General features: G+C 33.6%; 3 protein-coding genes across 6 annotated transcripts; all 3 read left to right on the top strand.

Annotated features, from left to right (window-relative positions):
- The first annotated feature begins 11,538 nt into the window (after positions 1 to 11,538).
- LOC112797032 (uncharacterized) lies at positions 11,539 to 14,958 on the top strand. 2 transcript variants are annotated; one of them, XM_025839775.3, is made up of 3 exons: positions 11,539 to 11,953; positions 12,516 to 12,919; positions 14,059 to 14,958. In XM_025839775.3, exons 1-3 carry the CDS (start codon positions 11,789 to 11,791, stop codon positions 14,507 to 14,509), a joined length of 1,020 nt encoding a protein of 339 aa, XP_025695560.1. In that variant the 5' UTR covers positions 11,539 to 11,788; the 3' UTR covers positions 14,510 to 14,958. The 2 variants fall into 2 exon arrangements, with proteins under 2 accessions (XP_025695560.1, XP_025695561.1); XM_025839776.3 differs by having other exon boundaries at positions 11,546 to 11,963.
- A 10,506-nt stretch (positions 14,959 to 25,464) lies between these two features.
- Positions 25,465 to 30,022, top strand: LOC112797033 (PHD finger protein ALFIN-LIKE 2). Its single transcript, XM_025839777.3, has 5 exons — positions 25,465 to 25,815; positions 25,920 to 25,952; positions 26,345 to 26,567; positions 28,633 to 28,753; positions 29,393 to 30,022. The coding sequence occupies exons 1-5, from the start codon at positions 25,725 to 25,727 to the stop codon at positions 29,642 to 29,644; spliced, it is 720 nt and encodes a 239-aa protein (XP_025695562.1). The 5' UTR covers positions 25,465 to 25,724; the 3' UTR covers positions 29,645 to 30,022.
- A 13,540-nt stretch (positions 30,023 to 43,562) lies between these two features.
- Positions 43,563 to 47,691, top strand: LOC112797034 (myb family transcription factor PHL7). Of its 3 annotated transcripts, none has more exons than XM_025839779.3 (7): positions 43,563 to 43,631; positions 43,719 to 43,872; positions 44,539 to 44,624; positions 45,368 to 45,407; positions 45,502 to 45,559; positions 45,664 to 45,733; positions 47,097 to 47,691. In XM_025839779.3, exons 1-7 carry the CDS (start codon positions 43,599 to 43,601, stop codon positions 47,496 to 47,498), a joined length of 843 nt encoding a protein of 280 aa, XP_025695564.1. In that variant the 5' UTR covers positions 43,563 to 43,598; the 3' UTR covers positions 47,499 to 47,691. The 3 variants fall into 3 exon arrangements, with proteins under 3 accessions (XP_025695564.1, XP_029153939.1, XP_072091843.1); XM_029298106.2 differs by having other exon boundaries at positions 47,103 to 47,691; XM_072235742.1 differs by having other exon boundaries at positions 43,580 to 43,631; positions 43,715 to 43,872.
- The last annotated feature ends 24,398 nt before the right edge of the window (positions 47,692 to 72,089 follow it).

Here is a 72,089-nt window from a genome sequence, read left to right on the forward strand (position 1 = left end):
ATAGAGATCAAAGAGAGGAGAGAAAACTGCAATTTCGAAGCAGAAAATGAGAAAACGAAGTGCAAAATCGGAAAGAGCTCACCAAAAACCTTAGAGAGGGTCCCACTGTCTACCACGTCAACAGCCACGTCAGCAGATGGATGCCACGTGGCGATGTCTGAATGGAGGAAGGAACCACGTCAGCGCTGATGCAGACGCCCGGATCAACCAACGGGCCGGGTCGGGTTCAGGCGCCGGTCTGTCGGGGTGGAGCGGATGCGGTTGCGGATTGGATGTGGACGAGCGTGGGCACGACACGTAAAAGCATCTGGGCCGTTGATCGAGGCCCGATCCGATGGCATGGAATAAATCTGGAATGAAGAAGAAACTGGTGATGGCAGGGACTTCCGGCGGCACATGAGGAGGTTTCCGGCGATGTTTCGGGACTTGTTGAACTTGTGACGACGAGACAAAGACGATGGTAAGGGGCGTGACGAACCAAAGCATCGGGAAATAAACAAAAATCAAGGAGAAAAATACTGCCGGAAGAGAAAAAACAAAGAGGCTATAGACGAATTTCTAAAAACCTATGCTCTTGATACCATGTTAGGAACAAGAGGGTCATCCTGATATTTTCACACCAGAACAAAAATGTATACGAATTCAAATATCAATTTTCAAAAATAAAAATTACTGTTCAAAATTTAAAGGATAAATTGTCTTCATTATACACATCAAATTTAATTGAAAATAAAAAAGGATCAATTTATTATCTTAATGGTTCTATTATTCCACTAACATCTTTGAGAATCTGAATTTCTCTCTTGGGGTGCAAGGTGAAATAATCTCAAAATGCTTTGTAGTTTAAATGAATGAAAGGTGAAACATTCAGTCTTTTGCAATAATTGAAAAAATACTAAAGCATTAAGAATTCACATAGACAACAAAATACCTTTTTAAATTCAGTTTCAAGATCTTTCTTTTAATGTTGGAGTCCCGATATCTCAGCTGTTAATTTCCCAAAAAAAGCAGTGCAAAAATAAAATCAGCAGTCCCTCAATAACCAATGAATGCTCAATATTGTCGAAGCAACGTTGAATGGGTTCCAACTTCTAAGCAATATGTTCAACAATTAATGGCATCTAATATAATAATTAAGTTACCATGAAATAATTGACAAATGCTTCCCCTTTCTACTTGCAACTGTAAGTGCCAAAATTTCAGCACGTGGATAAGGAACTAACTCCAAACTTATCGAACCTAAGAATAAAAAGGAAAGAGTGATATATAAGTACAATAATCCTATAAAAATTAGACAAAAAAATTTATATCATCTGAAGTTTCAACTTAATTAATGCCACACATTAGTATAGTTTGAATGAATGTTGTAGACAGCAAGAGTTTTACCATCAGTTTCTATCAAGTTATTTTTCGGCCCTTCTTTTTCCTCAATTTTAGCCTTGACATTATTAATTGTTTCGAAACTTTAATTTCAACCTCCAGGGTGAAAGTCTTTTCCGTGAAGGCTTTCACGAAGATTTGTATCTGTTTAAAACAAAAGCCACAATTTTTATCAACCCAGAGTACATAGGCATCAAATTGAAAATTAAATTACAACTCTATTTGTAAGAAAACCATAATCGCAACCAGTTCAGAAACCATCACTATGATAAAAACACCCGAAAATCACAAACTAATCGCGAGACTCACTGATCTGATTTTTCCGTTGAGTACTCTTGCTACAGTATTAAAGAGCGAGAGAAAGCGTGATGAGAAGAAAAAATTGCAAAACATGATATGTGAGGATAATGAAAATGAATATATACAAATGAATTCTTTTAAACCAATTTTCAGTTTAAAATTTAAATTTTGAAACACTAAAATTTGTAGATTAAACAAATAATAATCATTTAGATAATTTATCTATTTGATTAATTAAAACATAAAAAATCACAACCATGCAAATCTGCTTTGGCCACCGGTTAGATCTCACCGCTCTGTTCTGGTCGTTGTTGTTGTGTTCTCTGCTTTCATAGTCTTACTGCATGTACTCTTTGTGGCCACCACTCAATACTTTCCAGCTATCTACTCTCTTCTGTCGCTTCTCTGCATCCATCACTGTAACCTCGATAACCACCACGAACTCCACCGCAACCATTGCGACCACCATAGGAGTCACTACCTCATCCACCGCTGTAACCCTACCACCACCATTGGCGTTGTCTCCAATGCGACGATTTCCTTGAAGGTTGGAGCCATCAGGTATAGTGACTTCGTACAATGACATCGTCTACCTTGATGTGTACATAAACTTTATAATCTCCACATTCCACTTAAATTAAGAACAATAAGAATAAAAAGAAGAGCAGAATCGATGAATAGAAAAACAAACTGAAGAAGAGAAAAACAAAAATGGAAGAACTGAAGATAAAACCGAAAAAGAAGAGGAGGAAGAGAAAAATAGAAACAAAAAAATTATGATATCTTTGAAATATTTTGAATTTAAAAAATTTTAAAATTTAAAAGTTTTGAAATAAAATAACAGTAGACATAATTGGATAATGAATAAAAGAAAATACACAAGAATGTGTAGTTTTAAGAATGGACCATATGTAATAGGATGCACATTAAAAATAATTTGTAAGAATTAATTTGGTAAATGACATGTAAAAATGTCACTATGAGAATAACCTTTTTTTCAAGGAACTAGCAGTCGGTCTGCGCGATGCGCAGTAAATAGTGAAACAGTGAAATTATATATATATGGGAAGAAAACATGATCATGGCAAAATAGTTATAATGTAAAAAAGCATGTATTATTGTCCCTAAAATGAAAATATTGGAAGTGTCTCTTAAATAGGTTGATAACGAGGATATTTATGGTGTTAATATCCAACCAATTCTGTGTTATTATTATAATATATTTTAATTAAATTTAAATATGTGTTTTATTATGTGATGAATAAGTTATAGATAAATATTATTTATTTATGTTTGCAAAAGTTTTCTTTGAATAAAATGGTTCTGCACTATTAATTAATATTACAAACCATAAATGTATAAGCACACATAGGTATTACCTCATTGTTGTTCAAAGAAAACATGTAATGATTCACTTTAACAATGTTAGTAGTTGGAGTCAATTTTGTCCGACTTTAAAGATGCTTGATATTAGTGAGCGTTATAAATAGCTTAGACAATTACCTCACTTAAAAAAAATTGTTTATCAACATTAGTAAAAAAAATATATTGATAATGAAATAATCCTTCATGGTTGACTTTGGTTATTAAATAAAACAAACTCCAATTTTATAGTACCTGTATATAAAAGCGTTGAATCATTATTAATTAAATAATATGAATTAATAGCTAATATGATTAATTTTAATCTTGTTATCACCTTACCTAAATTTTTGCTTGAAAAAAAATTTCTATTTAATCCTTTGATATTTATCTATCTCAAAAAATTAATTAAATAAAAATATTTTAGACCTGTCTAGAAACCGAATTAGCATTATGCTTAAAACAATTGATTCCCTTTTATATTACACCTTTAATAATTATAATAGGATGCACAAATATTATATTTTATATGGTAAAATGACTCAAATTAAGGTAGAAATTAAAGTCATTATATATGCAAGCTTAACTCACAACTTACTAAGTTTATTTCTACTATTATATTCTTATTTTATAATGAAGCTTTAAAAGTTAAAGATGGTAAATATTTTTAGTGTAGTATCAATTTTTTTTATGTCATCTAACTTATAATAATTTTAGAAATAAAACTAAGACACACTTATTAGTATGATAGATATTAATAAAACATGAAATCAATAAATATTATGAAATTTAACAATGATAACGTAAAATATTTTTTTAATGATTTTATCAACCACATTAATTTTATTAGAGATGAAGTCTCAGGCATAACATAGTGAAGTTACATAACCAACACTTCAAAACAAAATTAAAAAAACTACTCTACTTGCACTACATCAATTATCTAATTATAGAACTAAAGATCATCACATGCCAACCATCTTTTCCACCGCTATTTGATATTACCATTGCTAGAAAAATAGAATTAGATAAAAAGGATAATGAATGGTAGCCTTTTGAATGAAGACAAAAGTGCAACCATCAAAATACAATTGCATGAAATAGGTTAATTTTTTAATGTACCAATTCAGTAAATGAAACAATAGTAATAGGTACCTCCAATGTAGGAACCTCAATAGTTGCAGTTGATGTAATCGAAAAAGTGAGTTCTAAAATAGCACCATCTTCATAAGAGAACTTAGAATTATCTTATTTTCCTCTTGAAACCATAATATTCTGAGATCTCAACTGAAAAATATCTATTTGACATAAAATTAATTATTAATCAAAATCATTTGATGTGCTCTTTAAAAAAAATAAAAAAGAAATGATGTGAAGTTATTTCATTGTTCTAAGGATTCTATATTTCTATTCACAGTAAATCCGATAAAAAAAAAGTACTTTCTTGTAACACTAAACCTAAATTTTGAAACAATTAAGGAATAAGGACATTTAGTAATGCATATCAAGAGTAAAAAATATCATACCATATACCGCTTTGATTAGAGTTTTCTTGCCTGCTTGATTTAATAGCTTCTCCTTCCATCCTTCTAATTTATTCCTTATTTTCTCTTCAATCCATGCTAAATCTTTGCTTTGAGATCCTGAAAGACCAAGGTACTTTCCAGGTGTCTCCCACGATGCCATGCTTAGTATCTCCTCAATGTCAAACCTTTTCTGAATTGACACATGACTCTCAAAAGTGATATCCGAATTATTCAGATTTATCATATATCCAGATGCCTCTGTATATTCATTCAGCACTGAAATAATTTGATATGCTTCTTCCTCTTTAACTTCTGCAAAAATAATACAGTCGTCTGCAAACAAAAGATGAGTAATTATACAGGCTGTAGGAGTAATCTTTATTCCAAAGTTGTTGCCTTCATTATGTGCTTTCTGTATTAAAATAGTAAAAACTTTGGCTGCCAAAATGAATAGGTAGGGAGATAAAGGGTCACCCTGTCTTAGGCCTCTTTGCAGCTTGATTTTTTTGGACAACTCGTCATTGACCTTAAATCTGTAATTGGCACTTCTAACACAGTTCATCACTAATTCCACCCATCTTTCATTAAATCCAAACTTCTTTAATACATTCTCAAAAAAAAATCCATTCTAATCTATTATACGCTTTATTCATGTCTAACTTGATTGCCATGTTATTATATCCTCCTCTTCCCTTTCTGTTTAGGCTATGATATATCTCTTGCACGATCACCACATTATCTTATATCAATCTCCCTCCTATAAATGCACTTTGAATTGGTGAAATTATATCCTCTATTAGTCCTTTCAGCCTCAACACCGAGATCCTTGATATAATCTTGTGTATGAAATTACAACAGCTAATAGGTGTTAGCTGGTTAAGTCCTTCTGAATTTTTAATTTTCGGAATTAAGACCATTGTAGTTTCACTAATGTCTTCTAGTAGTAGTCCGCTTCTGAAAAATTCTTTGACAACCTCACATACCTCTTTCTTGATCACCTGCCAATATTTCTGATAGAATAACCGGTTTAAGCCATCTAGTCCTGGGGCTTTGAGACTTCCAATGATGAAAACTGCATTCTTTATCTCATCGTCTAAGACCTCAGAAATCAACCTTCTATTCATTTCTTCCGTGACCCTCACTGGTATCTTACTTAGGATGTTGTCATACCTTTATCTTATAGTCGAAGTGAAGAATGCTTCAAAATGCTCTTCAATATGCCTTATTATTTCTTCCCTCTCTTCCAACCAATAACCTACTTCATTTTTCAATCTTTCAACGTGGTTTCTCTCTCTTCTCTGGATGATTATTGCATGAAAAAAGGATGTGTTCTTATCGTCCCACTTCAACCACTTTAATCTGGATCTCTGGCCCCAAAATTTTTCCTCTTGCTTCCGTAATGTTGTTATTTTATCCTATAAAACTTGTACCTGATTCCGCTTCTCTTCGGTGAAATTTGAATCTTGTAACTTCTTCAACTCTTCTTTCAGCCTATTTATTTTCTTATCTGCCCGTTTGAATGTGGATTTATTCCACTTTTTCAGTTCTTCCTTGCAATTATTCATCATCTTTATTATCCTTGTTCATTAGCAGCTCTGTGAAACCTCTTTCTCCCATCCCGTAACAATATTTTCACATTTCTCATGGTCAGTCCAAAATGCCTCAAATTTAAAGCTCTTACTTATCCTATATATCGGTTTTGGGTCCAAAATTAACGAGCAATGATCTGAGCTTATAGCAGGCATAGTAAAAAATGAAGAATTCTCAAACAAAATTTTTCATTCCCAATTAACTAATGCCCTATCAATCCTTTCTCTAGTTATAAATTCGTTTCTCGGATTACTAAACTAAGTGAATCTACCCCCCTTTCAGATCTAAATTCATAAAAAAGTTAGAATCAACAAAGTTTTTGAACTCTCTTACTTGGCTATGTGGCTTTAGGTGTAAACCCCTCTTCTCCGCCTGAGTTAAAATGTCATTAAAATTGCCTATAAAGAGTTGAGGTTCCACCTTGTTATAATTAGTTGCTGTGGTTTCCCTTCATTGCTCTCTCCTCTTACCAAAATTAGGATTGCCATGAATAAAATTACATACCTATGCATTTTTCTTTCTATCAACAATACGAACTTTTATGTATCTATCACACCAAAAGTAAACATCAATGTTATATCTATCATTCCAAAAGAGACATAGCCCTCCGAACAAATCACGGGATTCTATACAAAAAGTATTCTTGAAATGTAGTTTCTTCTTTAATTTCTTAATAGATTTTTTTTCGCTCTTGTTTCAATAAGAAAAACTAAAGCTGGCTTGATTTGCTTGCACATTTTGTGCAATTCAGAAACTGTTGCAGGGGCTGCTACCCCGCGACAGTTCCAGCTTATGATACTCATGGCTGAGTTGGGGCATGTTTAGGCTCGCCTCCTCAGCCATTGAGTCTTCTATTATCTCTTCTCTATTCTACTGGTCTTCCTCTATTGGCATTGTTCCAGCTGGTCCTGATGATTGCTTGCTTCTTTTACCAGCTTTCCAAACTTGTAGGGCAGCCTTCTCTCCGAACATATCTCCCATCAGCAATTTTAGCTCATCCTCCCTTTTTCTTTTAATTTTTAGCTTTTTCTCCATTTCTTGTACAATTTTCATTTCACATTCTGTAGCCACTACTAATGCTTTGCTATTGTTGGGCTCTAATTCTTCATCTTCATTTGTAAGTTTGATGTAATAAACACCCCCGTTAGCTGCTATATATATCTGCTTGTTATCCTATTCTAACTCTCTGTTTTTAACCCAATAGTCTCTGCCTGCACTCATATGACCCCTTTTGTTATTATGATGGGCTCCAATAGCATTGTTTTCTCTTGTAACTCCTTTCATTCTCTCCTTTGTCATGTTGTTATTGAGCCTTTTAAGTGGTTATCCAATAGTAAAATTATTATCTTTTTCTTGTGACCCAATTCTAAAAATATGAATATTTTCATTGGGCCTTTGGTAGAAGTCAACTCATGTACCTTTAATTGCAGCTTCCTCTCTTAACACACTTGGCTTACCCATTTCTTTGCCCTTCTCATACATCTTTTTGCTACCCTTAATAAATTTATTCTCCTTTACACAATTTCTAGCATCTCTCTCTACTTCTTCTAATTCAGTTTCTCTGACAAGCAGATCTTCTAGAATATTCTTCCCCCTTTTCACATCTCTATGATCTTCTTTTCCAGTTCTTCTAAGAGCTTCGGCTATACTATCCTCTTCTATTACCATTCTTTTTTCTGTGCACTGCCAGCTTTACTCCCTGCTTTCTCCTGTGTTGACTCACCTCCCTTCTTCCAATCATGTTCTTCACGCGCCACCTCTCTCTGATTCTTTCCTGAGCTACTCTCTTCCCTACTTACCCTGTATTCTTTTGGCTTTAACGGTTTTGCTTGTGCCACTCCCAAACTAGTCGAATACCTTAGTTCCTTTGAGTTCCAGGTTGACATTGTTGTTGAATTCTTGCGCTCCTTCTTGTTATGATCGAATACCACAGTTCAGACAATAACTCTTCAAGATTCTTTCATACTTAAACTGTATCCATTCCTTTGGTAGTCTGTTTCTATTCAAATAAAAACCAGTGAATATGAATTTTGAAACCGGTATTGCTGCTTTAACTCTAAGAAAAATTTTTTTTTTAGAGTGTCTCCCACCATTGGATCTTCAGCCTCTACTACCAAGCCTATTTTATTCCCAATCTCCTTTGCTGTTTTCACATTAATGAGCTCTTGGAAAAGTCCATGTATTTAGACCCAAATTTCCAAAAAATCATGTCTAACATCAGATATGGAATCTCCATGCATCCACATTTGTAAGTTTAGAATATGGCCTCTAACATTCTAAGGCCCTCCGTTTAATATTTGCAACCCTTTCGTCTTATTTTTGAAGCTGAATAAAATTTTGTTTTTGTCCACTTCAAAAATTAACATACCTTTAGGATTTTTTCAGACTCCAATCAGAGTATTTTTGATGGTTTTGAAAGTAAACACCTTGTTAGTGATCACTTTTTCAACTAAATTCAAGCAGTCTACCCTAAACTCTAGTTGCGTCATCTTCAGCAAAGAAATTGCTTTTCTTTCTATGGATTCAAGTCTAAAGTTCTCCATTGAAACTCAATAGGTTTTAGGATATTGTTGTTCAAGTATTTGTTGGTTTTGCAATTTGTATGCTGGTGATTTGTGGGTAACGGTGGATATTGTGTAAGAACAGATGTATTTGTTGATTGTGTGTAATGGTGGATATTGTATAGAAAAGGTTATATTTTGCTGGAAGAAGTATCAAATATTTGTGTAATATACTGGATAAGTCAGAAGATGTGCTTGTGTGATGTTTGATTAAGTGTGAATAGAAAGAATCATATGTTCTTAGAAAACTCTCCTATCCTAAAAGAAACATTCTCCTAGAGAGAAAATTGTGCCCTAATACCAATATAGTTACATACATTTAAAGGAGTATACAGGTAAAGTTTTTTTTAGAACTTATTACAACTTCAGGTAGGGTTTTGAGGTGTGACAGACTCCACTAAACTTTTGGGCTGCGGGTTCAATTGGAATTTCTGTACAAGATCATGTTGTCAGCTTCATTTTTACCCTAAAAATTGGGTTATCTATTTAAAAATTAATTTATGCAAAGCTGAATCGCAAAATTAAATTAAAAAATTGGATTAATTAAATTTTAAGAGGTGAAATTAAAAGTTAAAACACTTAATACATTAAAAATGAAAACAAATTAAAAGCATAAACCAAACTTACCCTTACATACTCCCCTAATATTTGAAGTTTTAAAACTCCATTATACTATTAATATTATAATGTGCGTTGGCACAGTATGCTAAAAGATATTCTATTAATAAAATTTTTATTGTATATTAATAATATCATTAAATAATTAATGTCAAAAAATTATATTTTTTAAAAAGTTAATACTTAAAAAATTAACATTAACTTAAAATTATACTTTTATATAAAAATTATAAAATAATCATAAAATATTAATTTCTCATCTTTACTTATTAACGTTTTTTTATTTTAGTATTTTATTAATGTTAATCTTTTTAGTGAAATAAAATAAAAAAAATTATTGTTTCCCATAACATTTTTTTATTTTTATCTTTTAAAATTTATTTTATTTTAGAATTTTATGAACTCATTGCAATACAATCTAAATCGTACTGGTATATTTTTATTTTGTTTTTTATTTAATCTAATTTTATTCACATAATTTAAAATGTTAAATTATAAAATTTTTAAATTAAAATTTAAATAAATATAATTTAATTAATAACTTAATTTAATTTGATAAAAATACACGTATTTGTATTATTATACTTGTATGATTAATTATATTTATTTGATTTTTAAAAAAATAACTATTTGTTTCTATTTTAGTGTTTTAAATTAAAATTCAAAATTTTACTTTCTAACTCATTTAAGTAGTCTAATATGATCCTAAAAGAACATCTTAATATTTAAATTTAATACTAAATAATATATTTGGTTCTATTAATTAAATTCAAATTCACATTTCCGTGTCTTAGTTATCCAAGAAAAAAATTCAAATTCAAATTTTTATTTTTTAATTTAATAAAACAACTTTAATTATTTAAAGAGTAAAGAATTATTTTTGTCCTCAACATTTGGGATAAGTCTCAAAATTATCCATAACGTTTAAATTGTCCTATTTAAGTCCCTAACGTTTTAAAATTGGCTCAACATTGTCCTGCTGTTAGAAATCTGTTAACAGAATTGACGACGAGAAAAAATTAAAACGTTTTTAAAACGTTAGGGACGTAAATATGACGAAAATATTGGGAACAAAAATAATACATAGAAATAAATTTTAATTTTATCTTTCAATAATATCAATTTTTTACGGTACATAATTATTCAATTATTTTTTAATCACATCTAATTAAATTACACTTAATCACATTACTTTCATTCTAAATAAATTTATTTTTTTATAATTTTACACTTAAAGTTATAAGTTAATATAAAAATAAAAAAATTTATTTAGAATGAAAGTAGTGTAATTAAATGTAATTTACTTAAATGTGATTAAAAAATAATTGAATAACTATGTTACGTAAAAAGTTGATATTATTAAAAGATAAAATTAGAATTTATTTTTATGTATCGTTTTTGTCCCCAACGTTTTCATTTTATTTAAGTCCCTAACGTTTTAAAATCATCTCAATTTTATCCCGCCGTCAATTCTGTTAACAGATCCCTAATGGCAGGACAACATTGAGCCAATTTTGAAACGTTAGGGACTTAAATAGGACGATTACAACGTTAGAGACCCCAAACGTTGGAGATAAAAACGATACTTTTTAAACATGATATTTTAACTTTTTAATATTAAATTCAAATTTTTAAATTTAAATATATTTAAACAAAATTAATATTAAAAATATATTTTTGTCTTTTTAATTAAATTTTAAATAGACATTTTAAAAGTTTAAGCTAAATCTTCAACAGGATAATTTTATCTTTTTTACATTCAAATATAATTTTTTTTTATTTTCTAAAAATCAAACAACTCTAATCTTGCTAATGAATTATAGTTCAAATAGCATAATATCTCTATACTCATATAAGAGGTTGCAGGTTTGAATCCCTCTATCTTTGAAAAAAAAAAACAACTCTAATCCTAAAAAAATATTTTCTCTTTTTGCAATTAATTAAAACATATTATACTTTTTTTTTTAATTCACTATAAAGAAGTATTTTGTCTTTTTAAAGTTTTTAACTTTTTTTTGGTTAAAAAATTTTTAATTTTTATTTCTATTATAATGTTGTAATGATCCAATAACAATTTAAAAATAAAAAAAATGTAAAACAAGCGCAACATTATTTAAACGGTTAAAAAAAAATATTATTTACCATAATTTATTCCTAACTTTCTAGAGGAGTTTTAATACTTCAAACAACTGAAGAGCACTAAATCGCGTCCCATTTTGATCTACCAAATTGGGTTTTCACTTTTCACTCCAAGCAAAATTTGTTGGGCCTACCAAAATACATTGACATAGTAATATAGTATAGGATTCTTCCTCTTCTACTTCTGCTACTTCTGCTACATGAATTCTGCCGGAAGTAACGTCATATAATCATCTTTCTCCCGTTTTCCTCTCCAATTATTGCAGATAACTTCCTCTTCTTCCTTCTTCTACTTTTCTGAAGAGAGTTGTTATGGGTGTCGACTACTACAAGATTCTTGATGTCGATAGAAACGCTAAAGACGATGATCTCAAGAAGGCGTATCGAAAGCTTGCAATGAAGTGGCACCCTGATAAGAACCCTAACAACAAGAAGGACGCTGAAGCCAAATTCAAGCAAATCTCTGAAGCCTATGATGTCTGCAAATGTTCAAAACTCTTCCCAATCTTCTCAATGCCCTGCCAATTGTTTTCTAAATTAAATTTTTAATTATAAATGATTATTTGTTATTGTTTTTGAATTTTCATAAGTGTGAAGCTTTTCTCTGCAACTCTTTCTTCCTTTTTTTTTCGTTCTAGAGTGAGATTTTTATGGCAGTTCAAGCTTTTGATCATTTTATTGCTGTGAAGTCCACAACGTTTTTTCATAAGGGTTTCAGCCACATAGTGGTTTAGAACTTGTGCGTGTAACCTCCTTAGTTTTCACTTGAATATTAGAAAATAGATGAGTAATTTAACTTGTCGAATTTGTTTTTATCCTACAAAGTTTGAACTTTTCGTAAGAATTTTTCAATTTTTAGCTCCTAGGGTTTCCTAATTTGGCTCTTGAGTGTGAGGTGCTGGGGTTTTAAGCCCAGTTTCAAATTTGATCTTTCGAGAAATTCCTCATTTCCTGTGGGGTTTAATGTTTTGAAGTGGAGGAGTTATTCATTTAATTATTAATTTGTTATGGTGGTTATTTCAATTTGAATTTTGAACAGATTTTGAGTGATCCTCAGAAGCGTGCAGTTTATGATCAGTATGGTGAGGAGGGGCTGAAGGGGCAGGTACCACCACCAGGTGGTGGCAGTGACAGCAGTTCTGCGAATTTCCAGTTCAATCCCAGAAGTGCAGATGATATATTTTCGGAGTTCTTTGGTTTCTCCAGTTCATTTGGTGGAATGGGGGACATGGGTGGTCGTGCTGGCGCATCTAGCTTTTCCAGGGGCGGCATGTTTGGTGATGATATCTTTTCTCAGTTTAGGAGTGGAGCTGGAGAGGGCTCTGCCCATATGCCAAGGAAAAGTGCACCAATAGAGATAATATTGCAATGTAGCTTGGAGGATTTGTATAAAGGGACATCGAAAAAGATGAAGATTTCGAGGGATGTTATTGATGCCAATGGGTGAGCTATCTACTTTTACTCATTAGCTGGGTTTTGTCTTTCTATTTCATGAAAAGATTATGTTATTGGTCATTGGAAGAATTTAAAATAGGCAGTTAGCCACTGTGTTATGAGGAAACTTTGTTCTTTATGTTTGTTGCTAGTGTCCTTCTGTTGTATCATATATTTGTTTATATGCTATGCTTTTGTAATATATCAATCTATATAATTTGAAACCAAAATTATGTGGCTTAATGTTTTATCTGGATTATTAAACTAAATGATGCGATGCAAGTCTAGTCGGTGATTAGCAATTCCGAGGAGCCCGAAGCATATAGTTTATAGAGCCAAATTTTGTTATACATATATAGATTGTTATGTTTGAAGTCAAGTTTGATAATTTGTTTTGGGTGAACTAATAATGTATTGTTATTTGGGGGGTCAGTTAGCTTGATCACCTTGATAGATTTGAATTTGTAGTACCGACATTTGCAGTCTTGGTGTTGCATTTTGGTTGCTGCTGTTAACAACATTGCTGGTTCATATTTTTTCTAGTAGTTCTTTAACTTGCATTTTTGTTATAGAACCCTGGAGTTTTTTATTTTGTTTATTTCTGGTAATATAAAATTTCTTGGATATTTCTGTTCAACTATCAGGAATTTTGACCAAACATTTTTTCTCTCTTGATCTTGTGCATCCAGCCTTGCATGAGTGAATCTAACATTAGACCCTTGCTGGCACAATAGTTTGTTAAATTTATCAGCAAAATTTGATGCCATGTGTCTAACATGGATGAAAACATTTCAGTAGCATAGGCCTCTTAGGCAGCCTGTGTATATTTTTAAAAGAAAGCATCAACTGCTATCAAATTATGTATTTGATTTCTTAAGGTTTCATAGATTTTTTATACTTCCAATGAATTTGGAATTTATGCCTAGATGTGTTGGTTTACTAATATCCTTTGTCAGCAATTATATGGAATACTGCTTTGAAAATTGCGGTGTTGATTTTGGAATACTGCATCATTAATTAATCGAAATAATGTTGGATTAGAAATTAAATTATGGAGGGAAATTGAATTATTATATATGGCAGCTACTTGTGGGGTGTAGGTTTTAGGGTTGATAATGACTAATTAATCTTGTTTTCTTATTGTGTAGAAAGCCCACCAAAGTAGAGGAAATCCTTACAATTGAGATCAAGCCAGGTTGGAAGAAAGGAACAAAAATAACTTTTCCAGCGAAGGGAAATGAGCAAAGAGGACATATCCCCGCAGACCTTGTGTTCATCATCGACGAGAAGCCGCATAGTGTCTTCAAGAGGGATGGCAATGATCTTGTTTTCACCCAGAAGGTATCCCTTGTAGAAGCTCTAACAGGTTACACGGTGCAGCTGACAACCCTTGACGGCCGAAACCTTACCATCCCCGTTAATTCAATCATTAGTCCGTCTTACGAAGAAGTCGTTAAAGGAGAGGGCATGCCAATTCCTAAAGAACCCTCCAAGAAAGGTAACTTGCGAATCAAGTTCAACATCAAGTTCCCGTCCAGGCTTACATCCGAGCAGAAAAACGGCATTAAGCGATTATTGACATCATATTCGTCTACATGAGTGAGGTGGGTGGAAGCCCTTTCTTCCAATTACCTAACATTACAAGATCACAACTATTTTCGGGTTTTTTGCTTTTTTTTTTTTTCCCTTCCCAATCCCATTTTGAAGGGAAGCATTGGAGCAACAGTTGAGTTGTTTCTGTGTGACATAAAAGTTACGGGTTCAAGCCTGGGAAACAGCCACCGATGTAATTTTCAAATTAGGTTGCGTACATTACCCCCTTTGGGTGTGGCTTTTCTCCGAACTTTGCGTTAATGCAGGAGGCTTGTACACCGAGTTTTCCAATCCCACTTTCAAATGAAATTCTTGCGATTGTGAACTGGATTCATTCAGAACCGTTTATTAGACTCTGGGTGGATGTTACAATACTCCTGTATTGTTTGGAGTTTGGAAACTCCTTTACATTATTAGTGTTATAATATGCATTGGCACAGTATTTTAAAGGGTAATTAATGGAGCTTTTATTGTACCTTGATAACATCATTAAACAATTAATGCTAAAAAATTATATTTTTTTTAAAAAAAGTTAATTTTAAAAATAACACTAACTTAAACTTATGCTTTTAAATAAAAATATAAAATAATCATAAAATATTAATCTCTCATATATTTATTTATTAAGTAACTTTTTTTTAATTTTAGTGTTTTATTAGTGTTAATTTTTTTATTTTTATCTTTTAAAATTTATTTTGTTTTAGAATTTCATAAATTTATTACAGTATAATCTAAATCGTACTGGTATATTTTTATTTTTATTTAATCTAATTTCATTTACATAATTTTAAATTTTAAATTATAAAACTTTTAAATTAAAATTTAAATAAATATAATTTAATTAATAACTTAATTTAATTTGATAAAAATAAATGTATTCATATTATTATACTTATATGATTAATTATATTTATTCGGTTTTAAAAAAGTAGCTATTTAAAACCGTTAATTATAAATTAAAAAATTAATATACTCATATTGTTTTTAATATGACTATGTTTACAATACTCTCTAATAGTTTGGTGAATCGACAGTCTATAAAGTTGTTAATTATTTAATGAATCAATACTCCATATATTTTTATTTTTAAATATTTTTAAATTAGTTTTTCGCAGTTAAAATTTTTATTATTTTCTTTATATTTATTTTACCTCTTTTGCTTTAAATTAAAAAATTCTTTATATTTATTTTACCTCATAGTATGAGTGGTGATGCTGTTGTACTCTTCTGTTGTTCTCCTATTTTAACTGGTCCGGTCTTCTATTTTTATTCCTATTTTAGTGTTTTAAATTAAAATTTAAAATTTTACTTTCTAACTCGTTTAAGTAATCTAATCTTAAAAGAACATTTTAATATTTAAACTTAATACTAAATAATATATTTAGTTCTATTAATTAAATTCAAATTCACATTCCCATGTTGTTTCTTTTAGTTACTAAAGAAAAAAAAGATTCAAATTCAAATTTTTATTTTTTAATTTAATAAAACAACTTTAATTATTTAAAGAGTATTTTATCATTTAAAATTATATAAAAAGTGCATGTTAGTCTTTTAAAATCAAATTTAAATTTTAACATTATAAATTTATTAAATGATATCAATCCAAATTAGAATTAGATTTTTAAATAAAAGAAAAAAAATTTTTACTACAAAAAAAATATGAATAAAAAAAATGAATGATAATTGAAGTGAAATTAGAATTAGATAAAAGTTATATAATTTATTGTTGGATTGGTTGTTCGCTTGTAAGTCGGTCCTTAATTTTTATAAGAATATTTTTGTCTTTATAAAATTATCTATAAAAATATTTGATAAATTAAAATTTAAAATTATTTTTTAATTCATTTAAACAAATTTAATTCTAAAATAATTTTTATTGTTATCTCAAGTTTTTTTATGCATTTAATCAATACCAAAACGATAATTTTGCCTTTTTATTACTATTTAAATAAATATTTTATAATTTTTAAATTAATCTTTAAAAAAGATAATTTTATCTTTTTAAAGTTAAATATAATTTTTTTAGTTTTGTTCTTTCTAAAATTAAATTAAATTATTAATTCAAATTAAATAACTTTAATCTTAAAAAATATTTTAAAATTTTAAAATTCATATAAAAAAATATATTTGACTTTTTAATTTTTTAAATCTTTTATAATAATATTATAATAATTTATTATTATAATAATTTAATATGAATAATATTAATCCAAAAATATACCGGGCTTAAAATGGCCCAAATTAAAATAATAGTCTTAGTCCAAACAAGTTTTAAATAAAAATAACAAAAAATAGGTATAAATGTTAACTTTTGTTTAACTCTTTTAAAAGGAGTTTTAATACTCTAAAGCTCCAAGGAGCATTAAATCAGGCGCCTAGAGTCTGGTATCTATTTCCTGTTTACATATTTTCCTTAGATGTTGGTATTGACATTTTTTTCTTCATGACCGCTTCCCCTTCCCCGGGTGCGCATGTAGGTAGGGGTGTCCGCGGATCGGATCGGATATGGCCGAAAATTCGATCCGATCTGCACAATTTTCATCGGATCAGATATGATATCCGCGGTTTTTAGTGCCAGATTCGATTCGGATATCGGATATATCCGCATAATTAAACCTTCTCTTTTAATCATATTTTTATGTAAAAAAATTCAATAAAAGTATTTCTTTTATACTTTTAAACTTATTTATTCTTAAAATATTTTTAATCGAACTCTTTTTAAATAACAAAAATAAAATAATACAATATATGAATAATAATTACTAACTAAAACATACAAACAAGTAAATATCATACCAAACATATATATTTATTTACTTTTAATTACTATTGTGCAGATCTGCGGATTCGCAAATCGGATACGCGGATGTAGAGCAGATATTCGCGATCCGATCCTATCAATTTGCGGATCGGATCGTATCCGCAATTTTCGGATCGAATGCGAATATTTACTGCGGATCTGCGGAAACGATCTGATCCATGGACACCCCTACATGCAGGGTCGCATTCGTTCTCTTGTTTCTTTTAGAAGTAAAGGTTGAATTTGTTTGTACTTGGTCAGTAGGATGTTTTTGCAAAGGTTGAATTTGTTTGTACTTGGTCAGTAGGATATTTTTGATATTGTGGCGTGACGAATTTTCTCTTAAGAGTGTGTTTGAGCCACGGAAATACTTGTTATTGTATATTTGTGTCCAATGTATAATTTTAAGTTTTTAATCATCCGTGTTACCAGAAAGCTAACTTGGAATCCATTTGATGGCTTCATTCTATTGATTTGCCCATTGTTGTCTAATTTTAGAGAAAATATAGGTAAATAATGCATATTGGGAACAACGTGAATAACGGTAAAAAAAAAAGATAAAATTAAAATTAAAATATCAATCTACAAAATTCTTAATCAATTTTTCTATTTAATTTGAATATATTGAATACATATAATTTTTTCCATTTTATGATTCAGTAAAACTATTATTTTAGTCTTTTTTTATTAGTTATCTGTTTCATTATTTACAGCATTTCTGGTTTATTTTAATTCCCTATTGTTGTTAATAAAAAAAAAAGAAAAAATAAAACCGTACCAAAAAAATCCTTATTAAACTCAATTTAATTAATTCATAAAATGTTTGTTGTTGTTGTTGTTGTTTTGTTTTTTTCTTTTTTTAGTAAGTGATTACGGAACAGGTGTTCATATTTTGTAGCCTGGAATTGTGAATTGTATCAGTCTTAAAATTTCAAAGTGATTCCTGAGATTGGGCGAGTTACTTATAATCGTTCTTGACTTTCAAAATTCTCTAAAAGTATCCCTTACATTCAGCTCTGGGATCCATAGTTGCCCTATTATCCTTTCCGGCGCACAGTTAGCAAACAGAGTAATGATGTGGCCCTTCCCATGCCATGCTGGAGCCAACAACGGCTAGCTGACGCGACAAATCTTCATTTTCTACCCAATGTGGTCTTGGTCCCCTTAAAACCCTAAAAGCTAAGAATCATTACTGTATGTAGTATCTCTTCTTCCCTTCTCCTTTGTCCCATAATTGTGATCCACTGTTGTGATCTAACAGAGATTCCATTGAAGCTCTGAAGAGATGTTTGGAGGTGAAGGGCAAGCCAATGGGAGCTCAATACGCTCAACAAGCAGTGGATACAGGGCAAAGACCCAAAATCGTAGCAGGGTTGCGCGTGTACCAGAATGGTGTGGTTGCGGCTGCTGACCTGTTCTCCGATGGTCAGGGACAAATTCCAACCCAAATAAGCCCCTTTTTTGGGTGCTCAAATTTTAATGTTAGCTGTAATAGTTGGTTTTTCATGATTTTTTATTCATTTCCCAACTTCTAATTTGGTTATTTAATCATTCATTGATTGCAAATAATTTGTAAAAGATGGTGTGGTTTTTTTGTTTGGGCGATGTCGGGCAAGAGGCTGTGCCTGCAAAATTAAAAAGTGTTAACTACAATGATGATCAGAAGATGACAGAAGGTTGGAGGCTAGAAACATTAGAATCTAATGTTAGGAGTCAAAAGTTTATGATTCAATTATTGTTTTTGGTTGTTTTTGTAATGTTGTTGTTCTTACTAATGGTATTTTGCAAACTTTGAACTCAATATTGAGTAATGATGCGATTGAGATAATATGTGTAATGTTTTTATGAATGAAAAAAAGTTGCTCAACATCTAACTGTATTAGCCAACCTTTCGGAAATATTAACTATTTTTGTACCACTAAAGGTAATCTGGATATATAGCAATAGCAAAATATAGTAATCATTTTAAATCAACAAAGTCAATACTCATAATTTTTGACTGAATTACAAAGCTATAAGCAAGGTTCTGCTAACAAAATAAACATAACCATATGTCTGCTAACAAATAGGGGTGGCAATGGGGCGGGTAGGGGCGGGTTTTTACTCTACCTGACCTCGCCTTGCCGTACAACAACTCGCATAGAATCCGCCCCACTTCTATCCGTGAGTAGTAAAACGTTGAACCCTAACCCGTCCCTGCGGGTACCCGCTCCGCCCCTATCCGCCCCTATAATTATTAAAATCCAATAAATTAAATTAAATTTCAAAATTTATATAACCATCACCACATACATAACATAAATTAAAGTAAAAATTTAAATATGATACAATATTATTAATCATTCACTAATTATTTTACATATATTATACATATTATATATTAAAATTATATATATTATATATATAGCGAGGCGAATAGGGGCGGGTATTACCTAAACCCGACCCCGTCCCGCCCCTCCCAAGAACCCGTCCCGCTAAAAACCCGCCCTGAGCGGGTAGGGGTGGAGTGGGTACCCGCTGGTTCAGGTGGTATTGCCATCCCTACTAACAAAGTAGTCATAAACACAAAGTTAACCTAACAGAATAGGCATGTGATACAAAATAACTTTCAAATTGCCATATACAAAATAACTCTTAACACAACAAGCATGTTATACAAAAGTCTTCAATTTTTCTTCCTGCCTTGAATTCTGGAGTGGGAATGAACTTGAAGATACTGCCAAGTCTTGCAGCTATTCTGGAGCTAGCACCTTGCATGGGATTAACTGGCGCATGGGCAGAAGTTGGTGAGTTAGACGATTTTCACTTTGGTGGCAGCTTATCCGGTTTTGACTTAGTGATGGTACATACTTCAGCAGCCTACAAGAAATATAGTATATCAGAAGATGCGCTTATAATTACATAACACTAAATAATTTACAGGTTGTCATTAGATAAAAAATAAATTGATTACCTGCTGCGACTCTTCTAGTTCAAAGTAAATTGGTTGAGAAAGCTCAACTTCAACTGGTTGTACATTAGTGTTTGTATAGTCAATTGGAGCATCTTCAACAACATTGGTGTCATCAGCAGCATTCAAATTAGGGTCAGCATTAAGGTCAGGTTCAGCAATATTCGGAGCATCTTCAACAACATTAGATTCAGTTCCACCTATTTTCATAGCAACAACTTCTGCTTCTACAACAGCAGCAGCAGCATCTGCTAATTTCTTCTCTTTACAACCCCTCTTTGTATGGCCCTTTCTCCCACAAAAGCTGCATGTGAATGGTGCAAGTTACCTCTTTAAATTTGTGTTGTCCTTGGTGGAAGTGGATTTGGGTTTCTTGTGGCCACCTTTAGCTTCATCTGTGTCCATCTGCCTTTTTTGTTGTAACTTACCTCGCCCCTTCTAGGAGGTTGGGGCTTAAGAGATTTTGAAACCTCCCAGAAGGTTTGCCCAGGAATGAAATTGATATGATGCTAAAATGCCTCCCTATATGATTCCATAGTAACTAGTTTATGGTAGAAATTCTCTAGATTTTTGTTTACTCTAACTAGTGCAGCATAGGCATGCACACACGGTATTCCTACATCCAAAATAGTAATGAATAAAGTTAGTAGAGAGTGTATGTTTGTAATGTATGAATAAATGTTACTTTCCACAAAATAAAATTCACCTGTCAGCATCCAAAATTAACATGTGCAAAGGTGCTTTCCTAGATCAACAACATGGTTGGCTGGGTAACCATGTACCTCAAATTTCTCATAACCAGTATCACCTATCCATATAGGGTGTTAGTGTTTTGACTCTTTTCTTACTTTCTTCAAACAACTGTGAATTACCGGCGGCAACTTACCCACATGATTAGCCAATTTAACCTTGTTCTTGGCTATTGTTCTCATAACAAATATTCTCACACCTTCAAGTAAAGTAATGATTGACTTGGCCCTGGCCTCTTTAATTTTTGAGTTGAACACCTCACACACATTATTACATATGTTATCCAATTTCGGCTTGTGACTGAATTGACTCTTCGTCCAATGTTCTCCTCCCCACTGCGATAGATATGCCCATGCATCCTCGTTGATGCGCTTGATCTTGTCTATATTGTCTCTGAACTCTTGATACATAGTGGCTCAAACACACTCGCACAATAAGGATCTTAGTTATAAATTCTTCCATTATTTGTTAAAATTCCTCCACAAGTGCCAAACGCAGAAGCGGTGATGAACACGTGGCATCACCTCTTCCATTGCCGGCAACAAATCCTGGGCAAAAATTGGGTACAAAACCATATACCATATTAGTATAATAGTCCCTAACTCTCATTGTCAATCACCATAATAGTCCCCGACTTTAGATAAGTTACACATAATAGTCCCTGATTTTGACAAACGATACTCATATAGGTCCATTATATCTGTCATTCCTTATTCTAAGTATTAAAATTCAGTGTAGACATGAATAACAATGCATACAATTTCCTGATGAATATATAGCATACATGTTCATAACATGGAATAATTAAATAACCAAGCAAGAATAACAATGCATACAATTTTCATGCATATTCATGGATAACAATACACCTTTTTCATACATACTCATGAATAACAAATTATCTTCTGCATGTTAGAGATAAAGCACCACCCATGTTGCTTGTAGTCTCCAAAGTTTTGGTGCAGAAACTCAAGAAACCACTTCTAATTCTTCTTGTTTTCTAGGCCAATAATTGCCCAAGCTATGATGTAGATATGTGATTAGCATCCTGCCCCACTGCTGACAGAATTTGTCCACCAAATTGAGTTTTTAGGAAAGCACCATCCAATCCAATCAACGGTCGGCATCCGGCTTTGAAACCATTCTTACATCCATTCAAGCACACATACATTTTCTCAAACACTGGATCAGATTCTAGTTAGGGAGTGCAACAAATTTCAATTGTTGATCCAAGATTAGTCTTAAGACGTGTAAGACCATAATCCTCAACATTTTGTATTGTTCATTTTCATCCCCAAACACCACATTTCTTGCATCAAAGAGGGCCCTTGATATTGAGTTCTTGTTCAAGGACAAGTCAAACCTTGACTTGAAGTAAGTAGCAGCATCACAATGCCTGAAATTTGGGTACTTCCTAACCTTCTTGACTAGTTTGTTCGCCACCCAATTTCTGTTAACTGCCCTATTCTTATCTTCCCTTGGGCACGTATGATCATTAACGAAGGTCTTTAATTGCCAACAAGTATCTTCATGATCCTTTGATGCATACGCCACCCATGGACATCCTTTCACTTTACAAGTAGCCATCATCCTCACATTGTCATTCTTCCTGAACCTAATCCATCTGCCCTCTTGGATTGTGAACCCCATAACAGCCTCCTTAAAGTCTCATTTTGTGTTGAATTTCATGCCAACTTCAAGTTGTAGTTCTCCAAACCTTATACCTTCTCTAAACATTAGACAAACATCTCACTCATCTGTCCCCTCATTCTCAAAATTTAGAGGAGTCTTCATTTCTTCAGAATGCTACAAATTTTTCCCATCTGAGCCAGCCCCTGGATCATATGCATTATATGCATCATCCCCTGTTCCTCCCACAAAGCATAGGTCTACATCCTTATCTGAGATCTCCTCAACAAATGCATCATCCTCAATAGTAACTTGGTCTTTATCCTTAGCAAATGCAGTAGCAGGAGCATGTTTAAATCTGGTGTCTTTTTTAATAGTCTTAGACTCACAAACATCATTAGCATAATCATCATCATCAGAAGAACTATCTTCGATTCCTGGCTTATATAAACTATCTTCGCCACTATCATATGAATCAGAGGATAGTGCATCACCTCCCTCCTATCGTGCTTCCATCACTACCTTTCCCTTAGCAACACTCCTCCTCGTACAAGGCCTAAAATTATGGGTGGTTGTTGTTGTTTTCTTTTTGGGGGTGGATTTGGGTGTTGCCGTCGACACACTTTTAGGGAAAATAGGCTTAATAGGAGGCTTTGGCTTTTGATTAGTAGGAGGCTTTGCCTGAGATTGAGCATTTGGATTGGTAGGAGGCTTCTCCTGACTTGGAGGTTTGAATTAGTGAGAGATTCTGGCTTAGTTGGAGGTGTTGGATCTGTAAGAGGTATTGGATTAATAGGAGCCTTTGGAATATCAATGGTGTTGACAAACGTTGGCTTGTTTTGGAGGAATTGATTAGTGGGATTCCTCGTTTTGTCATTCGGAGTGCCCATAGCACCTTCTCCTTCTACAACATCCACTCCTTTATTGTCCATGCATACCTTTTTCTCCCCACCTTGTAAATAATCTGGAAATGACACCCCATACTCAAAATACACATTCACCAATCCATTATTCTTGTGAGCAAGGAAACACATCTCCCTTAGCTCGTTGTCACTGTTTAGATTTTTTAATCCAGTTTCTAACGTCCTCTCAAGAACTAGCCACCAACAATAAAGGATCTTGTCATAGCCTAACTCATTGTAATAATTTCTTATGAAAAAAAGGTTCAAGGTATCCTCATCCAGATCACCTAGGCAAGTTAAGTTATCAAGGGTATATCTCAATTTTTCTTCATCATCTTTCTCAAAGTTTGCTCCATGATAAAACATTATATCCAATAACACATCCATCTGTACCAACAAATCAAAACCATTAGATCACACACAATCGTAACAAAGGACTTCAACATCATTCAACAAGTCCATCATATTAAAAACCTATAAATTAATATCACAGCTCTTCATCACCACCGTGCATTAACCCAATATTGAAAAAATCTATCTCATTACCAAAAAACAGAGCATATATACACCAAATCCTTTGTCCTAACAAAATTTCTTAAATAGAATCCTTTAAAGTAATGCAGCCATAAAATTCTAGGACAACCCAATACACTAACAATGCAATGATACACCTTCATCATATATTGATTCAGGAAAAAAAATTCAAAAATTATTCCAACCAACACATACCATCAACGACGCAAAAGACAGAAAAATCACTTGCCTCCAAAGAAATACCAAACTCTTCAAACGAAGTGTGAGAGTGGAAGAGACGAGAAAGATGAAATTAACAGTGCCATTGATGAGAGAATTGGAAGACGAAGACTAAGAGTGGAGGAGAGGAGACGAAGTGTGAGAGTGTCCAAATAAATGTGGTGAAGGCAAAACATTTTCAAAGGCTCCAACGCAGAAATGACGTTGTTTCTTTTTCATTGGGCGCCAAATCGGTACTGCGTCGTTTCACTTGGCTCTAACATGGCATGGGAGGTGCCAGATCATTAATCCGTTTGCTGACTGTGCACTGAAAAGGATAGCAGGGTAATTACGGGTCTCGGAACTGAATGTGAGGGATACTTTTAAAGAATTTTAAAAGTTGAGAACAATTATAAGTAATTCGTCTAATCTTAGGACTACTTTAGAGTTTTAGTTCAATTTTAAAGTAAAAGTAATACTATCTAAATTATATAATTTATTGTTATTTAGATTGAATTAATTTAATTTTATATTTCAATTTAGTTCAAATAAGTGCAATTTATTTTGAGATTTCAATTTTAAAAAATAAAGTAATTTTAATTTGAAAAAATTGATCAATTAATTAAGTAAGAATTACAATACAGTTGAATAAGATAAGATATATAATAAATTACCTGTTATGATCAAATTTTGGAAATAAAATAATAATGTTATGGAGTTTAAATTAGATTAATTTAAATTGGAGTCTAATACAAAATTATTATCTTAATTCTTTTTAATTTAAATAAAATTGGAAGTGGATTGAATTGGAGTTATTAGACGAGCTACTTTGTTTGGATTGGTTTGAAATTTTATTTTTGACCCTGTTAGTTAGAGATAGGTTTAAATTTAATTATTTTATTGGTTTCTATAATTTTGTAAAACTTTTAATTAAATTTTTATATTTTTTTTAATTAGGTCTCTGTATTATTTTTTTTAATTAGATCCATCTTAATAATAATTAGCTTAATTTTATAGGAATTTAATTAAAAAAAATTTGGTGTAAAGACCTAAATAAAAAAAAAGGTATAGAGATCCAATTAAAAAAATGTTAGTACAAGAAGCTAAGAACTCAATTGAAAGAAAAAAAAAATATAAAGACTATATTAAAAGTTTTATGAAAGTATAAGAAGCAACAAAATAATTAAACGTAAAAAATATTTGTATTTTTTAAAAGATATTTATACACGCATGCCCTTTTTTACCCTGGTATAATTTTTGGTACTCCTCCTCCACATTCTCTTTGTTTCCTCTCACTCTCTTGTTCTATTCTATCTACCCTTTTGATCTTATTCATGCTCTTCACTTACAACCCTTGTACCCAATTCAGTTCCCTCTACACTCTACACTCTACTTTCCCCTTCCTGTTGAACCCTATTTCCTCTTCTTTCTTCTTCCCTCAGATCTCAAATTGTGTTCATGGAAATGTCTTCGAGCCCTCGCACCGTTGAAGAGATCTTCAAGGACTACAGCGCTCGTAGAACCGCTGTTGTTCGTGCACTCACTCAAGGTTCCTAAATTACGCTTCTCTCTCTCTCTCTTCGCAATTTTTAGCTCAAAGTCGTTAATTTTCTCCTTATTTATTTGTTTAGTATTTTTTTGTTGTTGTTTCAGATGTTGATGAATTTTACGGCCTCTGTGATCCAGGTAAAGTGTAATTAATAACGGATCTGATTTTTTTTTCTGTGATCTGTTAAATTTTGTTGTGTTTTAATTTACGTTATGTGTATATAATGGAATTTCGGTTCTGGATTTGTTTATGTAATGTGTGAATTGTGAATTATGCATGCTTGTTGGAGTTAGTCAAAGTTGACTTTAATTGTGACACTCTGGAGAATTTAGAGTGAAACAAAATTGGGCAAAATTGAGAAGATACAGAATGTCAGTATGCTACATTTGATTAGTATTGTTTCAGTTTGGTTAATGTTATGAGTTTTAATATTGGTGATGCACTAAGAATATAAATGTTTTGCAAGGATATTCAATCAAATTATGTGTATTGTATTTAGTTCTCAAGTTTTTCTGTGTGATTGTTTAAGACAAGGAGAACTTGTGCCTTTATGGACATCCAAATGAATCATGGGAAGTAACTCTGCCAGCAGAGGAGGTTCCACCAGAGCTTCCTGAGCCAGCGCTTGGAATCAATTTTGCTAGAGATGGCATGAACCGCAGGGACTGGCTTTCTTTGGTTGCGGTTCACAGTGACTCGTGGCTGCTTTCTGTGGCCTTCTATCTTGGAGCTCGTCTTAACCGCAATGAGAGGTAAAATCTGGCTTTAGTGGAGAGGTGCACGCATGTTGTGATTCACTGTGACATGTTTAAGTATGTCATACAATGTTGACAAATATACATAATAAATTTGGCTTTATTGCTTAACATTGGTCTAACTTTTCATGGTTGATGAGTGTCGCAAGAAAAGTGTTATATGTACAACTTGGAGAAATAATTAGGTACTCCTACAGCAAACCGATTCTCTTACTCTGAGCCATTCGTATTTTCACATGTAAACAAATGCAGACCAGCCTTGTTTATTCAAATTAAATTAATTACTAAAATGAACTAACCATGGTTAAATTAACTAAAAATATGGCTAAAATTTCTACCACTCAAACATCCAGAACTTCTCGTAACTGTTGATGGTGTCATCATCGGTGTCTTTGCTGCAGTGGTTACCAACTTTTCCTTATACATGAAGAATTGAACGTGCATATCAATAAAATGATGAAAAACAGTTCCACTGCAAATATAGTTTTTTATAATGTTAAGACTAAGCCACTGATTTTTGTGATTTAAATGAAGGTTCTGATCTTTGCTTCTATTTGTATTGAATTTGTACCTTTTTGGTTTAAATATAACTATATAAGAATGAGGGCCAATTTTATGATTATAGTTGGTAGAATGTCATAAAGGTAATGGCGGTGCATGAAAGGTTATATATTTCTATGTATTGATCTTAAAGACTGACAAATTTTGGACTTTTAAATTTTACTTAAATGATTCTAAAAAGAAAAAAAAAAGGGAAAAAGAATGAAATGAAGAGGGATAAACGAAGATAGGAAAGAGAGCGATGAGGGGGGCATAAATGAACGCAGAGAGGGGGTAAGGGCCTGAGGGGTTAAAAATGGGGGATACATATAGTTTTTATGGGTTAGTTTATATGTATACTTCACTAAGGTTAGTTTGTTTTAGTAATTTTTTAAAAATTTAATTTAAAGAAATATGGCTGGCCCACAGTTGGCTGACATGTGAAAACATGAAAGGCTTAGAGCAAGAGAATCAATTGGCTCCAAGAACACCTAAGAACTTCTCATACATCTTGTATGTGGGACACCATGTTAGTTGACATTCCATCCACCATTGAGTAGGATATGGTGCCCACTTAAATTGTGTCCTGATGGAGAATACAAGAAAAAAAAAAAAAACAGAATAGCAAGAAAAGTAATGTTATTATCACCACTGAGAGCAAGATGATGAACTCAGCTTGTATGGAGAGAAAACTACGAGGAAAATTAGCAAAATAGAGATCCTGCGACTTGTAGCAGCTCATACTCCTAGCACAATCCTGAATTATGGGCAGCCTCTGTCCTCACTCCGTACACTACATATATGAATTTTTTTTTTAAGAATCACTACATATATGATTCTTTCCTCTAACACATTGCACACGGGCCCTCTGCGTCCAGCATAGCAGTAATCTTTCCTTCACTCTTCTGCTAGTTAGTTAGTTTAGGCCTCATCGGCCCACATGACTTCCATGATATCTATCATATTCTGGTATTGATCAATACCCAAACTTCAGGGACTTTATCTCTAATTCTAACAAGTCTGCATCCATTCAATGGTGGATGAAATATGAGCCACTGTAGTATCGCACAGCATGTGCATGCATTTGAAACTTGATGTCTTTAATGGAATTATATTTTTATATAAACTGGAAATGGTGTCTTCCTCTCTTTGGTCATTGGTGATGCTATAACCCTTTATACATGCATCCCTTAGATGGGAAGTATTTGAAAAAAACAAAATGTTAATTTGAAGCTGGCAATGTAAGTATAGATTGCCTTTGTGTGAAGATTTACATGTGTAATCAACCATCATCCTGAGAAATTTGATAAGCATTGGCAATTTGAATTTACCTTTTGATGTAGCATGAAGCTCTGAAAATGCTGCTCTATTGAATTAGAAATTGCTGCAGTTGAAGAGATGAAAAATTTAAAATAGATACAACTATTAGAATCTTTTAAATGTTGTAGCATTGTTAACGAATATGTTATGCAACTTTTTGTATCATTGTCTTCATTGAATGTTACCTGCTTATTTATGACAGGAAGCGTTTATTTAGCTTGATCAATGATCTTCCCACTGTTTTTGAGGTTGTGACTGACAGAAAACCAAGCAAGGACAAGCCCACTGTGGATAGTGGGAGCAAATCTCGGGGAAGCACCAAGGTTAGTGTCCACTCTCTCTGGATTGTTTCTTGTTGAGATTCTTTGTATTGCTTGTTCATTATAAAATTTGCTCCCAAAATCTTGTAATGAAAGTGAATATGCTAATATCATTAATTCATTATCACTGTATTGTTATATAATTAAAATATTCAATTTATGCTAGACAAAGGAGCAGATAACTTCTAAACTAATCTCCCAATAAAGGTAGACACATCCTGTTAACCTGTTTTTACGATCTTTTATCGGCTGCTCCAATCCCAATTTCAATGTGTAACTAGGACTTGGGGATGCTGAACAAGATCTCAAAATCATAGAGATGGGGTGATTTTCGTGAGCTAGCTATGCTCCATATCATTGTTATACTTTATTACTACCCTAAGCTTATATATATATATATATATATATATATATATATATATATATATATATATATATATATATATGAAAGAAAAATTGAAATCAAAGAGTATGTATGGACTAGATGTTAGAAACCTGTTGGTAGGCGATCTTTGTTTTTGCATATGATTTGCAGCATTATTGAAAAACTGTTAAGACTGATTTAAGGCTTTAAGAGGTGCATAGTCATTCCACAGCATATTGTATTCCCTATATGATGCTTTCTTGTATCTTTGTTCACAGAGATCAAGTGATGGGCAAGTTAAAAGCAACCCAAAGTTTGCAGATGAGGGTTACGAAGAGGATGAAGATGAGCACAGCGAAACCCTCTGTGGTAGCTGTGGTGGAAATTACAACGCAGATGAATTCTGGATTGGCTGTGATATTTGTGAGAGATGGTTCCATGGGAAATGTGTGAAGATTACCCCGGCAAAGGCTGAGAGCATAAAGCAATACAAATGCCCATCATGCAACATGAGGCGGGGCAGGCCCTAGGCCGAACGGTAATTCGCACACGGGGCAAATATTCGTGTCGTGGCTGACAAGGATACTGTAATATGTTTAATGACTTAGAGAGATGGGTATAGTATCTGTGTCTAATGAGGTAATGTCGCAGGGATTAAGTCTGTTTCAGCAACATGGATCCTTAGTGTGTTACATATTTTAAAGAATAGATAAACTCTAATTTAATCAATTTTTAAATTTGCTTGAATGTATACATTGTAAGATGCTTTTTTTTCTTTTTCAAAACCTGTTTCATAAAATTAAGGTGCCTAGTTTCTTCTAACTCCACACTGATTATTATGCTGTTTAATTTGTTGACCAAAGTTATATATGAATGGTGTGCCATGAAGCATGGTTGCTTGTTCAAAATATTGCATTGTCTTAATCTGCAGATATGTGTAATTTTAATATTTTGTTGTGAGATATTTTAAATCCTGTATTGCATCAAATGTGTAGATTTTACCTTGTTGAACCAATTGTGAACTTGAAATAGATATCTCCACATGCTGTCATCCAGAAATGAAGTTGTGCATATCAATTTGCTTGCCGAATTCTTGATTCCATTTGGAATATTTGAGTTCCATATATGACGAAATGAAGTGGCTAAATCATAAGGTAAGTCAAAATATCAAAGGATGAAAGGTGAAACGAATTTAGCGTTAGTTTCTTTTTGTACCTCTTCAATTATTTTAAAGATGGACGAGACGCGAAAATATATACCCTTTGCCCTTTATTGTCCAATTTGAACGAAGAAAAAATTTGGATTTCCAAGGATTCAAAGGGAACAATAACCTTATTAAAAATTGAAAAATATTATTTATACATTAAAATTAGCTACAACAATCAGTCATTAATGTATTTGTGTATAAATATATATTCAATTATTTTTAATTTGTTTTTCAATGTTTATTTTATACTAATAGTTAATTTTAGTAGTTGATTTTTGTATATATTTAGCATGATCGTAAAAATATACTTCAAACTTCAAATTATCTAAAAGCTTTTAGGTGCTTTGAGAGCGTTACGGGAATTGTTCTAATAACCCATAAAAAATTAGCTTAAAATCAAAGTTTGAGTAGTGAATTACATCCTAGAAGACCAAAGTTTAAGTTGGTATTTTATTAGCATACTCTTTGGGTGTAATCCTTTTTCGACGTGTAATGCGGGATGTTTGGTGTTTGGCACCTAGAAATTTTTTATAAGAATGCAGCCTTTTACTTTTGAATAAATGGACAAAACTACACAAAAAAATTTTAGAGTCACAAAAGTATACATGACAATCGAATTTTCAATGTGCACACTAAAATGGCTAACGATGGGCAAAATTAACCTGTCGTTAGAGGAGTTTAGTTTCTATTTATTTTAGTGCTGGCCAAGAAAACGGAAACTTGACACACTATCTTTATTTTGAGGGATTGAGGAAGGAATTAATAAATTTTATTTAAAAAGAAAAATTATTATTAAAAGGTGGAGTGTGCTTATTCTAAAGCATAAATCTAAAAAAAAGCGAATAAAAAACTATAAAGGAGTTGATGCGTCGTTGTTCATCATTGTCATCATCCTCCTTCATCCTTCCATCAAAGTAATCATCATTTGGAGTTTGCGTTAGTCAACGTGTCACTCGACATGGTTAGTGAGGCATTGTTGTTGATGTGTGATTCCCAAGGTTCGGAAAACCGAACCGGTCATCGAACCGCTTTAGTTATTAGTTTATTGGTCTAACCGGTCTAATCGGTAGTTCAACCGAAAAAATCGGTTTAGAATAAAATAATAAATAAATTATAAATAAACATCCTAAAATATAATTATAGTTTAATATATATCTTAAAATATTTTCCAAATTTATACCATGAAACCGGCCAAATAATAATCTCCATGAACTAAGAGCAATTAAGAAATCACTAGGAGACCAACAATAACAAACCAACCAATTATAGCAATTCATAACCCCCCTCCCCATGCAATATATTAGAGCCAGTGAAATGGTTACCTTTTATTTTTTACCCCCATTATGCTTGTAAAGAATAAGGTAGTATGGTACATTACATTAACAACAATATTATGGAACCCAAAGTTCCTATATGAATTTTTTATGACCACCAGCCAACAATTTAACAAGAACAACAACAGAGAGCCTCATCCCACTAAATGGGATCCATTACATAGATCAAATAACAACATTACATCTTATATGTACTTAGCACATTTAACATACCCCCGAAACTTAGGAGAAATTAGCACTATAAGATTAATATTAAGAGTTGAATGAATAACTTTAAAAACTATTTTTCATGTGATATGTAATGCTTGCTCACTTTTCCCAAAATACTGGGTAACAATTTCAGGTCCATTTATTTGGAAAAAAATTACCCCAATATCATGAGCACATAATTGAGCCAATGAAGTCTTCCCTAGTGGACTATGTTGAAGGACTCCTCTTGTGATACATAAACCAAATTATGAAGACAATCACCATCTAAGCATAATTAAGTCACAACTCACAACACAGTGAATAACAAACACAAAACAACAGCAATTGAATTTCCAACAGCACATCACTTCACAAAGAAAGCATAAAACACAAAATATCAGCACAACATAAAACAGTCAAGTAAAAGTGTAAAACACAACACAGCATGATCAATAATCAAAAGACATTCAATAATCAAACTGAAATCTGCTAACCAACAAACAGAAATATGCTAACCAACAAACAGAAATCTGCTAACTAACAAACAGATTATTTATTTCTCATGCTAACCAACAAACAGAGAAAGTTCACAATTAAACTGAAATCTGAGTTCACAGAGGAAGTCGAAGTTCACAGAGTATCAATTTCACAGAGAAAATTCACAGAGGCGAAGAACAAAGAAGATGAGCAGAGGACGAGTCACTCATCTGGGGTCGACGGAGGGCTACTCGTGTTGACTGTTGAGGATCGTGCGACGATGAAGACGATGAGACGGGCTACTGCTTGCTGGTGTTGAGAAGATGAAGACGATGGAGATGGAGGGCTACTGGGCAGGGAACCAGGCGAAGATGGAGGGTTACTTGGGCTGACGACCAGGCGACGGCGGTGGCGCTGATGACCGGAGACCGTGGCGACGAAGGAGGGCGACTGGGCGGCTAGGATTCAGGGCGGTTAGGGTTCACTCTTCTCTCACTGTGAGATGATTCATAATTAGATGAATCATGAATGAATGGGGTCGGGGGAAGAAAGAAGGGGTGGGGTGTAGGGTGCTCCACGAACGAGTAGGGTCGGGTTAAGAGTTTGTTTTAAAAAAAACAATAAAATAACGTCGTTTATGCAGAACCGGCCGATTACCGGTTGGCCCAACCGGCCGATTTTTGGCCGGTTTGCCGGTTCTTCTGCAGTTCTTTCCAGCACAGCTTCTACAAAAAGATCGGACCATTTGCATTGCCAGTTCGCAGTTAAACCGGTCAAACCGGCTGGTCCGATCCAATTTTCAAAACCTTGATGATTCCAGCAATAGGACTTCGTGTGGTCCTTGTGAGAGCGCTTCATTTATTACTCGGCAATAACAAAGATAAGTAAGTACTCACTCTCATCATCTCCATTGATATTGTTCAAGATTGATTAACTATATTTGTTGTATTGGGTTATTATTAGCGAAAATTTTAAATTTATTTTTGTTGATTTTTAATCTGAAATGGATGGGTACTTTAGGAGGGTTTTGATTGGTTTTGTTTTTATGTTTGCAAGAAATGACAGCTCTTGTGTATCATCATATGAGACTTATACTTTAGAATAAGGATACTTCATCCTTTAATAATATTTTTTTCTTACTTTCTTCATCCTTTAATAATATTTTTTTCTTACTTTCTAAAAAATTATTAATTTCTACCTTAGTTATCCAAAATAATGATAAAATGTATCAAAGTTATTGTTTTCTTGGCCACATATATATTAAACTAAACAGAAACGGAATTCTTTTAACGGCAGATTAGTTTTATGACTTTTATCTATCGTTAGTCAACTTTAATATGTATATTAGAATTTCGATTTTATAATGTATATTTTTATGATCTTAAAAATTTTTTATGTGTACTTTTGTCTATTTGCTCTTTTCTTTTCATTACCTCGTTAAATCCATTAAAACTTTTCAATTCATTCCACTCAACTATGACTGAATCACGTCATTCCATTTTTATTTCATTGTAGGTCACTTTCTTTCACTATGTATAATGTATTTAGAACACCCACACGTAACCATAGTAATCAAGGTAACGTGCATGGCATGCCTTTGTGTGGGATCTAAAACCTATGTTACTAACTATAGAAAGCCAAATCCACTTGCTACTGAATTTGAATTTCATGAGGAAACCACACGTTTTAACTTTTAAACATATATGGTGCCCCTAAGGACACCAAATCATAGACATTCTCGTCCAAAAAAAAAAAAAAAAGACAGAGAAAATAAATCCTTGCCTTATTACTGACAAAAATATATACAACTCGGACAAGAATATTTTAAACAATGTTTTAAAAATCAATTCGAATCGGCGGGTGGGACTAAAAACCGATAGCTTTAGCAATTCGGTTGATATGCAGAACCATCTTCTTTAAAAACTGTTGTTAAATCGGTCGAAAATATATTAGTCGAATTGAACCGAGATCTGATCGGTTTTTAACAAATTGCCCAATACGACGTCGTTTTGCTTCAAAATCCCCTGAATTTTTCCTCATCAGCTCACACTACTCTCATCTTGAATCTTTAAACGTAGCAAAGAGTCCACCCTAAGCCTCCATCTCCTCGCCTTTCTTCAAGCTGTTCAGCCACTGGCGTTGTCACATCTGCTTTGCCGTCGTCTACATTGCTCCAACGTCACATCAACGCGTCTATTCCGCCTCTTTTACCTACGCTTTTGTTGCTTTGCAGCTTATATTCCATCATGCTTCCGTCGATGTTCATCCTCTGCTCCGTCAAGTTTTTCATCTGTGCTCCCTCTTCTTTGTGTATTTGAGTTCCAACCCTCGTTTGTGCTCCGTCTCCCTCAACTATGAAAGGTGATTTCTCTTCGTTGTTCTTGCTGGTACTAGTTTTTTCTTTATTACCTTGTCTTTCTTGCTGCTATTTAAAGTTTAATTCATGCCTTTCTTCTCCTACCTTTCTTTTGCATGTAGTCTCAAATTCTTTGAAAAATGCAAAAAATTTTATGTTAGCACTATAATTTGACTATGTCAATTTTTTTATTCTACTTTAATGCAATGTTTTGATTTTTGCTTAATATTATTGTTTTTGTTGTTTGCAGTGAATTTGAGGTGTAGCAGGTTTCATCCTATTAAATCAGAGGTTGTGAGTTTATGCTAGTTTTGTAAAAAGGCTTATTTGATTTATATTTCTTTTGTTGAAATTTTTATATTCCTAAAGAACTTCTTTGTGAAGATTTTATCATAGTATATGTAACTGCTTATAAATGGAAACCAAATAAGCTCTAACTCCGTTGCATGCTTATTTCTTTTTTTTCTTTTTATTTGATAGAAGTGCTCGACTTATGTATTCTTAGGATATAGTGAACTTATATCAAGGTAAACTCGACTTATCCTTAAGTTATTTTGTGCATATGTTTAGAATTGAGTCTGTATGTTCAATAAACTAGGTTATATAATCTGAAAGATAATGTAAACAATGAATTAGCTATCAATAATATTTTGTATATATATAATTATATTTTAGTGTATTTATTTATATTTTATTATAAACATTTATTTCGATTGAACCATAGTCGAATTGGTTGAATCAATAAACCAACAAATTAATAGTTAGAATGGTTCAATGACCAGTTCGATTTAAATACTCAATTATATTTCGTACTTGGAACTAAAACACATGCTTTTATTATTACACAAAATGCTATTTAAATAAAATGCATTCTACCTCTCATTTAATCAAGATATACTCCAAAGTAGTTTTTTAGATTGGTTCTGTATACTAAAATAATTTTTAAAATTTTAATTATATTAATTACATTTTTTAGATTGAAAAAGTATGTTAGTTAATAGTCAAAATTGTCCCTGAAAGATATTCCGATCTCCATTTTCGTCTTCGAAAAATAAAATTAATCAAAAGCGTCCCCGAAAATTACTCACGTTGATCGAGTTCATCCTTCCGTCATCTCAGTTGCTAAGGTGTCTAATGTTTGCTGAGCTGGAACATTAAGTGCCAGCATGGCACACTCTAGTATGGCTACCGTTAATGCTGATAAGATATGTTTACTTATTTAACTCAAATTAGTCCTAATGTTACAACCCTAACCTAACCCCAATCTGAAGCATAAATGTGTGTGATTCTCGTAGTAGATGACTTTGTATGTTTGTTGAGTCGCTGTTATGATGAGTGGAAGCTGTAGTAGTGACTTGCCGTCTCAGTCTATTGGTAGCCATGGTTCCAACTCTTCCATGCGACGGAGGAGGAAGATCAAGGACCATACATACTTTTGCAGGTTGAAGATGACAATCAAGAAGTTCGGTATAAGAGAGAATCCAGATAGGTTGTTCCACACTTGTGCAAGATACCTAGTGAGTTATGTTAGGATAAATTAAGTTTGTTTTCCATTTTCCTATGTCTATTTTGCTGTGCAGTTGAAATTGACTTTTTTTTTGAAAATATTCAGAAGGGAAGCCACTGCAATTTTTTTAGGTGGGTTGATGATGATGGGTATGCAGCAGGGGCAGAAACTGATGCAGAGTTTGGTGGTGACTATGATGAATGGAGACTGAATGTGTCATGGAGATTGGGTAGCTTGGAGGGTGAAGTTAGAGCAATGAAGATGCTAATAATGTACGTCTCAGTTGCAATGGTTGTGGCTACTGTCTTTTGTGCATCACTGTTGTTCACATTAATCTCCAAGTAAAGCCACAGATGGAGTGTTATGTTGTTGTGTTTTAGAGGTGTTGTTAGAGTTTTAAGATTGAATTAGTTGATATGTAATGATGATGTGACTTATGAATAAAAGTAGGGTTTAATTGTGTTTAATTCAACATAAACTTGTTGTTTGAGCATGATGGGTTTCACTGAAAATACATGATGGTGATGTTTGAACCCTAAGTATTTATTCATCAAAAAGTTGAATACATCAGAATAGTCAAGATCATTATAATCCATAACAAACATCATAATCATATCATATTGTCTTAGTAGGCACGCCACATGGGTAGTCAAGGATCCAGAAGTTAACAGAGCAATCCAAAACAAAAGTTCCATAGCATTATTCACTTAAACCAAAAAAACATAATAGGCCTAACTAAAATGATCCTGATCACACAACCAGTTTACACAGCCCTGTTCCCAAAAAACAAAGTTGCAACTACATACAAAATATATTTCCTAGTTAAAGATGTTATTCTTTCTTTCTTGGACGTTTGAAGCCTTGGGTAGGCACGAATGTCATGAAGGTTTGCATCTTCTTTGCAGTTGCAGAAGTTGTTCCTTTCAATGTCTCAGCAGATATGGCCACAGGTGACTTGGTAGAGGCATTCAATCTTGCATTGCTTTTAATGACATACAATATGGGTGGCTTGCCTCTCTTTGCACCCTGCATAGGCCAGTTGCAAAACCATTATTTTTTAAGTAAATAAATGCAATTGGTCCAGAAGATAAAGCAATAAGTAAATAACCTGAGGGTCTTGAACAGGCGATTGGGTATCTTGCATTGGTGGGGTTTCTTTTGGTTGGCTGACTTCCACATCAGGTTGTGGCTGGACTGGTGGAGGAGGGAGAGAATGGGATTGAACTTCGTTGTTGGTTTTTGCTTCATCTGTAGGGGGAACATGCTCTTTAACAAGGGCAAGCTGAAGTTGCATTTGCCTAGTTTGCTCCTCGGCATCCTCTTTTTTCTTCTTTGCACAACTTCTCTTGTTGTGTCCAACTTCACCACAATACATGCACCTAATTGGCTTGTACTTCCTCTTTATCTTGGTTCTTGACCCAACTGACTATTCTCCCTTGTCTTTTCTCCCCTTCTTGATAGGCCTGCCGGGTTTTGGCTTAATTGGGGGTGGGACATGTAGGATTACCATGTGTTCATAACACGCAGCAGAAGGAAAGAAAGTAATCCTCAAGATCTATTTTGTGCTTAAACTTTATTCCAATAATAAACAATATATATATAGTAGATCAAATCTAAATACCTGAGTACGCTAGTAAAATCTTTTTCTCCTTCGATGGTACGAAGGCGCTATGCGTATCCACACCAAGACCAATCTTTGCTGTCAACTCCTTGACCAATGGACATCTGATCTAAATTGAGAAACCTCTTGTAACTCTTTGCACGCCATAAAATTCTTCTCCAAGAATCAGGCTCACATACATTTGTGTGTAGAGGTAAAGGAATAAAACCCTTGTGTTTTATTCTCATCTATTTTCCTGTACTCTTGACGTACATATATATAGTATGAGATTTGTTATTGATTTTAAATTTGAATCTCAATTCAAATTTAAATCATATCTTGAAATTCTAAATCTGAATCCTTCAAATTTATGAATCATATCATAATTCAATTTGAAACTGAATCAGTTAGGATCTCATCCAAATTTAGAATTCACGTTTAGAAATAGAATAACTAATTATTCTTAAATCTCATTTAATATTCTCAATTATCATATTATTATTATATTCTTAGTGCTAGCAAAGAATATAATAATATTCCATCTGAATTAATATAATTATTTATTTGATCAAATCAAAATAATAATTAAATAATTCTATAGCAAAGATTAGAACACTCGTTAGTATGTGACTCCATAGGTTCAATACTAAGTGGGTAGTAAATTAGTCATACTAAATTTACTAATCAAGGTTGGCGTCTAGCAACACTCCTCAACGACCCGATAGTATGAAGTAATATATTTTTACTAAGAACCTTAAAAGAACAAAGTATAATTCCTTCCATCTTTCCAGCTCTTGGTTAACCCTTAGAGTATGGTTTAATTGTCAAACTCTAACTTATTACCGTTATTATAATGAACTGTGAATGACTTAAGAAACTCATTTATTCATTCATTCAATCCCCTTGGTCAAGGTTTTGTTCATCTCAATCCTTATAATCATAGAGCTAAAACTCTTTACCGAGAGTTGATGGATTCCTTATTGACTAATCATTAATTCTACAAGTATTTAAATCATACCCAATATCCATTCAACTAGCACCTTAGGATATTAGGTGTCCAGAATCAAAGTATAATAAATATATTATTAATTACTATGACAATCGCAGGTCAAAGGAAACTCTATTACTATGTTCATCCTGAAAATATCCTATTGACAAATATATGATAATTATAACCATTAGGAATTCTCAAAGTAAGTCAATTCAATGTTCATATCTCTATATGCACCATATATATATATATATATATATATATATATATATATATATATATATATATATATATATATATATATATATATATATATATAATTTAATAAATGAGATCTATTAATCTTCATCCAATGAAGACCATTATGTATATATTGATCTTTCCAGATTATTAATGTCCTTTTTAATAATCCTATGATGAAGAACAATTTAGATTAAATTATAAAAGATATATCTCTCAATATTATGATCATCATCACAATGATAAATCTCTAAATTTAATCAAGGATGTTATTATATTAACATTTTAATATAATAACAATAACAAATTATTTGACACATGATTGATTGGATTGTGGTCATACTACTTATTTCCAACAGGACAAGGGTAGGTGACGATGTTTTCTCCCACAGATCTTGTCCTTTCACCGTGTTAACATTGAAACAATATGTCCTTTTATATGCCTCTATTGTCAACCATTCATGGCAATACTCCTCAGTCCTCTTACTATTTTTATCCTGAATAGCCAAAATTGCATGCATACATGGCATCCCTGCGGCCAGCACATACAAATGTAATGGAAAAATTAAAAATAACTCTGACTAAGTGAGGCTAAGGGAAGGAATGAAAGGGTTTGGTTGATTTACCTGTGAGTTGTCAGAACGTACAACTGCAAGTGTGCTTTTCCAAGTCCACCACCATGTTTGTGGGCCAGCCATGAACTTCAAATAATTCCTCTTTATCATTCCCACACCATTGGGGAGCCCAGTGACTAGATAACTTTGTCATGACTTTTAGTCCGCTTTGCTGAACCGGGGGTAAAATTCCTTGATAAGTGCTCAACTTGAGTTTGTTATCGACCATGCTCTTCATGATTATTCTTCTCACCTCTTCAGCCAAAGTCAAAATAGGCTTGGTCCTTTCATGCTTGAAAATAGGCTTGGTCCTTTCATGCTTGATTTTAGTATTAAATGATTCACAAGCATTGTTGCAAATGTTGTCATTCTTAGGATCCTCATTGAAGTACGCTTTCGTCCAAGCTTCCTTTGGCCACTTTTCAAGATACTGCCAAGCCTGCTCATTAATGACCTTAACTCTCTTCATGTTCCTCTTAAACTCATTGCGTGTTCTTGATCTAGCACACTCCCAGATCAGGTCTTTCCACTTTATGCTACCCCATTATTTTGAAAAATTCTGCCATAAATGCCACACACAGAATCTGTGCTGGACATTAGGCATGACTTCCTTGACTGCTGGAATAAGTCCCTGACCAAAAGAGACAAACCCGAAAAGAGTGTTAATCATATCAATCCCCTTAAAGATGATCATTAAATCAATTTAGTCCTACTAGTATATCTCATTAAATCAAATAAAACCCAAAACTATGTATATGAGTATGAAAATGGTCCTCACCTTCTGCATGTCTGAAATGATGCACAACTTGTTATCATTGTAGTTGCCAAGGTCTGACTGCAACAGATCCAGAAACCATTTCCAGTTGTCTTTATTTTCTACATCCATAATTGCATAGGCAAAGACAAAGATGTGATTGTTGGCATCTTGAACACACGCAGTCAATATTTGGTCACCCTGCAGGGTCTTAAGAAAAGTCCCATCCAATCTAATCATCGGTCTACACCCAGCTTTAAAACCTTTTTTACATGCATCAAGATACACATAAAATATCTCAAATTGAGGAGGACCCTCTGGCATCGGGATTACACCAACTTGAACTGTAGACCCGGGATTACTTGTCAACAATTCATTAGCATAGTCCCATACTAACCCATACTTAGCAATTTCATCCCCCTCTACCACTTTCCTAGTAGCTTTCAATGCTCTAGTGATGCAGGTGCTATTCAGATTTACATTACACTTCCTGACAAATCACTCATACACTTCACGATGTCTCATAGTAGGGTGCTTCCTAAGTTTTAGAACAAGTTTGCTCAGTGTCCACTATAGGGTGGCTGCCCTGTTTTTTCGCCTTCTAAGACAGATATGGTTGTCAACTAGGGTTTTAATCTGCCAGGACCCGTCTTGCTTACTACGTGCACAATATACTACCCAAGGACAGCCATCAGCCTTACACACAGCCCTAACCCGAACCTTGTCATTCTTTGTAAACAATATGTTTCTACCCAACTGGATTGTGTAATCCCTAGTTGCTTGCATAAAATGTTCCTTTGATTTGAATATCATACTAACCTCAAATTAGAGGTCTCCAAACTTTGCCTTGTCATTATACTGAGGATAGACAGTTGGTGATTCCTCATCAGAGTCCAATTCCTGGCCTGAGTCCTCTGAATGCCATGAGTTGAGATCCGAATGACCATCATCAACATCATTATCTTCTAGGTCTGCCAAATCAAAACGATAATGTAATTAGTCATTTTACCAAAATGAAATCACCAGCACATATCAATTGAGTTAGTCAAATAACTGAATCACAGTCATCCTCATCCTCAGAAGCTTCATAGCTCGAATCGTCAGTCTCTATTTCTTTTTCTATTAATATGGTTTTACCAGGCTTGTGCTTCTCTTTTACCTCACTTTTTTTGTTCACCCTTGTAGAGTTCATACCATCATCACTGTCACTGCTATATTCATCATCTCCTAGTACCTTTGGAGGTTTGTAAAGACTGTCCTCAGCACTCTCATAAGAGTCATGAGAGTCACTGTCTTCTTCAACCTCTAATGTCTTCACATGCCTTCCAGCTCTTGTGGTGGTAGTGACCTTGGTCTTTCCTTTGATCTGAGGTGGAGCAGCGGTAGACTTGGTAGGCTGACTATAGGGTTTTTTGGGCTGTGATGGAGTCTCAACAGGGTGATGTCACTTTTTGATGGGCTGAGATAATGGTCTAGTGGGCTTAGATGATGGTCCAGTAGACTTAGATGATGGTCCAATGGGCTCCTTAGTAGGCTGAATGGGTTGCTTAGTGGGTTGGGTATACAATTTAGTGGGCTGACTTTGTTCCTTTGTGGGTTGGGTAGGCAATTTAGTGGACCGAGAAGGAAACTTTGAGGGCTGAGAGGATAATTTGCTACCATCAGCTGAGGCCTTCGTGGATTCAGAGCATGCTTTTGGGTGGGATGGTAACTTGGTGGGTTGAGACTAATGTTTCTTGATTTGGGTTGGCTTAATTTTTTGCACATCTTCTTCCTGCTCATCAACCACAAATGGCTCTAAAACACCATGCTCGAAATACAGGTTGATCAAATTAAAGTTCCTCCTGTAATCCTTGACCATTGCAATCAAATCATGATTTGTGGCCAGCCTCCTCAGCCTATATTCAAGGGGAACTCCTGGAGATTTCCACCAACATTCCCTAGCCTCAGTATATCCCAGTTCCTTATAGTAACCCTTTACAAAGAACACATCAAGTGTGTCACCTTCAACTCCCATTAACACCTCTGTGTGATCCGGTTCATAGTACAGATTTTCACCCTCATCCTTTTTAAACTTCCCACCATGGTAAAATACAAACGTCATAGAAGGACCCTCCATCTACAAAAGCAAAAATCAAATAAATTTAGTCAACAACAAAATATGAAACAACTTCAGCCTAACAACTGCATGTAAACACAGCAAACAACATAATCATAATCATCGCAAACCCTTGATTAAGACCAAACACCAGAGTAACCCACAGCATAATAACAAAGAAACCCCTAACAGCAATCGCTTACAGAACATGTTCTTTCTAATCCGAACTCTAGTCTCACTAAATGGTTCTTAGAACTATGTCAACATAAACCAACGCACACCAACATTGCAAAATCAACAAAAACTGTCAAAAAAATTAAATCTTACCCTATGGCAGTTACTGTTCCTTCCTCCAACAATGTAAGTTCTCCGCGAGCTCCTCCAACTTTCCAATGTAGTAGCGCCAACTCCTCCACAAGTGTCGATACGCACAGAAACCGTCAAGTACACAGTGAGGTTCTGATCAAAGGCAAGTGTCTTAGGGCAGAGAGTCCCAGAGTAGAGAGAAGACGAGGGGTTTTGGAGCGAAAGTTGAAGAGGGTTGTTATGAGAGGAGGTGATGGAAGAACATTTGAATATCTCACTTTGGACCATAAATGACGTCGTTCCATTGATTTGGGGGTGGAGGATTGACACTACGTCGTTTTGGTTTGTGCCACGCTGGCATTTAATGTTCCAGTTCAGTAAACGTTAGACACCTCAGCAAGTGAGATGACGGAAGAACGAACTCGATCAACGTGAGTAACTTTCGGGAATGCTTTTGATTAATTTTATCTTTTGAGGACGAAAATGGAGATCAAAGTATCTTTCAGGGACGATTTTGACTATTAACTCAAAGTATGTCATATTAGTTTCTCAATCTTTTTTCATGAAGTGACTCATGTTAAAAATTAATAAAATATATTTTTATCTATCTTAAAAATATAATTGATGTAATTGAAGTTTTAAAGATTATTTTATTGCACACCACTAATTTCAAAAAATACTCTAAAGCTTAACTTTATATAATCGTTAAAAAAATATTTGTTGAGACAAAAATGAATATAAATATTAAACTATAGCTAGCATATAGTGGGTTGTTGTCGACAATTACAGACACTAACAAGAATCTAAGCAAATGAATGTACCTTGGAAAACATCACCCTCCTTGGTAAATTCTCTGTCTCCACTCTCCAACCAATGTTTTTTTTTGTCATTTTTTGGCCCTATGTAACTATAACCCCTGCTTGTTAGTCAGAACATGGTCTTGGGCCTCAGACCCCAAAAGAAAAGAGCAGTTATGGGTTCCACTCGCTCAGATGGCTCTGCCAATGGCAAAGAACGCCTACGCTGGACACACGAACTCCATGATCGCTTTGTGCACGCTGTAAATAGGCTTGGGGGCCCTGATAGTAAGTCACTTTCATCATTCATTCATATCTTCACATGGTTGAACTAACTGCCTAATTTGGTAATTATTTTTTTATTTACAATAATTATTAACACTAAATAACACCTTTAGCAATGGCCTAGTGGTAAAAACAACACTAGATCCATTAAAATTTGAGACCAATTTGAATCTTTACTCCTTACATGGTTTAACGAGTTTGGCCCAAACTAGCATATTGATTTGATACTAATTTAACGGGTTTTTACTAGGTTTAAACAATGTTGACAGAACAAATTGCACATTCATTGCGATCGATGAACTAGACTAGTTAGTTTATCTATTTTTTCACTTGAATCAATCAATCCAATCCAATTTGGATTTAATAACTTTTTTTCAATGACAATAATCTTAGATGTACAGAATACAAGATAAAAAGTACAACATGATAGTTTTTTTATTTTCTTTTTTGTTTTATTGGATCATGGAAACTAATCACTTAATTAATTTTGATTTATACATTTTCCCAATGTTTAATCATTTAGACGCAAGAAAATATCCATGAAGTATTACTTAGTTGGAATTAGTTATAGCTGGTAGCAATAGCGAGGATATAAATTAGAGTGTAGTTTATGATTACATGAAGTTGTAGAAAGAATTAGGGATTGATCTGCAATGGTTGGTGTATTAGGGGCAACACCAAAGGGTATATTGAAGGGGATGAAGGCCATGGGTGTTTCTGATCTCAGCATTTATCATGTCAAAAGTCACTTGCAGGTTCTTATCTCTCACAACACTTCTTTCAACTAATCACTTGTTTTTAATTTGGAAAAGCCTTAAATGAGAAATGACTTTTGGACCCTTCAACTTTAGAACATGTATTTAATGATAATACCTATAAATTTGAGTGTATGTATGTGCGCCATTTTTAACATAAAAAAATTTATTTAATATATTTTTACTATTCAATTTTGTTCATTGTGTATATAAACATCTCAATTTCAGGTGCATAAATAATTAAATATCCTAATTCAACTATTTATATGTGCACACGTACCTAATCTAGATGGATTTTCATTTTTATTTTTTATTTTTATATTTTCTTAACAATGCATAAGTTTTTACTTTTGACTATGTGATTGGATCTTTCCATGTTGAAAAATGTGAGGAATGTGAATATATATGTAAACCAAACTAACAAAGATTCCATTATATTATTCAAAAATGTTATTTATACACTAAAATCAGTCACTAATATATTTATATATAAATATATGTATGGTTTAATTTATTTTCAATATATATTTATATTCTAACATATATTTTATATTGATGGCTGACTTTGGTGGTTAATTTTAGTGTACACGTAACATAATACAAAGTTATTATATGATCTTATAGGTTAGAAATTACGAGACAAAACCATGCACACATTTATAAGAAGTATTTCAAAAAAACAAAAAAATTATATACCAGTTGGGTTATAAACACTAACTAAACTTTGGTTTGAATATGTTCAGAAATACCGGATCTCCAAATTGATTCCAGAGTCTACCTCAAGTAAGATTCTAAATAAAAATTCATGATATATATCGTAAATTAAGTTGAACTTATGAATTAAATCTCCCTGATCACTTAACTTTTGATTGTGAAGAAGGAAAGCCTGAGAAGAGAAGCATATCAAATACACTGCCAAATTTCAGTTCTACATGGTGAGTTAATAAGTGCTATTCAATTTTCTCTTCTTTCCCTTTTTTGTAACCCTCAAGACATAGTAGTCATAGTGTTACATACTATTTTGGTGTTATGTAAACAGTGCTCTTCAGCTGAAGGAAATTCTTCAAATTCAGAGGGAGGTGCGAAACCGCTTGAGTGATCAAGCAGAGGTACTTTTTTACACCCTTAAAACCTTCTAAATAACAACTCCTTAAAATAGTTAAAAATAAGCTATATTAGGTGATATTATCTTTTTTATTTTTTTAAGAGTATCTGATAATATGCTTTATATAATTAATAGTTCACAACTTTGAAGCATAGTTCAATTAAAACGACTCATTTGTCGTCAAATTTAAAAGGTTTAATTAATTCTTATAATTTCACAAAATTTATAATTAAATCTTTATTTTTTTTCTTTTAATTAGATTCTTACATTATTTTTAATTTTGTAATTAAGTCTTTGTCAATGTAAAACATGTTAGAATTAACGAAATATTTTTTATAAATTGAAACTATTTACAATTAAGAACCTAATTAGATCTTTGATCACATATTATTTGTGAAAAATATTCTGTTAATCTTAACGCTTTTGACACAAAATGATCTAATTACAGAATTAAAAGTATTGTAGAGACTCAATTGAAAAAAAAAAAAAGAGTATAGATACCTATTTATAAATTTGGTAAAATTACAGATACCAATAAAATAATTAAACTAATTTAATTTTAAAATAAACAGAAATGTCAAGAGAGTGAAGAAAAATCTAATAAGTTGAGGTGTGAGTGAGATATAAATTGGTAATCATGTAACAGCAAGTCTAAACTGCATCCAAAATTAAATTACTTGGAAGTGTATTTAAGTAAGGTTGCATGTTTTGTGTAAGGAAATGTTTTGTTTTGTAATAAGTCTAGAGTATGCATTTTTTGGTGTTCTTTGTTGTCTGTTGCTTGTTGTTTTGTTGTTGGTGGTGGTGGTTGTTTTTATTTCTTGGTATGCTTGTCTTGTTGTTTTTGAGCCTCTGTAACTTCTTTAAAATACTTTAACCAAATAAGTATTTTGAGAATTAATATATTTTACACATTTATTAAAAAAAAACAGCCCTGAGATGCTTCTTCTCATTCTCATTTTCTTGTGTGGTGAATAATTTTTGTAGATATCACTCCTACATAAATTTTGTTAATAATAATAATAATAATAATAATAATAATAATAATATAGTAATGTTATATAATCAGTAAATATTATCTTTTTTTGTTAGCAATAATTTATAACTATATTTATAGGAATTTTACACACAAAAAATATATAGTTTGTATTTATATTTACCATAATTTATACACATAGATCAATACATTTTTGCATCTATATTTTTTAAAATTTGTATACATAAATTAGTAAAATTTATTTATTAAAAATAATTTAATACTAAAAATTACTAGCCTTAAAAGTTTCAATCCAAAGCAATGAGATATTGTAAGCACATCCATTTTTCTCTATTTGACAAATTAAAATTTCTTTCAAATTGGTCGGAAGGTTCAGAGAAGGTTGAAGCAAAAAATTGAAGCACAAGAGAAATACCTTGATAGAATTGGACAAAGCCATGAAAGCAGAACAACAATCACTAGAAAATCTTCCAAGCCATCATCATTTTGTGCTACAAATAATAATAATAATAAACATCTCCCTTCTCTCTCTGAGGAATCAGAATCTATTATTGAGACACACCCTGAAGAAGTAGTAGAAGAAGAGGAAGAGCATCAATCATGTTCCAAAAGACAAAGGGTAGTAATAGATGAACATGTTTTTCCATCAAGCTTTGAACTTGAACTAGAATCATCCACCACCACAGAATTCATTGATCAATCATGGAATCTTTCATGGAGTCAACTTGCAGCTGCATGTGAATCACCTTTGATGCCAGGATTCTTATTATAATAACAAGTTCTGTATAACTAAAAATAAGTGTTTCCAAATAAAAATGATAGATGATGATATAGTATATAGTGTTTGCATTATCTTATCTTTCGGACCTTCAAAGCATTTTCATGGGAACATTTTTATATCATGGAGGACTAAGAAAGGAAGATATTTATATATCCTTAGAAATAAAAGAGAATATTTTATGATATCTCTATTATACTCAGCATATTAAAGGGTATCTCTTAAGATTAGTAGTGTGATATGTATATCTGCTGTTTTTATGATCGTTTCCTTATTTGTTTAGACTTTAGATTAGAGTTTTACTATATGTTGTGATTAATATATAGAGTTGAGTGTTCTTTTCTTGTAAGACATTCTCAATAGCATAGATATATTTCAATATATGTTTGTATTATTATTTCATTGTTGTTCTCTTTTCTCTTTTCTATTTTCTTTTCTTAAATAGTTAAATTAAATTTCATTGAGGGCGTGTGGTGGCTGAAATATATAAATAAACATTCCTATTCACCATGAAAATAAATATGGATTATGTGCGAGAAATTGATATACTCATAGAATACACAAAAGGATATTAAATCTAGGATAATTGATCAATATCTAAAACATATTATTACGGTAAATTTTAGAAGGTTAAATTTAATAGTGTTTGTATAATTTTTTGGAGTGTTTTAAAATGTTTTAGATCATTTCAGAACGTTCTAGAATAATCTAGAAAGTTCGGGTATACTCTAAAAAGTTCTAAAAGACTCTGAAATGTCATAGAATATTCTAGAAGAATGTGGATATATATAGATGTATATAAAAGTATGAAGAATAGTATAGAATAATCTAGAAGTATTTAGAGAAATGTGGTAGGATAGATATTTGCAGTGAATGTTTTGGATGATCAATTTGGACCGTTGATTAGATTTAATCCTAACCATCCATTGAAGAGGTGGATGGCTATAAATAGGGTGAGAGTTAGAATTTGAGTGTGTGAGTCATTTGTAACAATCACTTAGATAATAAAGTGTTCTTTCCACTAAAACTTCCTTTCTCTTGTATACTCTTGTGTCCTTAGCTTTCTTGCTAAGTATTGAGAGTTAGGTTGACTTGGTCTTAACTCAAGAGGTTGAGTAAGTTCGAGTGCCAGTACGATAGTGTTGGAGTGTGTCCAAGACTGTGGCAGTTTGATGGAGTTGGCTAGAGAAAGTAAGTCCAAAAGATTTTAGCTAGAAGATGACCTTCTCTACACCAAAGGGAGAAGACTATACGTCCCTAAGTGAAAAAATATAAGAAAAAAAGTTGGTGAGAGAATGCCATGACACCAAGTGGGCTGGTCACCAAGGTCAGCGAAGAACCTTGACACTCATTGAATCTTCCTATTATTAGCTTCAAATGAGAGATAAAGTGAAGAGCTATGTGAAGACTTGTCTTGTGTGCCAACAAGATAAGATTGAAAACAAGACATTAAGTGGGTTGTTGAAACCTTTGCCTCTACCAGAGCGATCGTGAAAAAGTGTATCTTTGGATTTCATCTCTGTCTTACCGAAGTTCGAAGAATTTGGATCTATCCGTGGTAGTGGATCAATTTTCGAAGTATGATACCTTTATATCTACTCCTACTGATTGCACTGTAGAGGAAGCAGCACGACTATTCTTCAAAAATGTGACGAAGTACTAGGGATTACCTAAGATCATCATCAGTGATCAAGACTCATGCTTGACAGGATGACTATGGATAGAGCTGTTCAAACTTCTTGGATTGGAGCTTCACTTCTCGACAAGCTTCCATCCTCAAACAGATGGACAAACTGAGAGAGTGAATGCCTTACTTGAGTGTTACATGAGGCATTTCGTAAGCGCTAATTAGAAAGATTATATAAAATTCCTAAATATTGCTTAGTTCTCGTACAATCTACAAAGGAGTAAGTCCACAGGGAAGATTCCGTTCGATATTGTGACTGGACAACAACCACTTACACCACACTCTCTTTCTTTCTCTTACTCAAGGAAGAGACCTGGAGCTTATCATATGATTAAGTCTTGGGAAGAAGAAGTAGATGTCACTCGTTCTTACCTCGACAAAGCTACAAAGAGAATGAAGAAATTGGCAGATAAGAAGAGGAGGAATGCAAGCTATCAAGTGGGAGATAAGGTAATGATTAAACTTCTTCCATAACAATTTAAAGCCTTTTACAAGGATCATAAGGGCTTGATCCGCAAATACGAAGGGCCATTTGAGATTATTGGGCGTGTTGGGAAGATTGCTTACAAAATACGTTCTTAGCTTTCTTGTAAAGTATTGAGGGTTAGGTCGACTTGGTTTAGCTTAAGAGGTTGAATAAATTCGAGTATCGATATGGTAGAATTGAAGTGTGTTCAAGACCGTGACAATATGCTACCATAAAGCTTACCTCTATTTAATCTTTCTAATTTCAAAACATTCCAATGCCATGGCAATGAGGATGGATATTTTGCTCTTAAATTTATATATTCCTTCAACAAATTTGTTCAATTAACTTCAAAGTCTATCCTGATGTATATATCCCTTAGGTAGCATTTGTTTGCGAGACAGAGACCAAGAGACAGAGACAGACAGACAGAGAGATAGAGACCAAGAGACAGAGATAGAAATAAGTATTAGTATTGTGTTTAGTGTGAAAATGTACATGACTGATTTATATCTCAATATCCTGTTTGGTTTAAAATAAAAGTAGAGACTAAATATTAAAAATTACAAATTCCCTTGGTGCACGAAATTGTGATCTCAATGGCGCCAACAACTTGGTACGCACAATTGTAATATCAACTCATTTTCACAACTTCGCACAACTAAACCAGCAAGTGCACTGGGTCGTCCAAGTAATAAACCTTACGTGAGTAAGGGTTGATCCCACGGAGATTGTCGGCTTGAAGCAAGCTATGTTCATCTTGTAAATCTCAGTCAGGCGGATTCAAATGGTTATGGAGTTTTGATAATTAAAATATAAATAAACATAAAATAAAGATAGAGATACTTATGTAATTCATTGGTGGGAATTTCAGATAAGCATATGGGGATGCGTTATTCCTTCTGAATCTCTGTTTTCCTACTGTCTTCATTCAATCATTCATACTCCTTTCTATGGCAAGCTGTATGTTCGGGCATCACCGTTGTCAATGGCTACCTCCCGTCCTCTCAATGAAAATGGTCCAACTACGGGTTACGTAGGGCTAATCATCTGTCGGTTCTCACTTGTGTTGGAATAAGATCCAATGATCCTTTTACGTTTGTCACTACGCCCAGCACTCGCGAGTTTAAAGCTCGTCACAGTCATCCCATTCTAGATCCTACTCGGAATACCACAGACAAGGTTTAGACTTTTTGGATCTCAAGAATGCTGCCAATTGATTCTAGCTTATACCACAAAGAATCTGATCTCACGGAATGGAAGGCTCTGTTGTCAAGAGAGGCAACCATGCATCGTGAACCAGGAATCCAAGAGATATATATTCAAGCTTGTGTTCAGGTAGAACAAAATGGTTGTCAGGCACGAGTTCATAAGTTGAAAATGGTGATGAGTGTCACATAATCATCACATTCATCATATTCTTGTGTGCGAATGAATATCTTGGAATAAGAATAAGCTTGAATTGAATAGAAGAACAATAGTACTTTACATTAATACTCGAGGAACAACAGAGCTCCACACCTTAATCTATAGTGTGTAGAAACTCCACCGTTGAAAATACATAAGTGATGAAGGTCCAGGCATGGCCGAATGGCCAGCCTCCAAGTCTAAGGAAAAATGTTCCAAAGATGATCTAAGGATAATCCAAAGATGTCAAAAGTCCAAAGATGTGAGTACAATAGTAAAAGTCCTATTTATACTAAACTAGTTACTAGTGTTACAGAAATAAGTAAATGATGTAGAAATCCACTTCCGGGCCCACTTGGTGTGTGCTTGGGCTGAGCATTTAAGCTTTCATGTGTAGAGACTTTTCTTGGAGTTAACGCCAGTTTTTATGCCAATTTGGGTGTTTAACTGCAGCTTCTATCCTGTTTCTGGCGTTTAACGCCAGAATAGGGCAGGAAGTTGGTGTTTGAATGCCAGTTTGCGTCGTCAAGACTCGAGCAAAGTATGGACTATTATGTATTGATAAAAAGTCCTGGATGTCTACTTTTCAACGCAGTTGAGAGCGCGCCATTTGGGTTTCTTTAGCTCCAAAAAATCTACTTCGAGTCCAGGGAGGTCAGAATCCAACAGCATCAGTAGTCCTTTTTCAGCCTCTGAATCATATTTTTGTTCAGGTCCCTCAAATTATCCGCTCATCACAACACCAAACTTAAATTATTGCTTGTCCCCAAGTAACTAAAAACAAATAGGATAAAAAGAAGAGAATATATAATGAATCTCACAATATCAATGAAACTTAGTCCCAATTAGATGAGCGGGGCTAGTAGCTTTTTTCTTCTGAACAGTTTTGGCATCTCACTTTATCCTTTGAAATTCAGAATGATTGGCATCTATAGAATTTTAGATAATGTTATTGATTCTCCTAGTTCAGTATGTTGATTCTTGAACACAGCTTCTTTATGAGTCTTGGCCGTGGCCCTAAGCACTTTGTTTTTCAGTATTACCACCGGATACATAAATGCCACAGACACATAACTGGGTGAACATTTTCAGATTGTGACTTAGCTTTGCTAAAGTCCCCAATTAAAGGTGTCCAGAGTTCTTAAGCACACTCTTTTTGCTTTGGATCACGACTTTAACCACCCAGTCTCAAGCTTTTCATTTGGACCTTCATGCCACAAGCACATGGTTAGGGATAGCTTAATTTAGCCGCTTAGGCCAGGATTTTATTCCTTTGGTCCCTCCTATCTACTGATGCTCAAAGCCTTGGATCCTCTTTACCCTTGCCTTTTGGTTTAAAGGGCTATTGGCTTTTTCTGCTTGCTTTTTCTTTTTTTTCTTTTTCTTTCTTTCTCTCTTTTTTTCGCCATATTTTTTTCGCTACTTTTTTTTTCTTTTTCACTGCTTTTTCTTGCTTCAAGAATCAATTTCATGATTTTTCAGATTATCAATAACATTTTTCTTTGTTCATCATTCTTTCAAGAGCCAATAATTTTAACATTCATAAACTTCACTATCAAAGATATGCACTGTTCAAGCATTTATTCAGAAAACAAAAAGTATTGCCACCACATCAAAATAATTAAACTAATTTCAAGATAAAATTTGAAATCCAAGTACTTCTTGTTCTTTTGTAATTAGGCACATTTTTCATTTAAGAGAGGTGAAGGATTCATGGAATTATTCATAGCTTTAAGACATAGATACTAGACACTAATGATCATGTAATGAAGACACAAAACATAGTAAGACATGAAGCTCAAAGCCAAAAACAGAAAGACAAATAGACAAGGAGATTAAAGAACGGGTCTACCTTAGTGATGGCGGCTAGTTCTTCCTCTTGAAGATCCAATGGAACGCCTGAGATCCTCTATATCTCTTCCTTGCATTTGTTGCTCCTCCCTCATAGCTCTTTGATCTTCTCTAATCTCATGGAGAATGATGGAGTGCTCTTGGTGCTCCACCCTTAATTGGTTCATGTTGTAACGCAAGTCTTCCAAAGAGATATTGAGTTGCTCCCAATAGTTGTGTGGAGGCAAATGAATTCTTTGAGGCATCTCAGGGATTTCATGAGGAATTTTCTCATGCTCTTGTTGAGGTCCATGAGTGGGCTCTCTTGTTTGCTCCATCCTTTTTTTAGTGATGGGCTTGTCCTCTTCAATAAGGATGTCTCCTCCTATGTCAATCCCAGCCGAATTGCATAGGTGACAAATGAGATGAGGGAAGGCTAACCTTGCTAAAGTGGAGGACTTGTCAACCACCTTGTAGAGTTCTAGAGGTATGATCTCATGAACTTTCACTTCCTCCCCAATCATGATACTATGGATCATGATGGCCCAATCTACAGTCACTTTAGATTGGTTGCTAGTAGGAATGATGGAGCGTTGGATGAACTCCAACCATTCTCTAGCCACAGGCTTAAGGTTCGGTCTTCTCAATTGAACCAGCTTGCCTCTTGAGTCTCTTTTCCATTGAGCTCCTTCCACACATATGTCCATGAGGACTTGGTCCAACCTTTGATCAAAGTTGATCCTTCTAGTGTAAGGGCGTACATTTTCTTGCATCATTGGCAAGTTGAATGCCAACCTTACATTTTCCAGACTGAAATCTAAGTATTTCCCCCGAACCATTGTAAGCCAATTCTTTGGATTCGGGTTCATACTTTGATCATGGTTCCTAGTGATCCATGCATTGGCATAGAACTCTTAAACCATTAAGATTATGACTTGTTGAATGGGGTTGGTGAGAACTTCCCAACCTCTTCTTCGGATCTCATGTCAGATCTTTGGATACTCATTCTTCTTGAGTATGAAAGGGACCTCAGGGATCACCTTCTTCTTGGCCACAACTTCATAGAAGTGGTCTTAATGGACCTTTGAGATGAATCTCTCCATCTCTCATGACTCGGAGGTAGAAGCTTTTGCCTTCCCTTTCCTCTTTCTAGAGGTTTCTCCGGCTTTAGGTGCCATAAATGGTTATGGAAAAACAAAAACTAATGCTTTTACCACACTAAACTTAAAAGGTTTGCTCATCCTCGAGCAAAAGAAGAAAGAAAGAAGGGAAAGAAGAAGAAAATGGAGGAGATGGAGGTGATTGGTGAAGAGAATATAGGGAAGAGAATAGGATTTGATAGGTGAGTGGTATTTTGGATAGAGTGTTATAGAGATGTGTGAGGGGGAGAGAGAGAGAGGTGTGGTAGGTGGGGATCCTGTGGGGTCCACAGATCCTGAGGGGTCAAGAACTTCTCATCCCTGCTCTATTTAGGCGTACAAAAATGCCATTAGAGTGCAATTCAGGAGTTTAACGCCAGACTGCTGCTTGTTTCTGGCGTTAAACGCCAGCTTTTATACCTTTCCTGGCGTTTAACGCTAAGATGTAGCCTGCTTCTAGCGTTAAACGCCAGTCTAGTGCTTCTTTCTGGCGTTAAACGCCAGTCTGGTGCCCATTTCTGGCGTTAAACGTCCAAATTGGTGCTAGACTGAGCATTTAACGCCTATCCTGCTACCCTTACTGGCGTTTAATTGTCAGTAAGTTTTTCCTCCATGGTGTGCTATTTTTAATGCTATTTTTTATTTTGCTTTAATTTTTGTAATTGTTTTTGTGACTCCACATGATCATCAACCTAAAGAAAACATGAAATAACATAGATAAATAAAAATTGGGTTGCCTCCCAATAAGCGCTTCTTTAATGTCAATAGCTTGACAGTGGACTCTCATGGAGCCTCACAGATAATCAAAGCATGGTTGTGGCCTCTCAACACTAAACTTAGAGTTTGGTTGTGGCCTCTCAACATCAAACTTAGAGTTTGATTGTGGCCTCCCAACACCAAACTTAGAGTTTGAATGTGGGGGCTTTGTTTGACTTTGTATTGGGAGAAGCTTTTCATGCTTCCTCTCCATGTGTACAGAAGGAGAACCTTGAGTCTTGAATACAAGGTAGTCCTCATTCAATTGAAGGACCAACTCTCCTCTGTCAACATTAATCACAGTTTTTGCTGTGGCTAGGAAGGGTCTGCCTAGGATGATGGATTCATCCTCTTCCTTCCCAGTGTCTAGGATTATGAAATCAGCAGGGATGTAAAGGCCTTCAACCTTTACTAGCACGTCCTCTACTAGTCCATAAGCCTGTTTCATTGATTTGTCTGCCATCTCCAGTGAGATTCTTGCAATTTGTACCTCAAAGATTTCTGATTTCTCTATTACAGAGAGTGGCATGAGGTTAATACTTGACCCTAGGTCACATAGAGCCTTCTCAAAGGTCATGGTACCTATGGTACATGGTATTAATAATTTACCAGGATCCTATTTCTTTTGAGATAAAGTGTGCTGAACCCAGGTATTCATTTCATTAATGAGCAATGGAGGTTCATCCTCCCAAGTCTCATTACCAAATAGCTTGGCGTTTAGCTTTATGATTGCTCCTAAATACTGGGCAACTTGCCCTTCAACAATGTCTTCATCTTCTTCAGAAGATGAATAGTTATCAGAGCTCATGAATGGTAGAAGGAAGGTCAAAGGAATCTCTATGGTCTCTATATGAGCCTCAGATTTCTTTGGTTCCTAAAATGGGAACTCCTTTTTGTCCAGAGGACGTCCTATGAGGTCTTCCTCACTGGGATTCAGGTCCTCCAACTCCTCTGTGCATTCGGCCACATTGATTATATTGATGGCCTTGCACTCTCTTTTTGGATTCTCTTCTGTATTGCTTGGGAGAGTACTAGGAGGAGTTTCAGTGACTCTTTTACTCAGCTGGCCTATTTGTGCCTCCAAATTTCTAATGGAGGACCTTGGTTCATTCATGAAATTGAGAATGGCCTTAGATAGATCAGAGACTATATTTGCTAAGCTAGATGAATTTCGCTCAGAATTCTCTGTTTGTTGTTGAGAGGATGATGGAAAAGGCTTGCCATTGCTAAACCTGTTTCTTCCACCATTATTATTGTTAAAGCCTTGTTGAGGCTTTTGTTAATCCTTCCATGAGAAATTTAGACGATTTCTCCATGATGGATTATAGGTGTTTCCATAGACTTCACCCATGTAATTCACCTCTGCCATTGCAGGGTTCTCAAGATCATAAGCTTCTTCTTCAAAAGATGCTTCTTTAGTACTATTGGATGCATTTTGCAATCCTTTCAGACTTTGAGAAATTATATTGACTTGCTGAGTCAACATTTTGTTCTGAGCCAATATGACATTCAGAGCATCAATTTTAAGAACTCCCTTCCTCTGAGGCATCCCATTATTCACAGGATTCCTTTTAGAGGTGTACATAAACTGGTTATTTGCAACCATTTCAATGAGTTCTTGAGCTTCTACAGGCATTTTCTTCAGGTGAATAGATCCACATGTAGAATGGTCCAATGACATCTTAGACAATTCAGATAGACCATCATAGAATATATTCAGGATGGTCCATTTTGAGAGCATGTCAGAAGGACACTTTTTGGTCAGTTGCTTGTATCTTTCCCAAGCTTTATAGAGGGATTTACCTTCTTTCTGCCTGAAGGTTTGAACATCCACTCTAAGCTTGCTCAGGTTTTGAGGAGAAAAGAATTTGGCTAAGAAAGCCGTGACCAGCTTATCCCAAGAGTTCAGGCTATCTCTAGGTTGAGAGTCCAACCATGTTCTAGCTCTGTTTCTTATAGCAAAAGGGAAAAGCATAAGCTTATAGACCTCGAGATCAACTCCATTGGTCTTAACAGTATCACATATCTGCAAGAATTCAGTTAAAAACTAAAAAGGATCTTCTGATGGAAGTCCATAAAAATTTGCAATTTTGTTGCATCAGAGAAACTAACTGAGGCTTTAGCTCAAAATTGTTTGCTCCAATGGCAGGGATTGAGATGCTTATTCAATGGAAGTTGGAATTTGGTGCAGTGAAGTCACCAAGCATCTTCCTTGTATTGTTGTTGGGTTCGGCCATTACTTCTTTTTTGAGATTCTCTGTAAGGTTTTTTCTGGATTGTTGTGCTTTAGCTTCTCTTAGCTTCTTCTTCAGAGTCCTTTCAGGTTCAGGGTCAACTTCAACAAGAATGTTCTTGTTCTTGCTCCTGCTCATATGAAAAAGAAGAGGACAGAAAATAATAGGGATCCTCTTTACCCAGATATAGAGGTTCCTTTATGTGAGTAGAAGAGAAGAAGAATAAGAATGAAGAAGGAAGAAGAAGAATTCGAACACAGAGAGGGGAAGAGAGTTCAAATTATAAGAAGAAGAGAAGAGTGTTAGTGATTAAATAAATAAATAGAAAGAGATGTGAGAGAGAGAGTTTTCAAAAATAATTAAAAGGAAAAAGGAAAATATTTTTATTTTTATTTTAAAATTTAATTAGAATTCAAAAACTAAGAGAAGAAATAAAATTAAATTTAAAATTAGAAATAATTAGTTAATTAAAAGAATTTTAAAAAATGGTGAGGAGTTTTTGAAAATTAGAGAGAGAAAAGTAGTTAGGTGGTTTTGAAAAAGATAAGAATTTTAAAATCAAACAAAAAGTTAAGTAGTTAATTGAAAAAGATTTGAAAATCAATTTTGGAAAGATAAGAAGTTAGAAAAGATTTTGAAATTGATTTTGAAAAAGGTGTGATTCAAAAAAGATATGTTTGAAAAGATATGATTGAAAAGATATGATTAAAAAGATATGATTGAAATTTATTTTGAAAAAGATTTGAAAAAGAAATTTAGAAAGATTTGATTTTGAAAATTAAAGTTAATGACTTGGCTAACAAGAAACTAAAAGATATGATTCTAGAATTTAAAAGTTGAACCTTTCTTAACAAGAAAGTAACAAGCTTGAAATTTTTGAATTAATCACATTAATTGTTAGTAAAGTTTTTGAAAATTTGAAATGAAATTAAGAAAAATATTTTGAAAAACAATTTTTTTAAATTTTTCGAAAAACAAAGGAAAAAAAATGAAAAAGATTTGATTTTGAAAAGATAAATTTTTGAAATTGAAATCTTGACTTGACTAACAAGAAACAACTTATTTTAAAAAATTTTGATTAAGTCAACCCAAAGATTTCAAAAATTATGAGTAAAATAAGGAAAATATATTTTTTATTTTTGAATTTTTAATGGGGAGAGAGAAAAACACAGAAATGACACAAGATAAGAAAAATTAAGATCGAAACACATAATGCATGCAAGAACACTTTGAATGTCAAGATGAACACCAAGACCACTTTGAAGATCAAGAACTTATTTTTGAAAAATTTTCAAGAAAAGAAAACATGCAAGACACCAAACTTAAAAATTTTTAATGTTTAGAATCTAAGAATTAAAAAATGCATATGAAAAACAAGAAAAGACACAAAATAAGAAAATTTTAAGATCAAACAAGGAGACTCATTAAGAACAACTTGAAGATCATGAAGAATGCAATGCATGAATTTTTGAAAATTTTTAGAAAAATTAAAACATGCAATTGATACCAAACTCAAAACTTGACTCTAGACTCAAACAAGAAACACAAAAATATTTTTGATTTTATGATTTGATAAATTTTTTTGTAATTTTTCAAACTTTTTTTGAAAAAAAAAACGAAAAGAAGAGAAAAAGTTTTTTGAAATATTTTTGAAAACTTTTTGAAAATAAAATAAAGGTTGAAACAAGAAGAAAATTACCTAATCTGAGCAACAAGATAAACCGTCAGTTGTCCAAACTCGAACAATCCCCGGCAACGGAGCCAAAAAACTTGGTGCACGAAATTGTGATCTCAATGGCGCCATTAACTTGGTACGCACAATTGTAATCTCAACTCTTTTTCACAACTTCGCACAACTAACCAGCAAGTGCACTGGGTCGTCCAAGTAATAAACCTAACGTGAGTAAGGGTCGATCCCATGGAGGTTGTCGGCTTGAAGCAAGCTATGGTCATCTTGTAAATCTCAGTTAGATGGATTCAAATGGTTATGGAGTTTTGATAATTAAAATATAAATAAACATAAAATAAAGATAGAGATACTTATGTAATTCATTGGTGGGAATTTCAGATAAGCGTATGGAGATGCGTTATTCCTTCTGAATCTTTGCTTTCCTACCGTCTTCATTCAATCATTCATACTTATTTCTATGGTAAGCTGTATGTTCGGGTATCACCGTTGTTAATGGCTACCTCCCGTCTTCTTAGTGAAAATGGTCCAACTACGGGTTACGTAGGGCTAATCATATGTCGGTTCTCACTTGTGTTGGAATAAGATCCAAAGATCCTTTTGCGTTTGTCACTACGCCCAACACTGGTGAGTTTGAAGCTCGTCACAGTCATCCGATCCCAGATCCTACTTGAAGTACCAAAGACAAGGTTTAGACTTTTCAAATTTCAAGAATGCTGCCAATTGATTCTAGCTTATACCACGAAGACTCTGATCTCACAAAATGGAAGGCTCTGTTGTCAGGAGAGGCAACCATGCGTCGTGAACCAAGAATCCAAGAGATATACATTCAAGCTTGTTTTAAGGTAGAACGAAAGTGGCTGTCAGGAATGCGTTCATAAGTTGAGAATGGTGATGAGGGTCACATAATCATCATATTCATCATGTTCTTGTGTGCGAATGAATATCTTGGAATAAGAATAAGCTTGAATTGAATAGAAGAACAATAGTACTTTGCATTAATACTCGAGGAACAGTAGAGCTCCACACCTTAATCTATGGTGTATAGAAACTCCACCTTTGAAAATACATAAGTGATTAGGTCCAGGCATGACCGAATGGCCAGCCTCCAAGTCTAAGGAAAAATATTCCAAAGATGATCTAAGGATAATCCAAAGATGTCAAAAGTCTGAAATCCACTTTTGGGCCCACTTGATGTGTGTTTGGGCTGAGCATTGAAGCTTTCATGTGTAGAGACTTTTCTTGGAGATAAACGCCAGTTTTTATGCCAATTTGGGCGTTTAACTGCAGCTTCTATCCTGTTTCTGGTGTTTAACGCCAGAATAGGGCAGGAAGTTGGCGTTTGAACGCCAGTTTGCATCATCAAGAATCGAGCAAAGTATGTACTATTATATATTGTTGGAAAGTCTTGGATGTCTATTTTCCAACGTAGTTAAGAGCGCGCCATTTGATTTTCTGTAGCTCCAAAAAATCCACTTCGAGTGCAGGGAGGTCAGAATCCAACAGCATCAGCAGTCCTTTTTCAGCCTCTGAATCAGATTTTTGCTCAGGTCCCTCAATTTCAGCCAAAAAATACCTGAAATCACAGAAAAATACACAAACTCATAGTAAAGTTCAGAAATATGAATTTGGCTTAAATACTAATAAAAATATACTAAAAAGTAGCTAGATCCTACTAAAAACTACCTAAAAATAATGCCAAAAAGCGTATAAATTATCCGCTGATCAGCCCTTAATTTTAATTAACAACCCTACCCCAAATCCAATTTAATTTTACTCAGCATGCAACCCTAACCCCCCTTTCTCCTCTCCTCTACCCTCTCTCCTTTCCTCTCCCGTGAATGAATCTTGGAGTCTGACCCGCCGCCGATAGCACCTCCAAGGGTCCAAACGACGACGATGCCTCTCCAATTCTCCACCAGTTCATCTTTGTGGTGCCAGTTGCTCTCCTAGGTTTGTGACGTTGCTGTCGTTTGCGATCCCCTGGGTTTGTGTCGCCACAGTCTTGGAGCTATGCCTCTGGTCTTCGCGGTTTCTTTGTCAACGGACTTGGTATCTTCTTTCGGCTTACCTTATTTGCTTCTTAATTTTGTGAAGTTTGAAGTTGATAATTTCGCATGGCATTTTTTATTCCCTCATTTTCTGATTTGTGAAACCCTCATTTTCTGTTTTGAGATTTGCCCTGCTTTGCTTAAAATTGGTGATTTGTGCTTCATCAATTGTTGAAGATTTTTGAAGTTGTTATATCTGAGATCTTATTTGCCCTCATTTGCTTTATATTTCTGATTTTTGTGTCATATTTTTTTAAGATTTGGGAATTTATGATTGCTGAGTCTTGCTTTCATGGTTTACGTATTATATAAATTTTTTTTTACCTTACTTGTGCTTGTTAATTGCTGATTTGTGAATTTGTGATGGTTATATTTATAAATTTGTGATTGTTATGATTGTTAACTGCCTTACCACTAATGTCAACATTGTATACCAAATCACCACATGCCTTAACTGGTGTAGTTTCATCTTCAAACATATGATTGAAATATCTTGAATTGAAAAATTTGTTTTGATTAGTTTCATTAAATAATTTTATTTGGACTAGTTGATTTATTCTTGTGTTATGTTACTATTTCTTGATAACTTGGTAAATGATTTTTGCTTACTGTTAAATGTATAGCAGCCTTATTAACAATTGCTTCCACACGTAGAAAAAATATGGTTGAAGCCTGATTTTTGTGCTATATTCTTTTCGTATAAAAAATGTTGATGATGGAGCAATAACAGTGAGTGGGGTAGAAATGTTCCTACCCCAGGCTGGAGGTATAATTCTCAATTGTAAATTTGCAATATGTGATTCTTAGTATACTATGTTATATAGTTTATGATGTGTATCTCATTGCTGCTTTTTTGTTTTATTTGTGCAACACCTGATCAATTTATGCGAGAAATTGTTCTATCCAAATTTTGATTTGGGTGCAACTATCAAGAAATTCAACCAAAATTAAAATTCTATCATAAAAATAGATCACAATTTACCCTTATACATCCTAAATAGTGATGGCTACTTCCTCAGTTCTAGTTGTAAAGATATGAAATAAACTACTTGTTTATTGTTGTTTTCCCTCATATATGCAAGCATGTATATATGATGTCTTATGTTGTAGTGAGGATTGTTACAAAAGTGTTTGATGTCCAACAATGTAGGGTCACTATTGCTCAAAAGGAATATCAAGACAGCTATGAATGCTTGTGTAATTTGAGATCTATTTAATAGAATATGTTACTTGTGTTCTGAATTTAGCAACTATGTGCATCTTTTCCCACTTCTTCATGTACATACTTCAATAAACCAGTATACATAGTACCATATCACCAAAATTTCTATAACACTCATAAAGACAAATCTACTGCTTCCGGCTAATGCAGGAAAATAATCTTTATTAAGAATATATGCACTTCTCTATAGCTTTATACAAGTTCAAAGTTCAAACAAAACTCAACAGTGAGCCGGTTGCTAACTCACCAATATGAATCTAACTTAAGCATCTAAATCAGTCACAATGAATTCTCACCAAAGCTATTTTGCAGTTTTTCATTCATACAACATGTGATTTTCTAAGTAAGATAGATGACCAGTGAAAAAGCATATTGATAGTTTATCAGAATGGGATAGTTGATGACCAAAAATTATCAGAATTTTCATTAACATGATCATGACCATAAATATTGTACTTAACCAACAATTTCTGCTCAAGCGACCAAAGCAAAGGCCATACCACAATACCAAAAAGATTATACGAAGAACCTACACCTATTCAATACATACAAAAATAAACGCATTACCAAAATATCTATCCAAATGTAGACCAAGCATAAGTTTGTACGTTAAACCATCTTAAATATATCCATCTCACAAAATACTAAAACTCTATAGTGAAAAACTTAATACCCTAAGCCAAACTTAATACCCTTGGCCAACAATCAACTTCATATAATGGAAAGCACAAGGCCAATCATCTGTAAATCTGTCAAACCCCAGAAGTGTGCATACACATTAGGACTCTCAACAAACTTCAAAATTGCCCTCACGACCTCGTCATCACCGAACCCAAGCTATGTGAGCTTCTCACCAACCTTAAACTTCTCGTTCACACCAACAATGGCATCAGCAATTAGTTGGGCATTCTTCCTTTGGTCAGCCGAAGATTGCTGGATATGGTCAGCCATCCTCTCCAAAACGTCAGCTTGCTTTCTCTTCCTCCCATATCGCATTGTGCTTCTTACACTCGCACCAGCTATAGAATGTGATGCTTGTCCTTGCATTGCTGGCCCTTCATCTAATTCTGGTTGTGGAGACATCTCAGAGTCATCAAATCCAATTGTAGTGTTTTTGTTTCTTCGTTAACCTGTTCCTCCGCATCGAAGCCACTAACTGCTGCTGCTCCCGTGGCTCTATCCCTGCCAAATATACCCTCTAGCCAATGAAAAAGAGGAAAGGGTTTGCCAGGGCTATAGATCTTCGTTGGATGTTGATGAGCGAATAATTTATACGCTTTTTGGCATTGTTTTTAGGTAGTTTTTAGTATGATTTAGTTAGTTTTTAGTATATAATTATTATTTTTTATGCAAAAATCACATTTCTAAACTTTACTATGAGTTTGTGTATTTTTCTGTGATTTCAGGTATTTTCTGGCTGAAATTGAGGGACCTGAGCAAAAATCTGATTCAGAGGCTGAAAAAGGACTGCAGATGTTGTTCGATTCTGACCTCCCTGCACTCGAAATGAATTTTCTGGAGCTAAACAAGCCCAATTTGCGCGATCTTAATTGCGTTGGAAAGTAGACATCTTGGGCTTTCCAGCAATGTATGATAGTCCATACTTTGCCCGAGATTTGATGGCCCAAATTGGCGTCAAAACGCCTAAATGCCAAAACTGGCATAAAAGCTGGTGTTAAATGCCTAAACTGGCACCAGAGCTGGCGTTTAACTCCAAGAAAAGTCTATGCACGTGAAGGCTTCAATGCTCAGCCCAAGCACACACCAAGTGGGCCCCGGAAGTGGATTTCTGCATCATTTACTTATTTCTGTATACCTTAGGTTACTAGTTCACTATAAATAGTACATTTTACTATTGTATTTTTATCTTTTGATCATATTTGATCTTGGGATCAGGTCTTTGAACCCTTTTTCGATTATTTTATGTTTTTTGGGAGGCATGGCCATTCGGCCATGTCTAGACCTTGTTCTTTTGTATTTTCAACGGTGGAGTTTCTACACATCATAGATTAAGGTGTGGAGCTTTGCTGTTCCTCATGAATTAATGCAAAGTACTATTATTCTTCTATCTAATTTATGCATATTCTTGTTCTAAGATATTCACTCGTACTTCAACCTAACGGATGTGATGATCCGTGAAACTCATCATCATTCTCCCTTATGAATGCGTGCCTAACAACCACTTCCGTTCTATCCGCGAGAGCTTGAGTGTGTATCTCTTGGCCTCCTGGTTCACGACGCATGGTTGCCTCTCCTGACAACAGAGTCTTCCATTCTGTGAGATCAGAGTTTTCGTGGTATAAGCTAGAATCAATTGGCAACATTCTTGAGATCTAGAAAGTCTAAACTTTGTCTGTGGTATTCTGAGTAGGATCTGGGATGGGATGACTGTGATGAGCTTCAAACTCGCGAGTGTTGGGCGCAGTGACAGTGCACAAAAGGATCAATGGATCTTATTCTGACATGATCGAGAACCGACAGATGATTAGCCATGCGGGAAACTGTAGAGGACCATTTTCACTAAGAGGATGAATGGTAGCCATTGACAACGGTGATCCACCTACATACAGCTTGCCATGGAAAGGAGTATGAATGATTGGATGAAGGCAGTAGAAAAGCAGATATTCAGGAGGAACAAAGCATCTTCATACGCTTGTCTGAAATTCCCACCAATGAATTGCATAAGTATCTCTATCCTATTTTATGTCTTATTCAGTTTTTAATTATTAAAACTCCATAACCATTTGAATCTGCCTGACTGAGATTTACAAGGTGACCATAGCTTGCTTCAAGCCGACAATCTCTGTGGGATCGACCCTTACTCACCAGGTATTACTTGAACGATCCAGTGCACTTGCTGGTCAGCTGCACGGAGTTGTGTGTCACGATTTCGTGTACCAGATGTGCCTGTGAAAATATAAACCCGATTTAACAAACATTAATGAGGTTCCTGCTGTAAAACTAGTTACATTAATAAAGTTTCTGATAAAAGTGACAATGCCACAGCTACATTCTCAAATAATTGGTAGTTACTATCGCAAATACAAATATTATTTTACTCTAAATCCCATTCAAAGTGGCTCAGATACAAATTTAAAAGTGACTCAAATGCTTATATGATATCCTATACAAATTTAAAAGTGACTCAGTATAAACCGTATAGTTCTATACAAATCCTTAAAGAAAGATAATTAAAGGGTACCAAATGCTTATATGATATACTAAAAAGCATGAATCACACTCACCTTCAACCATGCATCAAGGACGTCTTTGCTGTCAACATCGACACATTATTTCTCATGATTCCAGCCGAATCCACTGCATTCAAGCATGTCAGCGGTGTACTGATACTTCTCTTTCAACTGCTTGTGCTTATTCTTGCAGTGCTTTGTAGTCAGGGTACAACTGGGGAAGCCCTCCAGCATCTTCAGAGCCAGTTTCTCGAATGTTCCGGGTTTGAACTGCCCACAAGCAACCCTCTGACCGTCTACCCATACTCTTTCGAATGAAATTTTGAAGCAAACAACAAGCAATAATTATTTGAGATTGTGTCTTTAGAGGGTAAAAGCTAGGGCTTCTTAAGATGGACCACCTCTTCTTCAGCAAACCAAAGTATCGCTCAATGATATTCCTGGTGGAAGAATGAACCCTATTAAAATATTCTTGGTAGTTGCGCGGTGCACGTGCTCCTTGGGCCCACTCTCTAACAAGATATCGAATGCCTCTATATGGTGCTAGAAAACCTGGACTATTTGTGTAAGCAGCATCAACTAAATAGTAATTACCTATAGACAAGTAATGCAAACAACATAAGCTTAACTATCGTGAACTCAAGCTATATGTATAGGTTTATATCTAAAGATAGAATAATTACCGTGGGGTATCTTAAGACTATTACGACGAGTCATTGCATCTCGAGGTACCCGCGAAGCAGATGCCGATCCCTCCCATCCACTGAGTACATAAACAAAATCCATCTCCTGGTTACATACTCCTAAGACATTGGTGCATATTTTACCATTTCTTGTTCGATATCTTACCTTCTCAGACTCAGGGACTGTCACCTCTATATAAGTGCCATCTAATACTCCCAAGCAACCCTATCATCCATAGAAAGTTGTGATACTCAGATATAAAATCCTTCAGGCAAATATGAATCATACACAACATCGAAAAGCTCTACCTTAAACCTTCTCCATGTGGGGTCAAGACAATCCTCTTCAACTGGTGTAGCCTTGGCAAACAAAATGCTTTGAATACGTATTACAGCCTTCAAAACATTATTAAAATACTTACTAACTGTCTCGCCGGACCTACAAAATCTAACCTGCAGACTACAATTTTTTTTTGTGATGCGCTAAGATAATTAAGAAAGTCACAACCTGCTTCGGCAGGCTTATATGACCATCATCTTTAAGTCTTCCTTGAACTTCGAGCAACTCACACAAATTAGCAAAGGTATTTGTGTTCATTCTCAACTCCCAAATATAATTCCTATCACTCTCACCAACAATACGCTCTAAGCCTCACGTCTAATTCTACTATTCATTCTTCCACCTAACGACAGTTGGCTACTAGCTTTATCCCTAAAGTAAACAAATAGCATAAGCATAAAGAACAACATCAAATCTTCATACTTGGATCTTATCTCTTCATAAAAATACACGCATCGCTTAATAATTTTCGACCACTCCATTTCTTCCTAGCAAAGTCATTATATTAAAAAACGCATAAACATTCAAATTAATTTAACACTTCTTCATGCAAAATCTGCTTTATCTTCTTAGAACCAAAAACAAGAATAAAAAATTGGAATAAAAAGATAATTAACTCTATTTACTTTTCAATTTTAATTAAGTTTCAACTAAAAATCAAAACAGGAAATACAATATAAACACAATAAAAAAGATAATATCGATTTTTCTCTCTCATTTCATAAACTGAAAGTGACTTTTTCAGGTACTTTAAGCAAATCAAAGTCTTTCAAAAGGCAAGAAAGAAGATTTCGTAATTAAAATGTGTACTGGTTCACACTTGACACAAATAACTGTGCTGTCATTATCACCTAAGCCGTATCAAGCATATTTATATGATATCATGTACATTCAACAATTTCACTTACCAGTTTAGAGAACAAACATTCTTCCCCTCAAATAGATATGTTAATAATTGTAGCCTACCTAACAATAGTTCTAATATATAAACTAGAATGCTGTTATAAAGCTGCACCTATTGAGGTTTGAAGCTGCACTAATCCAAGTATTACAAATCAATCAAAGACATCAAAACTTATTAAAATGGCCAAACTTAATCACTGACCCTGCTATCAAACTGACCAAACTTAACAAATGATCCCAGATTGTTTAGTAATTAGTTCTTACGAGACAAAAGAAAGGAGGTAAACATCATAAACTCATGTTATTATAAAACTAAAATAAATGGGTTAGTTAACTTGGCTTTCGTTCTCATCAAAGAAACTTTCACAAATTAGGGCATGACAGAAAAGATGAAAAGAACAAATCCACGGATTAGGACATGACGGAAAAGATGAAAGGAATCAGTAAATTAAACAACTTTTGTATATAGCTAACCTGGGTCAGAGCAGTTAGGACGAGGAGTTGATGGTTGACATCGACAGCAATCGAAGAGAGGCGGCAGCTTCGTTCTTTGACTTTCCTGTGAAGGTGAAAGAGGGGAGATGAGAAGATGGGGACCACGAAGATGAACTTGCAAGCGGCAAACCACTTACCTAGCGGTGGCGAGGCCAGTGGCGCGGTGAGGCAGCGGCTGTTCTAGAGATGGTGCTTCAAATGCTGTAGTGGTTGTTCTGAAGAAGAATGAGAAGATGGAGTCACAAGGGTTGATCAAGAAGTCCTGATTTACAAAGGGTAATTTTGGAATTATTGAATTAAAATGGGGTAATCTAGGTATAAATTATAATTGAAATTTTTGTCCCCGTCTTTAAAACTTTCTGTCTCCAGTGTCCCTACTTTTTGGAGGTACTAAAATATTGAATTTTTGAAGACAGAGACAGAAATTTAAGTACATGTCTCTAGCTCAACAAATATAATACTGAGTTTCTGTCTTTCAGTCTCAGTTCCAGTCTTTGCAAACAAACACTACCTTAAATATCTAAAGACTAACAGCATGTTCGCAAGTTATGAGGAAAAAGAAAGAAAAGGCTTGGGAGGGGGATAAGCACAAAGAAAAAGAAAGGATCGAAGAAGGGCTTAAGATTTTTAAACCCACTTCTTGTTGGTAAGTTTAAAAAGAAGCCTCAGAGTAACGATTGAGTTATTTTCATGTGACTTAAGTTACAAGTTTAAATTATGAAAATAGCTACTAAAATAATTATTAGGTTAGAATGCATATCTTATACTTTTTAAGTGCGGTCTTTTCTAGACTTTATGGTAATACGAAATATTTGTGCACTGAATTGTCTTTTTTTATTCATCAGTTTAAAATAGATAAGAAAAAAATACAAAAAATGGTATACAATTAAATTTTAAAATTGTTCATAATCATACTAATATTTATCAAAATTTAAATATATGAAATAAATTTTATTTTGGCAATTATAAATTATAACATATGCAATTATAATATAAATAAAATATATAGTACATATTTTATACTAAAGAATAAAACATAACCCAGTGAAAGAGAAATTTATGTGAATAGTTACATTTTTAATACGTCTTTTTACATAAGAGTCTCTTTTAGATTTATGTTAATTTTTATATAGACTTTTTTCTCTTTTTATTTATTATATGAGTAAATGGGTAAATTAGTTTTTGAAAGATCACTCATTCACTAAATTATTCTTTGAAATATTTTTTTAATCAAATTCGTCCTTTAAAGATTTGAAGTTAGCCATTTTAGTTATTTCATCGCTTTCGTTGCTAACAGTATCAAAATTTATTGATGTGACACGTTAAGTGATACCACAATACATACCTAGTAGTCCTAATTGGTAGCTATCATGATAAATATATGAAATTAGATCAAATAAACTTCAAATTGAGGGATTCTAATGCCTTAAGTTCTTCCCTCAATTAAATTTTGATTTGATCTAATTTTATAAACTTATCTTATTAATAGTTAATTAAGATTCCTATGTACGTGTTGTAGTATCACTTAACATGTCACATTAACAAATTTGGGGACCATCAATTAAAATAATAGAAGAACTAACGTGATTAATTTAAAATTTTTGAAAGATAAATTTAATTAAAAATATCTTTTGGGGACCAATTTAGAGAATGAGTGATCTTTTAAGGACTAATTTGACCATTTACTCTTTGTTATACTGAAATTCTTTCTTTTAGAATCAACAAGGATTGAATTCTACTTTTAAGCATAAAAGTTCTGATATCATCATATCATGAAACTACTTCTCTCAAAAGTTTAAGCCAATAGGACAAGGACTCTAAAGAGTAATTCAAGTCTCACATTTCTCAAAAATAAAGTTTCGAAAGAATTTATAAATGCGAGGCATTATTCACCTTATGAACTAGTTCTATGGTTGAGTTAGACCTACTCAATTTCAATTCTAATATATTATTAGAACTTTTCTAAGGGAACGGATCCTCTCTAGTGGAAGAAAAAATTGACACTATCCAGTGTTTGATCTTAACCCTTGATAAAATCAACGGTCCTAATTATAATTATAATTATGACTATCACTTTTCAAAATTTTACTAATCCTTCTTCTCTTCGATTCCACTTTCCACTAACTTTATTCTCTTCTACTGTAGAAACAACAACAAGAAAAAGCTTTCTCTTCTCAAATTCTTCAAATCCTTCTTCTTCTCTTCAATTTCACACTCCACTAGTCCTATTCTCTTCCCCAGCAATAATAACAAGAAAAAGAAGCTTCAATCCTCGTTTTCTTTCTCCTACTTCAGCATCTCTGTAAGTAGAATCTTAACCATTGAAGGCGAATATGAATCTTACATCGAAATCGGAGGGCCAAAATCTGAAGGCTCCATCTCCCGAGGTATGGCTGCACAACACAACGAGAAAGAAGAGAGAACTTTTGAAATCTAAAGTAAAATCTAAGGTTTGAGACCTTTTCAGGTACTTCTCTCTTTCTCTCCTTCAACCACTAAATTCCAAAATTAATAATCCTTGTTGATAATAATTGGTTTGAATTCGTGTGGTTGGTTTTGCAATTAAGCATGTACCTTAAGCATTTGGGATATGAAGTGTCTTATTACTGATGTGGATGACAAGATGAGAAAAATTAGTTTTTTTTTTCTTTGAATTGCCATAGTTTGGTTGTCTAAGTTTTGGATAATGATATTGTGGTATATATAATATTTTTCTTTGGTTACGATTAGATACTAAAATAGAAACACAACAGTAGATAAAAAATTCATTTGGTTGTGTTTGTTATTCTACGATATTTTATTCAATTCTTTTGATTTTTTTTATTTGTGTTTACTTTTGAAAATGCTGTCTTTTTTTTCCATACAAAATTATTTTCAAAATTCTGTTTTTTGAGTTAGGCATTTGGTGTCACTTTGAAATTAGTATAGGAGAACAATGAAGTTTTGGAGGATATGTGCTGTAAGTTTTGCCTGCGTAAACAGTTTTATTGTTCCTGCAATCATCCTATGGTTTAAAAATTTAATTTATAATAAAATTTGATAACTTTACTTTTCTGTAATGTTGGCCATTCAAATAGTACCCTGATTTCATTATTTAGACCTTAATAATATTTAGTAGTGGTTGAATTTTGATTATATTCTTTTGTTTTGTAAAGTAGCCACTACTTTTAGTTGGTATGACAAGATTTGAGTCTGTAGTTTTTCATTTGGTAGCTAATTACCAATTTTGTAGATCATTGCCAAAGCAAATGAGTTAGGCAAAGATGCAATCAGTTTAAGCGAACGCTTTTGTGAAGCGTTCTGCCAAGACATCATAATAATTAATTGTCTGACTCATGAAAATTCTGATATTGAAGATGAGAAGCATGAGAAAAAAATATCTGTTCAAAATTATAATATGATATTGAGTACGAATTGGTGTAGAGATAAATTTATTGTGCATGAATTTATTGTTCAAAATAATTGTATATGTTCTATAATTTGTGATATGGTATTATAAACATACCAATTGAAAGAATGGAAAGAGATTGTATACAAGTTCTAATAAATCAAAATAGTAAAATTATAATATGAAATTTCAAGATAAATATCCCAAAAAACAAATTAAAAATAACAGATTCTTCTTCTCTTTTACATCATTTTATTTTTGTGAGATCTATTACAATTTTATCCCAATAATTCAATCAAATATTTTATAAGATCAATAGCAAGTATATTTGGTATTAAAAAGCTCTTTTAGTATGCATCTAAAATTTAAAAAAAAATCAATATAAATTTATTATTAAGAGAAGGAAATAAATAAAGTATTATTATGCTATAAGTATTTATTTATTGAGATATTTTACAACTAAAAATTACCTTAAATTTAAACTTTCTTAATTGTTCACATTTGTATTTGGTTGAAGAAATACATTCAACGGTTTCTATAAGATATAAATAATCATAGTAATATTAAACACCAATAAAAAAATTCATCATGTTAAATAATATGTAAGAATTATTTTACAAATAGTTAAGAAAACTTACTATTAATAACCTATTAAAATCATGATAATCTTTTTGAGATATTGAATCATACAACTTAATGACCTGTATAACACGAGAAAGAGAAAAAATTATAAGAGTTAAAATAATCTAAAATAAATATAAATATAAATATAAAAAACATAAAAATTTAAAGTACTTAACATTGTACTCATACCACCTACTCTTTTTTACTACCTAATTTATAATTCTATATTTTTTGTGTCAATTTTTTGTTCGTTCACAGGTAGCATTATTTAATAAATTACTAAACTACCTTGTCTTGTTGTTTTTATTGAAAAGTTTTGCTAATTTGACTCTTCTTATTTTTGGTTTGCTTTTCAATCCAACTTTTTGGGCATCTTCTAAAATTTTTCACATTATTTTTTCTTTACAAACCTTTGACTTCTAAAAGTTGAAGATTTGTACATTGAATTGGGAGGTAAGAAGTAGCATTGTTGATTTTTAATC

The sequence above is a fragment of the Arachis hypogaea genome, chromosome 4 (genome assembly GCF_003086295.3).
Source record: "Arachis hypogaea cultivar Tifrunner chromosome 4, arahy.Tifrunner.gnm2.J5K5, whole genome shotgun sequence".
Classification (NCBI taxonomy): Eukaryota; Viridiplantae; Streptophyta; class Magnoliopsida; order Fabales; family Fabaceae; genus Arachis; species Arachis hypogaea.

Bases quoted from the DNA above. Each gene is read 5' to 3' on its own strand.
- LOC112797032 (XM_025839775.3), top strand. From the start codon at position 11,789: ATGGGTGTCGACTACTACAAGATTCTTGATGTCGATAGAAACGCTAAA. The intron at 11,954-12,515 runs GTCTGCAAATGT...AATTTTGAACAG, and splicing joins AAATCTCTGAAGCCTATGAT to ATTTTGAGTGATCCTCAGAA. The intron at 12,920-14,058 runs GTGAGCTATCTA...CTTATTGTGTAG, and splicing joins GATGTTATTGATGCCAATGG to AAAGCCCACCAAAGTAGAGG.
- LOC112797033 (XM_025839777.3), top strand. From the start codon at position 25,725: ATGGAAATGTCTTCGAGCCCTCGCACCGTTGAAGAGATCTTCAAGGAC. The intron at 25,816-25,919 runs GTTCCTAAATTA...TTGTTGTTTCAG, and splicing joins TGTTCGTGCACTCACTCAAG to ATGTTGATGAATTTTACGGC. The intron at 28,754-29,392 runs GTTAGTGTCCAC...CTTTGTTCACAG, and splicing joins AATCTCGGGGAAGCACCAAG to AGATCAAGTGATGGGCAAGT.
- LOC112797034 (XM_025839779.3), top strand. From the start codon at position 43,599: ATGAATGTACCTTGGAAAACATCACCCTCCTTG. The intron at 43,873-44,538 runs GTAAGTCACTTT...TTGGTGTATTAG, and splicing joins TAGGCTTGGGGGCCCTGATA to GGGCAACACCAAAGGGTATA. The intron at 44,625-45,367 runs GTTCTTATCTCT...GAATATGTTCAG, and splicing joins ATGTCAAAAGTCACTTGCAG to AAATACCGGATCTCCAAATT.